Source organism: Lygodium microphyllum, chromosome 21 (assembly GCF_053477565.2).
Source record: "Lygodium microphyllum isolate KBCC chromosome 21, Lygodium_microphyllum_v1.1.10, whole genome shotgun sequence".
Classification (NCBI taxonomy): Eukaryota; Viridiplantae; Streptophyta; class Polypodiopsida; order Schizaeales; family Lygodiaceae; genus Lygodium; species Lygodium microphyllum.
This window is the reverse complement of record NC_141155.1, coordinates 130,416,100-130,488,188: the sequence shown is the minus strand read 5'-3', so window position 1 is coordinate 130,488,188 and position 72,089 is coordinate 130,416,100. Positions and strand designations below refer to the sequence as shown.

Sequence of the window (72,089 nt, the reverse complement as noted above, 5' to 3'; positions counted from 1 at the left end):
GAGGTAAGTAGCTAATTGCATTGTAACTCTACGTCGGGGATCTCGTACTTCAACACTTCCTTTTCTATTAGGGCCCCTGGACGCTCCATCAAAGTATAATGTATACATCCATAATGGATTCACACCACCAGCCATCAAGAGCTCCCCTATTCGTAATTATGATTATAAAAGTTCAACATATTTAGAGGATGAACTAACAGCTCCATCGCACCTTCTTCATTAAACTCAATAGGGATGCTTGTCAAGATTTGTAAGCAATGATGGCAGAAAACTTTAATTTCCTACACAAAGGTACCGTCTTCTCACTCAATCACTTTATGTTCCTTGCTCCACCAGATAAGCCTCCCCTGATGATATCTTTCCTTGAGATATGGGTGCTCCAAATAAGAAATTAACTGCCCCACATCAACCAATTTAAGCACTCCTGCCGCAGGTCTCCGATCAGCCCCAGCATGGACTTGCAATGCATTTAGCGTGTTAGCATATTTAGAAATAATAAGGTTTAATCTTATTAAGATTAACCTTATTCTTAAATTCCACTCCTTGTAGATCAGCTAATAGAACTGTGGACTTATTTTTACCTATCTGAACTATCTTGTAAGGGCCATCCCATCTAGGTTCCAACTTTCCTAGAAATAGCTCTCTACGCGCATCGTAATATAGAACTAACTGCCCTTTCTTAAAAGTATATTTCTTCGCTTTCAGATCATGCAACCGCTTCATCCGACGTTTAGCTACCTCTTGGTGCAACAAACTCTGTAATTTGAGCTCGTCTAAGTGGGCTATAGTCGTAAACAGCTCAAATAGGGCATCTTCATCACCTAGAGAATGATTGATTGTGAATCTAATGGTCGACAACTCAATTTCTAAGGGCAATACACACTCCTCCCCGTAAACTAATTTGAATGGGGTGTGGCCAGTGGCTCGTTTAAACGTCATATTATATGCCCAAACCACCACATATAATTTTGTATCCCAGTCCCGCTTCTTTTCGCAGTGATATAGAGCTGTCAGTAAAACAAGATTGAGTTAGAATACTGTAAAGATTTTTAAAAACAACTCTAAATCAAAAGAATAAACAATGATAAAATTTAAAAATTTACTGTTTTGTTTATAATTTGCAATGTAGTTATTGTCATGTACAAAGATTTGTTTGTGCGTATAAACATGTTGGATCAACACTTCTATTACTATACTTGTTCCATTGAACACTTTTCTGAACTCTAAAATTCTACCTTTTCAATGTTTGCTAGGGTTTGCAACATCCTTACGCCTGACCTTGAAACTCCCTCTTGAGTACTTGGGTGCATCAAAATCTAATCCAACTTATAGTACTTATCATAAATCCAATTACCGCCACTATCTTTCATATTGAAAACCTCCACAACCCATCAATAAAGTCACTATTAGAAATGTTGGATCAGGGCCAATTGTGGATGATTTTGCTAAAGCTTTTGCAGGTAGGGCAATCTATTCCATGGGAGATTTATATTCAGGCTACGACCAATTTCAGCTTGCTTTGGAGAGCCGAGACATTACCACAATGAAGACGCCTCTTGGCCTAGTCCGCATGTGTACTCTACCTCAAGGGGCTATGAATTCAGTAGCTCACATGATTATAAAATTCGAATTGAATTGCTTAGAACCATAGTTACCATTTGCTTGAAATTGTTGTGGACGTTTGTCTCTTCCTCGAATCTTGTCTTCAATGTCATGAGCCAAGGAAATTGCATCTTCAAGGGTTGTAGGCTTAAACATATTGACTTCAGCGTAGTAATATCCAAGTAATCCAGACATAAACTTGCGCTTGTGAGTCGCTTCAGGTACGTCTTCAAGCATTCTGAGTTGCAGTAGGGCATTCCAAAAACATTCGGTGTATTGCGAAATAGGCTCACGATCTCTTTGCTGTAGAAGATCCCAATGCTTTATGGCTTTTTCATGGAATTGAGGAGGAAGGAAATTCTGCAGAAACTTCTTTTTGAAACTGTCCCAGGTAGTGGGGCATTCAATACTCTTACGAACCACGGTCCACCAAAGAGATGCTCGATCGACTAAATGATTAGTAACACATTTAATTTTGTCTTTTTCAGTGTATGTCTCTTCATGAAAGTAATCATCAAATTGACTGATGAATGCAAGTACAGTCTTTCCATCTCGAGTTCCATTGAAAGTACGGAATTTGAAATTTCTTTTACTTATCTTTGTTTCTTTGTGGATGGATTGAGCTTCGAGCATCGCATCGATGGTACGTCGGATAAGATCTTCCGGTTGTGGTCCATCTTTGTCGGTGGTAGATCGTTGCAAATTGGCCAATTGAACTTGCAAAGCTTATCGGGCTCTTTATTCTTCATCAAGCTGCATCATAATTAAATCCAATATTTGTTCCATCATAGGTTCAGGAAGATTGCCTTCAGCCATTAAATCATCCATATTTTGTTCCTCATCCTGTAAAAATCCAAAAGACCTCACACTCTCAAAATCCAATTAGCGGGATGAGCGTAGCTCAAAATCGCGTATACAAGGCTTATAGATTTTTGTTTGGCTTTTACGGTCTTTGTCTTTTGCGGTTGCAGGGTTTGTAATCTTCTTTGAAACTGCATATGATCTTCTGCGTGTGCTGAAATTGGTTCAATAAGTTTGCGTATACGAACAGAGTCTTCTAGGGAACAATTTTGTAGTTCTGTGCTTTTGCGCAGGAACAATTCTTATAGGAGTAATTGAGGTAAGTCAGTTTTGATCTCTGCGGACTTGGTAAACTTGCAGAGTGATAGAACTTGAGGAACTTGGAGATTACTTAGATGATTTAGCTTTTATAAAGCTCAAGTAACTTAAGCTTAGTAACACTGAAATTGACGATGAATTTTGAGGGGGGGCGTTTTTTCCGCCGCCACTGATCACGGCGTCAGCATGTCGCGATATTGGTCGATGAAATTCTTTTAAGTAAGCTTTTATAAAGCTTACTATTAACTCCCTAAGCTTTATTTTAAAGCTTATTGAACTTGTGGATATGGAGATAAAGCTTATCTATATTCTCTGTTACAAAACGACTTGTTGAAGAAGATATTGACATGGTCCTCCACTTCCTCAAGCCGGTCCTTCGCGATCAGAGGCTGTAGATAGAGGTTCTTGACCGCCAGGAATCCACCCGTATTGACCATTCGTAATGAAACTGACTGTAGAACTTGATCGTTCTAGGAGCTCCGCCTTCGCACAAGATGGGTAGTGATTGGAAGCTCTCGATCTCAGCTTTACTTTGATACCACTAGTGCTCAGATCGGATGCCGTAAGCGCACGTAGTGAGCGTCGGAAGGTCCCCAAGAACAAAAGAACTCTACTTTTTGCACAAAACTCTAGGTAGAAAGCATGCACGACATGAATAAGAGACCAATTGGGTGCAATCTCCCCCCATGCCTTGTGTGAGCGCTCCACAAAGCATGTATTTTTTTGTATTAATCATCTTCAAGCTCAAATAATAGCCCAAATTACAAAATAGCACGCTTTTGGCTTTTGAGTTTGCTTTAGTGCTAAATAGAAATAAAGCTAATGGGCGGGTGTCCAAGAAGTCAGGCATACCCAATACAATGTTCAAATACAAATATCATAATCGTGCACCCATGCACATATAAAAATAATAAATAAATATCCAACACCTTAATAAATAGACGCGACAAAATATAGGCGACATGCCTAAGGTATGCGCCCATCAAAATATAGGTGATAACTCGAATACACGCTATCCTCCAATGCTTTTCTTCGCCACTGTTGTTATTTCTACACATCGTTAGTAAAATAATATAATTAAACTGACAAAAGTGAATACTTAGTAGTCTTCAGCTACATAAATAAATCAATTGGTTAGAAATCAATCCTAACCTTAATTTATCATGAGTGCACACTCTAAACTCATAAACATTTATTAATTTAATATGTATTTTGCGGAATCACCCGCTATGGAATCACCCATGTACACACTAAATTAATGAAATGCTCGAAAAGGATAGGCGTCCCCATCGACTTCTCGCACAAAGAATCCACTTTGTGTATAAGCCCCGATAATCAAAGTTTATGGAATCCATCGTAAAACCTCACGGAATCCACCGTGGCATGGAATCCACCGTGAAATATGCCTCCTAGCATCATCTCTCTAGGATCTTCATGTGTTATTGAGTTGCTTTCTATTTGTCCTCATCAATTTTGTTTGTGTTTTACTTTGTCTTGTTGCTAAGCCTTGTGTGATCTCTCTATGATCTTCATGTGTTATTGCATTGCTTTCTATTTGTCCTCATCAATTTTGTTTGTGTTTTACTTTGTCTTGTTGCTAATTGAATGCATGATCTTTTGATGCATATACACACACACACACACACACTCTCTCTCTCTCTCTCTCTCTCTCTCTCTCACTCACTCACTCACTCTCTCTCTCTCTCTCTCTCTCTCTCTCTCTCTCTCTCACTCTCTCACTCTCTCTCTCTTAGACATCAAACAAGGCATGTATAGCTGCTTGAATATGTTAGGTTTAGTGAAATCTTGCTTACATTATAGAGATTTCGATTGGGTATAGAACATTCACAAGCAAGACAAACACATTAGATGAATGTAAGAAAATGAAAAAAATGTATTTGCTCCTCACATTAACTATTTGTCAGAAATCATATGAAATAATTATTGAATGTAATTACCTCAATACAAAATCTCCAATATGAGGAAATGTGGCCTCAACAAAATCTAAATCTTGCATAACCACTAACACTGTCGTAAATCACTTGGTGGTGGTGGTAAAGTTTGGGAAGGTCCCACACCATTAAGGGTGATGAAGATCATGTCCATGCCCCATGATTGATGTATGTCAAACTGACAATGCACAAACCATACTCCTGATCAGAGCACAAAACAACACGTTAGTGAAGATGATGCCCTGCATTGCCAAGTACGTTACAAGCAAATGTAATGAAGGTGGTATTTTAGCAATACAAGTTGTGATAATGATCAAGCATGTGAATCCCGAAATAGACACACTAGAAGTATTCAGGGAAAATTCATTGGAAAGACAAAACCACTCTCAAGGCCACCACATAAATGGAATACCTTTCATTTGTTGGCACCGTTAGGTGTAGAAAGAAACACGTTCATGTGTGTGATTATATAGAGTATAAATACCCCATACATGACCCCCTTTTAAATATTATGAGATTGTTGCCACCTTGAACTTGAAGATTTTCAAAGGGCATCAAGGCTCTAGAATGAGAAACACAATGCAAAAAGCATGTCCAATCAGATGGATCAAATAGGAAGGCAACAAATAGCTTGAGTAGTTGAAAGCGAGCCTAGTGATCCTACGTAACCAGACGTTCGGTATAAGGAATAGGCCTTCATTTGACATGGAAGTAGATCTTGGTGTTAGATTTAAAGGTTTAGCAGTATGATTTGAATAATGTTGTACTTAACTTATTGCACATCCCATTGTAGATTTTGCTTAAGCTATAAATTGTGAATGAGAATCTAATCGGGGCACTCCCCAAACTACCCCCAAGGATAGCTTTGAGGGGCAACCTTAACCTAGGGAGAAGATCGGAGTTTGCAAGTCGTTTGCCCATAACTCTTCCTTGGTAAAGCTAACCCAAATAGTTTGACTATTTACCAAGCAGACCTAACCAAAAAGGTACATAAAAAGCAGTAGGAATTGAGCAGAAAGTTAGGCATTTTGTTGAGTGGAACAAGGCAACATAGGGATAATGAAGGTTTGCGAGAGCACATGCTATGTTTACATGGGTTCATTGCATGCCATGGGATAGCTGCCCAGCCACGAGGGTAGATAGCTACGGTGTTGCGAAAGTGGGGGTTGACAAGGTTGAAGTTGACTGGATCGGTCGCGGGGTTAAAGGTGCCAATGCCAATGCCCACCACATAGGAGCTTTGGCCGTGAAGGTGGATGGGATGCAACTCGAAAAAGAGCGTGGCTGTGTTCTGGTAAACGACCTGAATTTTGAGGAGAACCACATCTCTCTCTCTCTCTGGGAGCTTTCGACCGCCAAGACCCATGGACCGCTTATTGTTTCAAGCATTCCAAGCCGAGCACTAATGGTTACCTCTCACATAGCCGACGCGCCATCCATATCTACGGGTGTAGTGGGCTTACCTCCATGCCGTTCGAGTTACCTGCTCTCCCGTGCACTCCGGTAGCTCCACGATCCAAGTGCAAGCTTCAAGCAAGCTCCATCCTCAAGCTCCACGCTCCAAGCTCCATCACCGCGAGCAAGGGAAGAGAAGAGAAGAGAAGAGAAGAAGATATGAGAAGATGGAGAGCTTCTCCACCTCACGGTCCCTCACCCTCACACACTCACTCCCTCACACTCTCACACTCCCTCTCTCAAGCACAAGCTCAAGCAAGCAAGAACAAGAAGAGAAGAAGAAGAAGAGAGCCACTTTTTGCCAACACAAGAATGAGCTTCTCATTCACTTTTCAACTTTATATACAAAACCCTAAATCCCTTTTGGGCAGTCATCCCCTTTTCCCCTTTTTTACTAGGCCCTTTTTCCCATTGTCCTTCTATCTTCCTAGCTTCCTTTCCACTGCCTGTCTACATTTACAAATTGCACGGGTGACAGGCCGGCGCTCCTTGAATTAAACCATGATGTGCTTGCGCTCTTTTACAAAAGTTTTGACTTGCGCTTTTCCTTGTATGCCTTTGTCTTCCGTTTCTCTTTGCCTTGGCCTTTGTCTTCGTCTTCTGTTTTAGCTTTCCAGATTTTCCACCGCTTGGCACTCTTTTACAAGTTTTCAGGGTGCCTTGGACTTTTTAAGGTTGCCCTTGAGCTTTTGGCCTTTCCTCCTCTTCTTTCTTCAATCGGGCTACCTTTTTTCCGCCTTTGCCCTACGTCTTTTTTATTTCATTTTGCTTTCTTCGTGATGGGGTTAACATTACCCCCCTCCTAGATGAGTGCCAGTCCCATGGCACTCCCCGTCGCAAGTAGTAGGTGCTAGCATGCATGAAGATGTGGGTGGCGAGGGCGTGTGTGGTTGCCACATGGCAGAGTATTGGTAGAGGTGGGAGGAAGACCGTTGAGGGCACGTTGGTGGATTAAGCAGTAGGTGGTAGGGAAATAGGAGTTGGGGGTAGGGCTCTTCTTTGGGAGGTTGCCTTGATGGAGTAGAATGGCAAGTTTAGAGGGTGATACGGAGAGGAATGCAGAGTTGAGTGTTGATGAAGATGGAACGATATCCTCGTTGGAGTCTTTAATACCTGCAATTGAAAACCTCTCATAGGTGATTTCTCCCTAGGGGAAGTGCTAGTCTTCTTTATCGTGCACAAGACAGTTCAATTATTTTGGGAGATAGGTCAAACTCTAAGCAAGCTGAGAGTATTGTCCTGCACTTAAGGACCCAAACTGTGTATGTACTTTGGTACAGATATTATGTGAGTGCTCGTGCATACTTAGATATTACGTAGGTAGAAGACCGCAGGCTGGTTTCTCATAACGACATGTGGATGAAGCAAAGTGGTCCATGGTGGGAAGAAGTACACGTAAAGATGTATGCGACATCCTGTGCATTGTGATTGCACAACGTAACAGGATAGAACATAGGGATACTATACTATCCATAGCTGGTAGACATTGGGCCTGTGCGATGAGGGCGGTGTACTGTTCATGGCCATTCGTGCAGTGCTTACCACAATTGATTGCAATGTTATTAAGGCAAAGTGCAAGAGGAAATTGTGAGAGTGGGTCAGGGTGACAGGTCTAACTATAGTTGAGACAAGCTCACTTAGGTCTGTCCTGCCCTTGATGTGCCCTAAATTATTGTGGGGGATGCTAGGGGGCTAGGGGACTAGGGACGGAGCTAGCTGACCAAGGTCACTGGACGCACCTAATTTGAGGACCCCTAGGTGCAGTGCTATGAGCATGGGTGCTTCGTATCTTTTCATTCTTTTATTTTCTTCTCTTTTTTTTTTTGCGTAAGTACAATCATTGCAATATGTTGAGGCTATGAGCCTTTCAATGGGTTGGAAAATGTCAAGCTTTGAAGGCTCAGGATTGATTGTGCCCTAGCCTCGTTGTTAGAGGAGCCATTGTTGCAATATTGGTGCGATTGAGGTGACACCAGTCGTGAGCTCACTGTAGAGCTTGACCCAAGAAGAGAGTGTAGCCTATGACTATGCTGTGATTCGTGCTATGTGGGCACTTGCAAGGGTGATTTTTCGCATTCAACAGTGTGGCTTTGTTGCGGTTCTTTGAGCGGTTGGTGGTCTTGCGGTGACTTGGGCGTTGAACACGTTTGCACGAAGACCTATGTCATCCTGCATCCACTTGTCACTTCATGAGAGTATATGCTTACTTGCGTCAAGTACATCGAGCAAATGCAATCATGTTAAGACATAACTTTTCAGAATGCTATGATGTTAATTGCAATGCCTATTCCATTGCTTGTTAAAGACGTGGCATACATTAATGATAGGTAAAGGAAGTGTGTACAAGTGGGGAGCTTGCCCCTTTACTCATCAAAAGACAAAAAGTTATGGCATGATGATTTGTCAAGTTGCTTGTATATCATAGGGGCTACTCGATTTGCACAAGGCGGGGTGAGTCTGGGTGGTCAGGCGACTAAGGCTCTACTGGTGCGGGGCTCCCATGAGGTTGGGTAGGGAATATGTCGGCCAGGATATGAATGTTGTAATCTCGGGCCGCCACCGTTTCCAAAATGCTGTTAAACAATTCATTGAATTTTTCCATGTCCCGGGCTGCCCTTTCTGCCCTTGAGCACTTGGTGCGCAAGCGTCCATTAGGGGTTTGCGCAACTGATGTTCCCATATCTTGTGTGCTTCTTTGAGCTTCGACCCCCTGGCCCAGGGATTCTTCGGCCTTCATTTAGGGTGGTGTCGCTTGGGACCTCGTTTATTTGCATACCTTTTGAGTGTGGGCACGTAGTGCACCAGTGGAGGGGCGTGTGCTACATGTTCCCGTCATCCGCAGAGAGCGTCTCTGCAAGCCAGCTATCCTAGGTTCTCCATGTTTTTCTCGTAGGGGGACCTGCAAGATGCGAACCAAGGGTTAGGCCTTGATACGGAATAAAACCGTTCGCATGGGAGGGGTTATAGTGTGGGTTATCAAGTGCATATGACTAGAAGGGGAGGGGTGGGACGTGCAATGCTTGTTGTAGAGGGATGGCCACTATGATGATGTTCATTTAGCCTCCAACCATTAGCAGATCTTGGCTCATGCTGAGTTACGTGGTTTTGGTGGTCATGGATTGGGGCAGGGCTCATCCTCGCAAGGATAGATCGGAAAGGGAAAGGTGTATAGAAAGGAACTACACCCTGCTTACATCATCAGAGATGTTGGTCAAGGCTTCCCATGGTGGCAATGAGGGGTGCATGCCCTCCACCTGAAGGTGGAAATGGTCACGCAACTTCTAAATATGTGGTGAGAGGGGGGCTGTGAGCTTAGCCTGTTGACCCTAACTCTTCTTCCTGCGCTTGACTATTATTGCTTGTATGTGTTGATAGTGTCTATACAGGGTCACAAAAGTCATTATTTATTTATATACATATCCATGAATCCATGTCGCTTCATGAGGATAAAAACCAATTATAGAACTCCGGATGTACTGGAGCGTGGCACACGTATCCAATACTTGTGGCAGCTTACTCAATACCGATAGATATTTTGCAACATCGAGTAGCATGGAACCTTGTCCGAGTCTACTGGCAACATGTAACTCCAAGCTGTTCTTGCTCTTCCCAAGATAAGGGAAATGGCAAGTATTCCTCGAGCTACACTTTAGGGAATGCGCCCATGTCCGCAAGGACATAGACACATGCAAACACCTTGAGCTTAGCATCCAACTCAGTTAAGCATTCTGCGACACTTCTATGTTCCACGAGGGCTTGCTCTGTTGCTATCTCATGCAAGGTTCTAGGAGTTTTCCTAGGCTTTAGCATAGCTAGGGGCTCAGGCCTAGATGAGCAAGATTGGTCAATGATAAGATTACTTATGCTCTTGGGGATTGTGCATTTATCCTGAGGTTTTGCTGCTATTTTTTCATGGTTCTCCTTGGATGTGACTGGTATAGATTTGTCACCCTGTTGTGACAACGTTGTATCCACTCTTGATTGGTTGTTGTGAGTTCTATTGCCGGTGGATTGAGTGTTGAAAGCAACTGTTGATGGCAATGGCTACTTTGATTTTTCAGAGCACACGGATGTGTCTGAGGTTTCACCGCTATTAGGAGAGACGTCAATGGGTTCATTGGTGGATGGACTTGATGCTTTATTCCCCAGCTCTCCAGCGCTCTTGGTCTCAATGCCCTTGGGGTCCACAACCACCTGTTGCTCCCTGCTGTTGTTTTCGTTGTTTTCTCCTCTTTTTCTTGGTCAATGAAGGTGCATAACTTAATGACTCAAGACCCTGAACTAGGTCAGCCGTTGATGTGCTTGGTTGGGCCTCAACTTTCCCCTGCTCTGGTGTGTCCTCATGGGACATAGCCATGGCCTGCTGAGTAGCCTTGCTAGGTTGTGAGGGTACAACTACCTCCCTTTTTGGAGAGTCTAGCTCTTCCCTTCTGTTTAACTCCTCCAATCTAGGCTTTAGGCGCTTTGGAAGTGTTGGAGTTGTTAATGAAGTTGGTTGCGACACCTCCTCCACAGGCAAACTACTAAGGGCACGTTCTGCAAGGGGCATTGTCACAGCCAAGGGCTGTGACTGCTATGATCCCTGATTTGAAGTAGTAGCAGCTAGTTCAGTGGACTTGCTACTATTGGTGGATTTTGCGGTGTCAAGTCCTTATGGCAATTGGAAGTGATTGTGTCGTTTGTTGCCCTTAGAGCATTCACTTGCGTAGATCGATTATCCGTTGAGCTAGCCACGGTGGATTGCATAGGCATATCCTTAGGTTGAAAGATAAGGGTGGTGTCGTGTCCTACCTCTTGGACATTTGGAAGCTCTGATGTAGGTAGAGATTGGGATTGAGTAGCCGCACTTGACGAGTGTTGTGCTTCCTGTGTCCGTTTAGGGGAAGAGGGTGTAGGAGACTTGGGACTCCTAAGTGGCTTTGACACTGGCTGGGAGATTTTCTCGCTGCTGTTAGATGATTTTGCTATTTGCTTTGTTGAGCATTTACCCTTGCCATGAGCAATGTTGTGCCTATGATGCCTGCTATCCTCTTGGGGAATCAAAGGCTCCTTGGGCATTAGTGGCTTTTGGGTATCCTCAACGATTACATTTGATGTCTGCTTGTCAAGCACGCTAGGCTGAGTATCTACTCTCCAATTGGTCCTGTTGGGTTTCTTGATTTCGACCATGAGGGGCTCGGTCACTCCATTGTTCTTGACTTGAGACTTTTTTTCGTTTAGATCTCCTCCTACACTTCTTTGATTTCGACCATGAGGGGCTCGATCACTCATTTGCTCTTGATACAATCTGGCCTTCATTTGACAAAGGAGGTTTAAAAGGGGGTTTTGGTACCCAAATCCATCGGTTACCTGCATAATACCCTTGAGCATGTAGCAACGTCTTGGATATCCGTCGCGGCGTTGTATTGACTCTCCATCGATGCCTTCGTCTATAAGGCTTGGGCTTCTTTTGGGGTCTTCTATGATATTTGTAAGTCCAAAGGCCGTCCTTAACATTGTGTTCTGACCTTCTTGTTTCAGGCAATGGCCTCACTCACTGGTTCTCATTGTTCGACCTGTGCTTGCATTAACTCTTCCAACAAGTCCTTGCTCTCGTTAGCAGGCTTGACTGTTATGTCAGCACCTTGCTTGCCTTTCCCTCGAGGTTCGATGAGGTCACACTTGCTAAAGGTCATGACTATCCTTGCACTCGGTAGTGTCAGGTGTATCCTCTGTGCTACATAGCCAGCCTCAGATTTGGTTGCCCTTTTGAAGGGTCTTCCCAGGAGGGTTTCCTTACCATATTTAGCACTATTTGGAGGAACATGAAATAGGATAGGCAAGCTTTCAGTTTCAATTTTTGCAAGGATATTGCATTTCCCCATGAGTGCTTGTGGAGATCCCCCATAAGGGCTAAGAGCTGCATTAGTCAGTGTCAGCCTAGTAGGGTCCATGCCTCATCGGCCCTATGAGGCATTAGTCACTGGTAGGCCTAGTAGGGTCCACACCTCTCCCCATGCCTCATAGGGCCGTTACAGTAAACACCATGTGCAATTTGGAGGACCGTTTAGCCAAATTTTGAACTAATGTTCTAAGTTTCAGCCCAATGATGGGTCTGTGATGTGCCTTTAGCCCTACGTAGCCTTTGGGGTCAGTTTTGGGGTTCAGGGTTTTTCTAATATGTTGTCTCGTTTGCTTTTGGCCAATCAGGTTTTAACTGCTCAGTGCTTTGCGTCTAGGTCTCTAGGTCTCGCTACTGCCTACTTCAAGCTACTAAGCAGCTACTCCCTATGATTTCATCACTTCCGTATGCCAGAATTAAAATCTGAGCGTCAGAAGAACTTTCGACAGTTTGCGCTGTTGAGCTCTAGCCGGGTCACGTCAAATTTTTGAGAATTTGATAAAAATTTACACTTGGCCCAGCTGGTCCGAATTGCAGGGTCCGAGTGGGTCACTCGGACGGGTGGGCTGAGGGCTGAATTCGGGACTCAGACAGGGTAGACTTGGACGAGGTCACTTGAACGGGGTTACTCGAATGAGGTCACTCAGATGAGGTCACTGGGACGGACCGAGGCACTTGGGCCGAGGCCGAGCGATTCTGGGACTCAGCCCAGAAGCGGCTGCTCGGACGGGCCGAATGCAGCGCGACGACAACAGTGAGATGTCGATCTTGCTCAATTCTTGCGATTTAACCAATCATAGCTAGCATAAACCTCCAGATCTTATCTAGGAGGATAGGGAAAGGGATTCATATACCTGAATAGAGCAGTAGGCTCGTCGATGGCGAGATCGGAGCGAATCGTGCAATGGCTCTCTCTCTCTCTCTCTCTCTCTCTCTCTCTCACTCAAATGGTCACAAATGAGCTCTCCCTTGGCCTCTTGGCTCTTATGCCCCTTCTCGGGTATAGTGTTGATGCCCCCAATCACTCATTTGCCGATCTTAAGCATCACAAGCAAGATTTTTACCATTTTTTACACGATTTTTGCCCTGTTTTGCAATAGTAAACCCTAATGCTTATTTTCTTTGTTTTTCTTTGTTTTCTCCTACTCTAATGCATCCAATTCACAAAGCAAATACCTACACTACTCCATCTCACAACATAAATCTCAAAAAAGTAAAAAACCTGCTTGCCAAGGAGATCGAATACCATCTTCAACCCCCTCGCTTCCTACCTATCTACCTCAAGCACTGGTTCGGGGAAAACCCTACTTCAATGCTCGATTATTCGAAGCGCGCAAGCACTAAAGGCTTGAATTCGTTGGTCCTGGCAACGGAACCAAAATGTGGGAGCTTTTGCTCGACCGCCAAGACCCATGGATCGCTTATTGTTTCAAGTGTTCCAAGCCGAGCACTAATAGCTACCTCTCACATAGCCAACGCGCCATCCATATCTACGGGTGTAGTGAGCTTACCTCCATGCCGTTCGAGTTACCTTCTCTCTCGCGCACTCCGGTAGCTCCACGATCCAAGTGCAAGCTTCAAGCAAGCTCCATTCTCAAGGTCCACGCTCCAAGCTCCATCACCGTGAGCAAGGGAAGAGAAGAGAAGAGAAGAGAAGAAGATAGGAGAAGATGGAGAGCTTCTCCACCTCACGGTCCCTCACACTCACACACTCACTCCCTCACACTCTCACACTCCCTCTCTCAAGCACAAGCTCAAGCAAGCAAGAACAAGAAGAGAAGAAGAAGAAGAGAGCCACTTTTTGCCAACACAAGAATGAGCTTCTCATTCACTTTTCAACTTTATATACAAAACCCTAAATCCCTTTTGGGCAGTCATCCCCTTTTCCCCTTTTTTACATGGCCGGGCTAGGCCCTTTTTCCCATTGTCCTTTTATCTTCCTAGCTTCCTTTCCACCGCCCATCTACATTTACAAATTGCACGGGTGAGAGCCCGGCGCTCCTTGAATTAAACCATGATGCGCTTGCGCTCTTTTACAAAAGTTTTGACTTGCGTTTTTCCTTGTGCGCCTTTGTCTTCCGTTTCTCTTTGCCTTGGCCTTTGTCTTCGTCTTCTGTTTTAGCTTTCCGGATTTTCCACCACCTGGCACTCTTTTACAAGATTTTAGGGCATGCCTTTGTATTTTAAAATACACATTTCTCCTTTTGTTTTTTCCTTGGACTTTTTAAGGTTGCCCTTGAGCTTTTGGCCTTTCCTCCTCTTCTTTCTTCAGTCGGGCTACCTTTTTTCCACCTTTGCCCTGCGTCTTTTTTATTTCATTTTGCTTTCTTCGTGTTGGGGTTCACACACACACACACACACACACACACACACTCTCTCTCTCTCTCTCTCTCTCTCTCTCTCTCTCTCTCTCTCTCTCTCTCTCTCTCTCTCTCTCTCTCTCTCTCTCTCTCTCTCTCTCACATTAAATGTCAAACAAGGCATGCATAGCTTTCCATTACATGAATAGTTTATGTTTAGTAATATCTTGCTTACATTATAGAGATTTAAAATGGGTGCTGCGAACATCCACAAGCAAGACAAGCACATTAGATGAATGCAAGAAAATGCACAAAAATGAATTTGTCCTTAATAGTAATCGTTTGTCAAAAATCATTTGAAATAATTATTTGATGTAGTTGCCTCAATACAAAACCTCCAACATGAGGAAATTGGACCTCAACGAAATCTAAATCTTGCATAACCACTAACACTGTGGTAAATCCCTTGGCAGTAAAGTTTGGGAGGGTCATTAAGGGTGATGAAGATTAGGTCCATGCCTCATGATTGATGTATGTCAAGATGACAATGCACAAACCAAACATGCCATTAAACAAAAAATTAGTGAAGATGATGTCATACATCACAAAGTACATTATGGACAACCAAAAGAAACAAAGGTGGTGTTTTAGCAATACAAGTTGTCATAATGATCAAGCATATGAATCCTCAAATAGACACACTAGAAGTACTTGTGGAAAATCCATTGGAAAGACAAGACCACTCTCAAGGCCACCATATAATTGTAATACCTTTTAGGTATAGAAAGAGACATGTTCATGTGTGTGATTATATGAAGTATAAATACCCCACATCCACCCCCCTTAGAAGATTATGAGATTGTTGCCACCTTGAACTTGAAGATTTTCAAAGGGCATCAAGGCTCGAGAATTAGAAACACAATGCAAAAAGCATGCCCAATTAGGCGGGTCAAACAAGAAGACAACAAGTAGCTTGAGTAGTTGAAAGTGAGCCTAGTGATCCTATGTAATCAAGTGTTTGGTAAAAGGAATAGGCCTTCATATGAAATGGAAGTAGATCTTAGTGTTAGATTTAAAGGTTTAGTAGTATGATTTGAATTGTGCTTTGGAATCCTTATTGCACATTCATATTAGCTTCTTGGCTTGTGCATGAGCATCTTTTTAGTTTTATTTCAAGTACACTACTCGAGATGTTTGAGGCATGGAGGATTCTTCACCATGGATAGCCTATGCCTCCTCTTGAGTATTAAGCTGCATTCGCTTTAAGTCTCTCTCATGAGATACTTATTGCCATTGTTGGTGTACCTTTGGTGGAGGGGTTGAGGCGTTGTTAATGCAAGTTGAAGTCAATCAATCAAGGGGAACTATGGTAATTGGTGCTTGAGAGGGAGGAAGCCAACAATCTCCCCTATAAATATTTGACACTCACCTTAAGGAGGAGTGATTTGTGATTAGTGTATCTTGGGTGTCCTTTTGGTTTCACTTCCTCACAAGAATCCAACACTAGTTCTTGGGAGGTACTTCATGAGTCTAGTCCCTACTGTAATCAATGGCTTGAGAACCAATTCCACTTCAACATTGTGTGACCTTCTAAATGACGCATATAGTTGAAGACTATTGGATGTTCTTCTTGGAGCATTGAGCAACTCTTTCTTGGACTACCCTAGATGTTGGAGAGCTATGCCTTGTGGCAAGTTTTTCTTCATTCCATGCTTTGTATTTGAGTATTTTATTTGCTCCATCCTTAAGGCACATCTCATCTATGTGCACGAATGTGGCATCCATACTTCCCCTAGTTTCTTAACTTCTTTGTATCATTATTATCTCTTCTTACTCATAGAATTTCTCAAATATGAAGAGGGAGAGTTAGAATTATGCATGCTATTTTATAAAGTGATATTGGGGTTTCTGTAGTGAGGTGCTTGTACTTAGTCATCGTGGGTCTCATCAATGTGACTATCCTTGTGACCCTCTTAAAGTCCCCCACCCACCATTTATAACCTATATAAAATAAACCCTATTAGGCACCCATTGCCATTAATTTTGCATTATACTCATTTTTCACTAAAACTTAGTTGGAGACTAGTCACCAATATTCTTAGTGACTCACTTTGGGGCAAGCCTTGTGTGATCTCTCTATGATCTTCATGTGTTATTGAGTTGCTTTCTATTTGTCCTCATCAATTTTGTTTGTGTTTTACTTTGTCTTGTTGCTAATCGAATGCATGATCTTTTGATGCACACACACACACACTCTCTCTCTCTCTCTCTCTCTCTCTCTCTCTCTCTCTCTCTCTCTCTCTCTCTCTCTCTCTCTCTCTCTGTGTGTGTGTGTAACGTGTCCACTAGAGTCATCTAGGACACGTCTTAGCAGCCCATCGGGAAGAATGTTTAGAAAACTCCGCCCGGCACTCCCATGGAATGTTACGGGTTTTGCAATCTAGGTCTTCCCGCGTCTACCACGTAGCGGAAGTATCCTGGCCGTTTCCCACTTAGGATCGACCGGAATTAGGGTTTTCCTATTTGGCCATTAGCTAACAGCAACTAGCGTCAGACCCGAGCGAACTACTTTACGCAGAAATGCCAGGTCCGAAGCGGATTCACGCTGCACTTGGTTCAAGGAGAATGGGAAGCGAGAGGGATGCAAGGCTCAACCTCTCTGCCATAAGGCCTAGTCCATTCCGTTCCCCTAAAACAGCGTAAATCGGGTAAGATGTGCCTCTAGGTCATCGTTCTCATTATTCGCTTTGATGATGATGATCATCCTGTTGTTTTCAAGATTTTTTGAGAAAAGTTCCCGGCTAACCGGGACCACCCATCCATAGGACGGACCCATGGTCCATCCTCCGCACTTTCCTCGGTTTGTTTTAGTTATGTAATTACCTAACACATTAATTTGACATATAACAAACAGCTTCTTTAATTAACCCTGTTAAGCACTGGTTCCTTCACGTAATCTTATCACGTGACATAGAAAATAATATCAAACAACTTCTTTATTATTATTTCATCCTTTTATCTTTGAAATACAAGGAGTTCCGCCCGTAGGCTTGTCTATAATCTGCCCGAAGGCTTATCCAGTAATCCGCTAGGGATCACTATTCCAAGCTTCTGCCCGTAGACTAGTATGCGGGCCTCGAGATCCAATCCCGAGTCACGTTAGTCTCTTGTGCAGGACCCGGAAGGCGAGGGATTTACGGCCAGAGCCCCCCCTGGCACCCAAGTGTCCTCCTGCTCCAAGTAGAGCTCAACGGAAAGACCTCTCGCGGCGGGTTCGGTCCACGTTCCCGGCGCGGTCAACAACCCCCTTGGTTAGGGTCAGGCAGGCAGTTGGGGGTAACTGAAGCTGCCCCTCCCTTCAAGCCTTCAACCTGAAGCATTTATATATCTTTTCATCCTTTAGTTCCTTGAACAAACAATGCAAACAGCGCTTTCTAAACTGTTACAAGCACAATCAATTCCAGTGGTCGTTTAGTTGGCAAACTGTTAAGGAGTGACTCCTTCTCTCCGAATGCATCCCGCATTCGATCCGGAATCAATTGCAACTTGGCAAGATTCCTATCGTCCTTGGGTTAGGGTCATACCCTGTTAACCCAACTTAACCAATACCTTAGGTTCTAGTTATAGTAAATCCCGGCGGCCATGTCGCTTTAATTTATTGATTAATCATTTGCGTCCGAGCAATTACCTAACTTCCCTTAACTTGGCAAATTTTCCCTAATGAGGGCGATGTAACAGGATGACTAACCATCCCCTTGCAAGTTAAACTTGCGCAAGAACCTGCCAACCTCATTCCAAGGATTGGCAAAACTTTCTTGTGATTGAACCACAAGGCTATGCGACGTTGCAACTTGTTGCACAAGTGTCGCCTCCATTCCAAGAGATCATTTCACTTTTGAATGGTGTTTTCTGGTCAAGAATTATGATTAGACTCGAAGTAGGGTTTTGGGCGTCTTCTCACTCACCCCAATCCTAATTGCACTAGACCGACAACGTTCGGTCCTAGGGATTCCAACTCAAACCGAGTTCTAGCACTAGGTCAAATGATCCTTAGGGTAGAAACCCTAGATCATTATTTGCTTGCGCGTCCCATTGGGTCAATTTTCCGGAAAGGTGGGTAGGACCTTTGGGTTTGAGGACTTCGACTTGGTGTCCAAGTACGTTACTTGGCTACATCTCTAACGTGCCAAGCCCTAACTAGTACTTGAGGTTTTTATTGAATCGGCTAGCTATGCCTATACGAAACCCTAGCAGTCGTGATACTACACATGACTTGGGTAAATTGACCTACTTGTCTTTAACAAGGACAATTCTTTCCTAGAGATGATATACTTTATCTAAAGTAGGAAAATAGTTGCAAAATGTTACAATACATGTAAACCTGTAATTCATTACTTTCACATACCATAAGATCCGCAATAGCCCTATCCCTTCCTTTTAATTAAAGTCAAAAGGCAAGATAATTTGAAGAGTAATCTACATAGGGCTTACTAGGATTTAGGTCAAGGGATAACACCTACAACCTTGTATCTAAGTATTTGCATTTCATGCTTTTATAAGCCATGCAATCATTCCTAAATGTTACATGATGAAATGAAGTTTGCGAAAGTAAAAGTGCGACCCTTAGATACAACAACATCGTAAGTGAAGTTCATGCAATACTAAGGCAAGAGTCGATTTAATCTATTTGCAAGCATCATCCTCCATGCCATTTATAAGATCGGGGCTCTTTATCATGCCGTGAAACAAAAATTAATAAATCCCTCACGCGAATCATAACGAAGGGAGTTATTGACTAAATGCAAAAAATACTCCTTTCCTACATGACCAATGCACTTTAACAATAATCCTAGGCCATATGTGGCTTCCACTTTGAAGATGCATGACGAGACAGTTGCAACTAAGTTCACAAGGAGAATAAGTGCTATTCATTCATAACTTTGTAGATGCATGATATGCACGGATCCTTTATCTATAATTTATCTAATGTACTATTATCGCTACCCATGAATTAATGATAACGTAGAATGAATTTCCCTATGGAGTTAAGCGTATTTAAAACATCTCTTCATGTGGAAATATATTTACGGAACCTGGATTTGTGGATCCGCGGTGATATCCACGTGTAAGTCCGGGGAAGAACCTCCCGCAGGTGCGCCTTGCGTCTTCTTGGGAGCCATCGTTAGCGTGCTTACGGACTTCCGGTTTGCCTTTACCCTTACTCATTCGGTGAGTCTTCTCCAACTGTTGCGAGCGCTTCAAACTTGTACGCCGGAGATCCCTTCCAAAGTGCGGATCCTTGAGAGTACCGACTTGCGGTTTTCAAGGCTTATTGGAGACCTTGTGGGGTTGGAGCTTTGATTCTGGAGATGGCCCTTTTACGAGAGAGTTATGGGAATGGAGGCTTTCCAAGCTTCTTCTCCTTCTAAAAATCCCGTGGTGGCCACGCGAAAATAGGTCTTAAGGAAGCTGGGACTTCTTCCCCCTCGTTCGCAAGAATTTCTCCACAAAAATGGGTTTCCCTGAAAACCCGTGGTGGCTAGAAGGGACTTATAGATGGCTTGGGTGAATGGGCATATGAATGCCCCTTAGAGCTTCTTTAAAAAAAAAAAAAAAACTCCTGGCCGTGACCAGAATCCACGTGGAAGAGGGAGGGATGGTAACGTGGCGAATGATGACGTCGCTTAGGGAGGGGGTGGTTGTTCTTCTGTGGCGACGTGGAGCCACAGCGCCGCCAGCATGCTGCAATGGCAGCAACAGCAATGCTGCAAGCGGTGGCATTCGACAGCGTCCCTTCCCCTCAATCCTCCGACTCGGGCCCCTCTTGTCTCCTCTGGCCGTTGGCACGGTGACTGCTGGCGTGAGTAGGCGGCGAATATCAGAGCCTCTCTCCTCAGCGACGAGTATCAGAGCCTCCTTCCCTCAGCACGACTAGTATCCCCCCTCCTTCTCTGCGCGTAAGCGGGTGTTTATATAGGCATGGGGGGGGGGGGGGGGAGAGAAGGGCTCCACCACGTGGCCCCTTGCATGGGTTCCCCCCCTCCCATGTAGCCCACGACTCTTTCATGTCCCATCCCCCCACACTCCCTCTTCTCCAGCCATGCATCGGCTAGGGAAAAGGGATAAAAATAAAAAAATTTGCCTTGATAATATTCATTTTGCCCCTCCCAAGAGTGTGTTTACGCGTGAATTTCGGTTTTGAACCCTCGGCTTGCTTTGTCAATGCAGATGGTCTCGATTTCTCACGTGTAGGTCACAGATCACACTGCCGGTAATTCCAACAAGAAGGATAACCTTTGCACGAGGTTTACACGGTGTGTGGGAAGTCAATATTCGCGGGTGGGAATATTACATTCTCTCCCCCTTAGAAGAATCGAGATGTCCTCATCTCGAGATAAACTGGGGATATTGAAGATAGAGAGAGCTTTCATCCATTCAGGTAGCATCCTCTTCGGGATAATCTTTCCACTGGATGAGGCATTCTTTCAAGGTTCTAGATCTCAACTGTCTCTCCCTAACATCTAAAATCTTTTCCGGTCTTAGTTCAAGGACTCCTTGACTAGGCATTACAATTTGTTGGTCATCAAGTACATGATTAGGGCTGGGCACATATTTTTTTAAGAGACTAATATGGAATACATTGTGAACTTTTAGGTTATCAGGAAGTTGCAATTTGTAAGCATTGGGTCCCAGGCATTTGAGGATTTTATACGGCCCACAATACCTTGGACTTAGCTTCTTGCATTCTCCTAGAGATAGAGAACTCCTTTTAGGGCGTACACGAATGAAGACCATGTCTCCTTCTCCGAAGACCCTCTCTTGGCGTTTCAAATCCGCATATGCCTTTTGTCTATCTTTGGCTGCTTGTATGTCTTGTCTTATTGACCTTATTTGGTCATCCATGTCCTCCAACATTTGTCTTGAAGCTTCAACTCTTAGGGTTGGATCAGAAAAGTTTAGGGGACTTCGACAATCATGACCATACAATGCCTGGAAAGGGGTCATTTGGATGCTCTGCTGGTAAGAAGCATTGTAGGCAAATTCTACTAACGGCAAGTACTGAATCCACCTCTTCGGCTCCCGACAGCAGTATGCCCTAAGCATATCCTCAATGATTTGATTTACTCGCTCTGTTTGTCCATCCGTTTGGGGATGGTAGGCGGTGCTAAAACAAAGTTGAGTTCCAATAGCTTCAAAGATAGCTCTCCAGAAGTGTGAAGTGAAGAGAGAATCTCGATCACTAATGATCCTTCTAGGTAACCCATGTAGCTTGAATATCTCCTTGATAAACACTCTTGCAATGTCGGAGGCTTTATAGTTTGTCTTTACTGGAATCAGGTGTGCAACCTTAGTAAGCATGTCAACTACAACCATAATGGAGTTGTATCCTCCTTGGACTTGGGGTAAGCCCACCACAAAATCCATACTGATGAATTCCCATTTCATTTGGGGAATGTCAAGTGGTTGCAATTTTCCTGGCATCATGACATGTTCAGCCTTGATACGTTGGCAAGACAAACATTCAGTGACATATTTGAGAACGTCACCTTTGAGCCTCTCCCAATGGTAGCTCTTCCTAACTGCATTAAGAGTTTTTGCGTAGCCAGGATGTCCTGCGAAAGGGGAATCATGAGCTTCCCATAATATCTTCTGCTTAAATGACTGGCTTGTTGGTATACATAGCCTTGTTCTGTAGTAGATAAGTCCATTATCAATGGAAAATTCCCGATACTTAGCTTGTGACTTCAGATTCTGCTCCTTGGTAGATATTTCTTTTATCATGGTTTGGTAGGCCAAATCATGGCATGCTTCCTCTCTAGCTAGTTCGAGTATAGGGTTGCTTGGCATAGATACCTTTGTAGCCAGAGATCTGGCCGTTGATGGATTCTGCAAGATTAGGAAATTTAGGAATGCCTTGCGACTGAGTGCATCGGCAACTACATTCTCTTTCTCTGGTCGATACTTGATTTCAAAATCATACTCCTCCAATACTTCAATCCATCGACGTTGCCTCATGTTGAGCTCGTTCTGGGTAAAAATCCATTTGAGACTCTTATGATCGGTTACTAGAGTAAACTTGTTACCCAACAGGTAGTGTCTCCAAAGCTTTAGAGCATGGATGACAGCTAATAACTCCAGATCATGCGTGGCATAATTCTTTTCATGACTCTTCAATTTCCTTGAAGAATATGCTACTGGATGACCTTCCTGCATAAGTACACACCCCAAGGCAAGAATGCTGGCATCAGTTACTACCTCGAACTCCTTATTGAGGTCAGGAAGTTTTAGAATAGGTGCTGATACCAAACATTGCTTCAATTGGTCGAAGCTATTTTGCTCGGGAGTTGACCATGTAATAGAAGTCTGCTTCTTTAGTAAGTCGGTAAGAGGTGCTGCAATCAAAGCATAGTTTTTGATAAAGACCCTATACCATCCTGTCAAGCCAAGAAAACTACGTATTTCTTTGACGGATACTGGTATTGGCCATTCAAGCACATCTCTGACTTTGGCTGGATCTACTGATATCCCTTCCGATGATACTATGAATCCTAGATATTCAATCTGACGCTTGAAGAATGCACACTTCTTCATTTTTGCATACAGCTTATGAGACCTCATTGTTTCAAGGACAATCCGAAGTTGAGGTTCATGATCTTCTTCCTGTTTAGAATAAACTAAAGTGTCATCGAAGAAGACAAGCACGAAATCATCAAGATATGGTCTAAAAATATCCTGCATTAATCTATTGAAGGTGGCAGGTGCATTTGTAAGCCCGAATGACATAACCAAGAACTCGAAGTGCCCATATCTTGTATTGAAGGCCGTTTTTGGAATATCTTCATCCTTGATCCTAATTTGATAGTAACCTGACCTGAGATCAATTTTGGAGAAGATCTTTGCACCTTGAAGACGATCAAGAAGCTCATCTATTCTAGGAATAGGATACTTATTCTTGATTGTTGATTGATTCAGCCCATGGTAATCAATACATAGTCGAAGTGTCCCATCTTTCTTTTTCTGGAATAGTACTGGAGCTCCCCATGGTGAGTTGCTAGGCCGGATGTAACCCTGATCTAACAGTTGCTTGAGTTGTTCCTTCAACTCAATAGCTTATGGTATGGACATTCTATAAGGTCTCTTTGCAATTGGCGCAGCTCCAGGCATTAGCCTTATTTCATGATCAACTTCTCTTGGAGGTGGAAGTTCAGTTAATTCCTCAGGGAATACGTCAGCGTATTCCTTTAGCCAAGAGGGTCCCTCATGAAACTCTTGCCTTTGATCTAATTTGTTGAGTTTGATCAGGTAAACAGGTAATCCTTTTCTAACCCCTTTTATGATCTACGATACTTTGGCTAACTGAATTCTTGGCACTCCTGCCTCACCTTGAGTTGTAACAAACTCTCTTTCAGAGTTTCGAAAGGAAACTTGACCCTTTCCACAGTGGATGTGAGCGTCATTAGGCTTAAGCCAATCCATCCCGAGTAGACACTCATGGATACCTAAATTCATGACTCTGAATTTGACTGAGGTTTTCTTTCCTCCCAGATAGAACTCCTCCTTAGCAGTTTGCCTAGTACAAGTTACCTCACGACCGTTTGCCAATTCCACAAGTAGGGTAGGAGCTTCTACTGTGGCTATTCCTAATCTTTTAGCACACGCTGGTGAGATAAAGGAATGTGTACTGCCACAATCAATCAAGGTTTTGAAACCTTTACCTTGATAGTCCGAAGGTGTTTGAATCACCGAGAACTGGCGATTCGGCCCCTTCTTGTGTAAAGCGGCATGGACTGTCGCTCTTTCGAATTCCGCTTCCATAGTCGGATCTTCCTCTTCTTCTGCCTCACATCTTTGCCTATTGGTAATGCAGGCAGTTCTCCCTCTTCCACGGGTGGCGGCTCCTTGACCGCGGCCCGCACCTTGACGGTGACCCTCGCTGAGCTTGGGACATTGCCTTTTGAAGTGACCGAGTTCGTTGCAGTGGAAACATCGGAGGTTTCGGCCATTACAGTGAGTAGGAACAAAGTTGTTGACGTTATGTGTCCTTGCTTTCTTCCGTTGTCCCTGATTGTGGCCTTGAACTCTCTTAACTTGGGGTCTGAATGCTCCTCTGTTCGGGTCGCTATAAGACAAATTCTTAATACCCCTTGGTCTAGCTTGCACTTCGTGAATTATAGGTGCCGCTTGAATGAGTGCATCTTGAAGATCTGATGGTCGCATTGATTCGAGACGAGTATTTACAGGTGGATTTAAGCCCACGCAAAATTTGGACACCTGCTGCGTCATGTCCATTTGTGGCGCATACTTTAAGAGTGAGACAAATTTAGAGTAGTATGCGTCAAGGGTGAGTCCTAACTGTTTTAGCTCATAGAACTCATTCATTTTTTGTGTACGATATGCAGGTGGCAAATATCTCCCCTGCACGGCTTGCTTTAACTTCTCCCAGGTAACGGACCCCTCTGAAGTCCCTTGATCCCTGCACCATTGTTTCCACCATAATCTAGCTTCACCGGTGAGTTTTAATTTGGCGAGCATGGCCTGATTGGTGGGAGCAGTACCAGCTGCTTCGAAGTAATCCTCCATAGATTCAATCCAAATTTCAGCATCAGACTGGACAAATCTGCCTTTCCCGTCAAACTCGGGTGGCTTTATCTGCTTGAGGAGGAACTTCTTCTCCTGAATCACAGCAGTACTTGATGTAGGGGGCGAATTTGGAACCTGTACCTGGGGTTGTGCCTGAGTAAAAGTTTTCTTAACATTATTGTATGATAATTGACATTAGCTTATCTTTAGTTCAGCTATCTCGTAAATCATGAAGCTACTTAACTTTTCGTAACAACCCTGATGCACAATCGGATATTGATAAAGGAAGTCCTTATTTATATTTACATGGGCGTAGCCTTATACAACATCTCGTGTGATGATAATCCAATCATTACATTTAGTTTGGGGAGAACAACATTGTATTGGATTTGTCTACAGGAACTGTGTAATAGTAGGGTTTTGGGTCATGGATCTTTAGGAATCGATAATTCATCGGAAGCTCAGGATATCCTTTCCGCTGGAATCCATATTTCCCATGGCGGCCCAACACCTTAATCCTGTCGGCTGGGATTACACGGGTTACTTCCTCATATACATATGAGTTCAATTCAACCCTCCGACCTTGAATATGCAAAGTCGAATTTACGTGAGCTTCCACAAAAATGAATAGCTTCACGACTTTCAAATCTTCCAACCACTTGATCCTCTTTAGGTTGGTTTGTAGATAAGCGAACCGGTGGGCAACTATGTAGTAGATTCCTGAAGACCCAGTCCATCTTCATTCTATATATAAAGGTGATGGATTATAAATCTGCTCCAGGATGTTCATCATTTCAACTCTCTGCCTATAATGCGGAGAATGCATTGCAGTCATAAACATGATCCGGAACACCAAAAACTTGTTCCACGCTTCATAGTTCTGCAAGACAGTATTGAAGATGAGGAAATGTTTGGACAGCAAAAATTTCTTTACTTCATTTTATTGAGATCTCACAAAAACAATTCCGTTGTTGGTCGGCTCTGATACCAACTGTAACGTGTCCACTAGAGTCATCTAGGATACGTCTTAGCAGCCCATCGGGAAGAATGTTTAGAAAACTCCGCCCGGCAATCCCATGGAATGTTACGGGTTTTGCAATCTAGGTCTTCCCGCGTCTACCACGTAGCGGAAGTATCCTGGCCGTTTCCCACTTAGGATCGACCGGAATTAGGGTTTTCCTATTTGGCCATTAGCTAACAGCAACTAGCGTCAGACCCGAGCGAACTACTTTACGCAGAAACGCCAGGTCCGAAGCGGATTCACGCTGCACTTGGTTCAAGGAGAATGGGAAGCGAGAGGGATGCAAGGCTCAACCTCTCTGCCATAAGGCCTAGTCCCATTCCGTTCCCCTAAAACAGCGTAAATCGGGTAAGATGTGCCTCTAGGTCATCGTTCTTGTTATTCGCTTTGATGATGATGATCATCCTGTTGTTTTCAAGATTTTTTGAGAAAAGTTCCCGGCTAACCGGGACCACCCATCCATAGGACGGACCCATGGTCCATCCTCCGCACTTTCCTCGGTTTGTTTTAGTTATGTAATTACCTAACACATTAATTTGACATATAACAAACAGCTTCTTTAATTAACCCTGTTAAGCACTGGTTCCTTCACGTAATCTTATCACGTGACATAGAAAACAATATCAAACAACTTCTTTATTATTATTTCGTCCTTTTATCTTTGAAATACAAGGAGTTCCGCCCGTAGGCTTGTCTATAATCTGCCCGAAGGCTTATCCAGTAATCCGCTAGGGATCACTATTCCAAGCTTCTGCCCGTAGACTAGTATGCGGGCCTCGAGATCCAATCGCGAGTCACGTTAGTCTCTTGTGCAAGACCCGGAAGGCGAGGGATTTACGGCCAGAGCCCCCCTGGCACCCAAGCGTCCTCCTGCTCCAAGTAGAGCTCAACGGAAAGACCTCTCGCGGCGGGTTCGGTCCACGTTCCCGGCGCGGTCAACAACCCCCTTGGTTAGGGTCAGGCAAGCAGTTGGGGGTAACTAAAGCTGCCCCTCCCTTCAGGCCTTCAACCTGAAGCATTTATATATCTTTTCATCCTTTAGTTCCTTGAACAAACAATGCAAACAACGCTTTCTAAACTGTTACAAGCACAATCAATTCCAGTGGTCGTTTAGTTGGCAAACTGTTAAGGAGTGACTCCTTCTTTCCGAATGCATCCCGCATTCGATCCGGAATCAATTGCAACTTGGCAAGATTCCTATCGTCCTTGGGTTAGGGTCATACCCTGTTAACCCAACTTAACCAATACCTTAGGTTCTAGTTATAGTAAATCCCGGCGGCCATGTCGCTTTAATTTATTGATTAATCATTTGCGTCCGAGCAATTACCTAACTTCCCTTAACTTGGCAAATTTTCCCTAATGAGGGCGATGTAACAGGATGACTAACCATCCCCTTGCAAGTTAAACTTGCGCAAGAACCTGCCAACCTCATTCCAAGGATTGGCAAAACTTTCTTGTGATTGAACCACAAGGCTATGCGACGTTGCAACTTGTTGCACAAGTGTCGCCTCCATTCCAAGAGATCATTTCACTTTTGAATGGTGTTTTCTGGTCAAGAATTATGATTAGACTCGAAGTAGGGTTTTGGGCGTCTTCTCACTCACCCCAATCCTAATTGCACTAGACCGACAACGTTCGGTCCTAGGGATTCCAACTCAAACCGAGTTCTAGCACTAGGTCGAATGATCCTTAGGGTAGAAACCCTAGATCATTATTTGCTTGCGCGTCCCATTGGGTCAATTTTTCGGAAAGGTGGGTAGGACCTTTGGGTTTGAGGACTTCGACTTGGTGTCCAAGTACGTTACTTGGCTACATCTCTAACGTGCCAAGCCCTAACTAGTACTTGAGGTTTTTATTGAATCGGCTAGCTATGCCTATACGAAACCCTAGCAGTCGTGATACTACACATGACTTGGGTAAATTGACCTACTTGTCTTTAACAAGGACAATTCTTTCCTAGAGATGATATACTTTATCTAAAGTAGGAAAATAGTTGCAAAATGTTACAATACATGTAAACCTGTAATTCATTACTTTCACATACCATAAGATCCGCAATAGCCCTATCCCTTCCTTTTAATTAAAGTCAAAAGGCAAGATAATTTGAAGAGTAATCTACATAGGGCTTACTAGGATTTAGGTCAAGGGATAACACCTACAACCTTGTGTCTAAGTATTTGCATTTCATGCTTTTATAAGCCATGCAATCATTCCTAAATGTTACATGATGAAATGAAGTTTGCGAAAGTAAAAGTGCGACCCTTAGATACAACAACATCGTAAGTGAAGTTCATGCAATACTAAGGCAAGAGTCGATTTAATCTATTTGCAAGCATCATCCTCCATGCCATTTATAAGATCGGGGTTCTTTATCATGCCGTGAAACAAAAATTAATAAATCCCTCACGCGAATCATAACGAAGGGAGTTATTGACTAAATGCAAAAAATACTCCTTTCCTACATGACCAATGCACTTTAACAATAATCCTAGGCCATATGTGGCTTCCACTTTGAAGATGCATGACGAGACAGTTGCAACTAAGTTCACAAGGAGAATAAGTGCTATTCATTCATAACTTTGTAGATGCATGATATGCACGGATCCTTTATCTATAATTTATCGAATGTACTATTATCACTACCCATGAATTAGTGATAATGTAGAATGAATTTCCCTATGGAGTTAAGCGTATTTAAAACATCTCTTCATGTGAAAATATATTTACGGAACCTGGATTTGTGGATCCGCGGTGATATCCACGTGTAAGTCCGGGGAAGAACCTCCCGCAGGTGCGCCTTGCGTCTTCTTGGGAGCCATCGTTAGCGTGCTTACGGACTTCCGGTTTGCCTTTACCCTTACTCGTTCGGTGAGTCTTCTCCAACTGTTGCGAGCGCTTCAAACTTGTACGCCGGAGATCCCTTCCAAAGTGCGGATCCTTGAGAGTACCGACTTGCGGTTTTCAAGGCTTATTGGAGACCTTGTGGGGTTGGAGCTTTGATTCTGGAGATGGCCCTTGTACGAGCGAGTTATGGGAATGGAGGCTTTCCAAGCTTCTTCTCCTTCTAAAAAATCCCGTGGTGGCCACGGGAAAATAGGTCTTAAGGAAGCTGGGACTTCTTCCCCCTCGTTCGCAAGAATTTCTCCACAAAAATGGGTTTCCCTGAAAACCCGTGGTGGCTAGAAGGGACTTATAGATGGCTTGGGTGAATGGGCATATGAATGCCCCTTAGAGCTTCTTAAAAAAAAAAAAAAACTCCTGGCCGTGACTAGAATCCACGTGGAAGAGGGAGGGATGGTAACGTGGCGAATGATGACGTCGCTTAGGGAGGGGGTGGTCGTTCTTCTGTGGCGACGTGGAGCCACAGCGCCGCCAGCATGCTGCAATGGCAGCAACAGCAATGCTGCAAGCGGTGGCGTTCGGCAGCGTCCCTTCCCCTCAATCCTCCGACTCGGGCCCCTCTTGTCTCCTCTGGTCGTTGGCACGGTGACTGCTGGCGTGAGTAGGCGGCGAATATCAAAGCCTCTCTCCTTAGCGACGAGTATCAGAGCCTCCTTCCCTCAGCACGACTAGTATCCCCCCTCCTTCTCTGCACGTAAGCGGGTGTTTATATAGGCATGGGGGGGGGGGGGGGGAGAGAAGGGCTCCACCACGTGGCCCCTTGCATGGGTTCCCCCCCTCCCATGCAGCCCACGACTCTTTCATGTCCCATCCCCCCACACTCCCTCTTCTCCAGCCATGCATCGGCTAGGGAAAAGGGATAAAAATAAAAAAATTTGCCTTGATAATATTCATTTTGCCCCTCCCAAGAGTGTGTTTATGCGTGAATTTCGGTTTTGAACCCTCGGCTTGCTTTGACAATGCGGATGGTCTCGATTTCTCACGTGTAGGTCACAGATCACACTGCCGGTAATTCCAACAAGAAGGATAACCTTTGCACGAGGTTTACGCGGTGTGTGGGAAGTCAATATTCGCGGGTGGGAATATTACACACACACACACTCTCTCTCTCTCTCTCTCTCTCTCTCTCTCTCTCATTAGACATCAAACAAGGCATGTATAGCTTCCTATTGGTTGAATATGTTAGGTTTAGTGAAAGCTTGCTTACATTATAGAGATTTTGAATGGGTGTAGAACATTCACAAGCAAGACAAACACATTATATGCATGTAAGACAATGCAAAAATGTCTTTGCTCCTCACATTAACTATTTGTCAAAAATCATACGAAATAATTACTGAATGTAATTGCCTCAATACAAAATCTCCAATGAGGAAATGTGGCCTCAACAAAATCTAAATCTTGCATAACCACTAACACTGTGGTAAATCACTGGGCGGTGGTGGTAAATTTTGGGAAGGTCCCACACCATTAAGGGTGATGAAGACCATGTCCATGCCCCATGATTGATGTATGTCAAAATGACAATGCACAAACCATACTCCTAATCAAACCACAAAACAACATGTTAGTGAAGATGATGTCCTGCATCGCCAAGTACGTTGCAAGCAAATGCAATGAAGGTGGTGTTTTTGGTGCGCAGATCGGTCGCAGATAGCTCACGTGGTGAATCCCGGAAGGTCCCCAAGAACAAAGTACTCTACCTTTTTGCACAAAAACCCATGTAAAAGCATGCACGACAAGAGGCAAGAGACAAATTGGGTTCAATCTCCCCCATGCCTTGTGTGAGCGCTTCACAAAGCATGTATTTAATGTATATTTCCAATCTTCATGCTCAAAAATAGCCCAATTACAAAAATATGACAAGCTTTTCGCTTTTGAGTTTGCTTTCTACCAAAAATAAGAAAATAAAGCTAATGGACGGTGCCCATAGAGTCTGGCACGCCCAATCTCAATGTCCAAATAGAAATAACATATCCAGGCGCATAAGTGCATATAAAATAATAATAAATAATCAATGTCTCTATAGACATAACAAAATATAGGCGTGGCACCTATCAAAATATAGTCCAAAGGTCGAAAACCCGCTAGACTCCAATGCTTTCCTCCGCCACTGCTGCTATCTCTACACATCAACTGAAGCATTCACAATCGTTAGTAAAATAACACAATTAAACCGACAAAAGTGAATACCTAGCAGTCTTCAGCTACATAAATAAATCAACTGGTTAGAAATAAATCCTAACCTTAATTTATTACAAGTGCGCACTCTAAACTCATAAATGTTTATTAATTTAATATGCATTTTGCGGAATCACCCGCTATGGAATCACCCATGTACACACTAAATTAATGAAACACCCGAAAAGGATAGGCGTCCCCATCAACTTCTCGCACAAAGAATCCTCTTTGTGTATGAGCCCCGGTCATCTAAGTTTACGGAATCCACCGTAAAACCTCACGGAATCCACCGTGGAATATGCCTCCTGGCATCATACCCCCGGGGTGGGATAGCAATTGACCTCAATTGCTATTAGCTCAATGTGGAGCTAACAGAGTGGGAAAAGCATTTAAGTCTCTAGCGTGCATCCATTGTGCTTCCTCTACAGGATGGTTCTTGAATTTTACTAAATATCTAGAATACCTTCGGCCAGTTCTAGTGGTCATGTAGTCAGTGTCTATGATGGCTTCTGGTTCAAGTATTTCAGTCTCTTCTTCTAGTAAAGGTGGGTTTTCATAAACAGGGTGGATAGGTAATTGGCCTCTAAATGGTCTCAATAAACTAATGTGAAATGTATTATGAATTTTTCAATGGGATGGCAGTTCTAACTTGAATGCATTGTCATTAATCTTATGAATGATTCTAAATGGTCCGTAGAATCTGGGAGCTAATTTGACAACTGGATGTCTATCTACACTTTGCAGTCTACGCTTTTCTATTCTAAGCCAAACATAATCATCAACTTTGAAATTCATGGCTTGTCTTTTCTTGTTGGCTTGTTTGGTATATGATTGTTGGGCTTTAGCAATCATATCCTTGACCTCATAAAAAATAGTGTTATGCATAACAGCAATATCATCGGCACTTTGTATTCTATTAGACAAAGAGGCAACAGGCGTAGATAATCTATATCCATAAATAACTTCAAAAGGTGCTTTCTTTGTAGATGTGTGCGGTGTATTGTTATATGCAAACTGTAATAAATGTAAATGAGTATCCCATGTCTGAGGTTTAGAGATAGTGTATGCACGTAAAAGATCTAGAATGGTGCTATTTGTGGCTTCTGTTTGTCCATTTGTTTCTGGATGAAATGCAGATGAGAAATCAATCTTTGTGCCTAGATTTGCAAACAATGTAATCCAAAAATTATTACAAAATCTAGAATCTCTATCTGAAATAATCACTTTCGGCAATCCATGGTTAGTAAAAACAGTTTTCAAAAATAATTGTGCTGCTTGTGATGCTGTTAAAGTTTTCTTACATGCAATGAAATATGCTTGCTTACTAAATCTATCTACAATTGTCCAAATCATGTCATGGTTAGATTTAGTATTTGGTAAACCAGTAATGAAATCCATAGATATATGTTCCCAAGGTTTAGATGGAATAGACAAAGGCATTAATAACCCATACTGTTTACCATGATGTCTCTTTATTCTTTGACAAATCAAACATTCAGAAACGAAATTAGATACATTTGCATCCATATGCAGCCAATAAAAATCTTCAGTTAACATGCGTAATGTAGAAATGATACATTTGTATCAAAGCAGGGTAAAGATGGAGTCCAGCAAAAGGGCTGCAGAGGCCTATCGCAGGACCCGGCTCATCGATTATGTCATTACAGATGATGACAAGATTGCCCCTGTTTATCGATTGGAAGAGATATGTGACACTCTCCGAACTTCCCCAGCCGACTTGGTCCGTGAGATGGTGGAGTATGCAATGAGACGCCTTGAAAGTAGGAGCCCACGGGTGAAGCAGAAGGTCCTTAGATTGATCAAATATGCTGTTGGAAAGGGTGGACCAGAATTCAAAAGACAAATACAACGGCAGTCATCAGCAATTCGCCAACTTTTTGAGTATAAAGGACAGCCTGATCCTTTAAGAGGTGATGCCCTTAACAAGGCAGTTCGGGAAACTGCACATGAAGCCATTGCTGCCATTTTTGCATCAGAGGAAAAACCTCCACAGTTGGAAGAAGTCAACAAGCGTATCATGGGCTTTGGGAGCACCAACTATGAGATTCCAATGGAAGGAAGAAAGTCTTCAATAACAGATGTTGTAACTGAGGTTATTGGATTGGGAAGTGCCTCAATTAGGCAAGGTTTGAGTATGATTAGTGGCTATTCAGGTACCACTAGTGGAAGCATGAAAACTGATATGGGAACATATAGAGGTCCTAGCTTGAGGAGGTCTCTGACATCTGAGAGAGAGACACTCAGTAGATTTGAAAGAGAAGAGCAGGGAGATGGAAGGGTTTTCTCAGATGCTTCCACCATTGGTGCCGAGCCTTCCCATTTTGATCACCATGAAACAAGTAATGGGAGAGAAAGCAGAGAGAATGGCCAGGGGGTTTCACGGGAAGAGAAAGGTATTAGGTCAATCTTATGGTCTTCTGGACGTGATGGAGGTAAACCTGGTGGTAGGTCTTCTGCAAAACAGTCCTTAAAATATGCAAGAAATTCCTTATGCTGAGGGTGCATATGAGTTTCTTTTGCGTGCAATTCATTCACCCAAATGAGATATGATTTAGTGTTCTTGCGTAGTGCACGTTTTGCTTGAGTATGCGAAGCAGTGGAAAAATATGAGATGCATGCATACCAAATAATGTAATAGATTTTCCTTGAAAATTTATATTCATTGTGTGTGTGGAATAATCTATATTGGGATTATGTTGGTGTCTCCATGGCATTCCTAGAATAATGTCGCTAGACTGTAATGGGACAACTAAGAAATTTCTTCTTTCAATGTATGGACCAATTTGAATTTCTAAATCTTGAACTTCTTGTGTGCCATTGTACCTAGTGCCTAAAAATGCAGCTTTTATGCGGTAGTGTGTAGGTACAGTATGCAGTTTCAATTCCTTTACCAATTTTGCTGAAATAAAGTCATGCGTACTACCGTCATCATGCAATATAGTTCTTTCTTTTCCATGCACCATACATTTCATAGTCAACAATGAATGTGAAGTAAGCATACCTGGTAAAGTGTCGGAAGTAGTAGTAGGATCATCTTCTTCTTCAGTGAAATCCGGCATATCCTCATGCTCGTCTTCGTCCATAGCTCCAAGGTAGTTGATATGTGCTGATGGCTTCTTTGAATGACAATTTGCTGCGAGATGCCCTGGCTGGTGACACTTGTAGCATACGATGGGCTTGGCTTTGGCCACATTATTTGCAATGGCTGGGAGTCTGGGTATATTTGGATTTGCTTGTGGAATAGGCTTAGGATTTGGATTGACAGTGGATGGTAATGCAGGTGGTTTAGGCCAATTCTTGCGGAAAGATGGTGATGAGAAACGACCTGGATTAAACCTTCTGAAATTGGAATTGAATTGTTTAGATCCATAATTACCGTTTGCTTGGAATGGCTGTGGTCGTCGTTCTCTTCCGCGTAACTTATCTTCAGTGTCGTGAGCTAGGGAGATGGCGTCTTCAAGGGTAGCAGGCTTGAACATATTCACCTCAGCGTAGTAATGTCCAAGAAGTCCAGACATGTACTTCCGCTTATGTGTCGTCTCTGGTACGTCTTCAAGCATGCGTAGCTGTAGGAGTGCATTCCAAAAACGCTCTGTATACTGTGGAATAGGCTCACGATCTCGCTGTTGAAGTAAATCCCATTGTTTGATAGCCTTCTCATGAAATTGCGGTGGAAGGAAATTTTGCATGAACTTCTTCCTGAAATCTTCCCATGTAGCAGGACATTCTATACTCTTGCGGACTACAGTCCACCAAAGTGATGCTCTGTCTATCAGATGATTAGTAACACACTTGATTTTATCTTTCTCGGGATAAGTTTCCTTATGGAAATAGTCATCAAACTGGCTAATGAATGATAAAACAGTCTTTCCTTCTCTTATGCCATTGAAAGTGCGAAACTTGAAACTTCGTTTACTTATCTTGGATTCCTTGCGAATGGTTTGTGCTTCAAGAGTGGCGTCGATGGTACGGTGAATCAGATCTTCAGCTTGAGGTTTTTCTTTATCAGTGGATGCTCCTTGTAGCTTTGTCAATTGCGCTTGCAAGGCTTGCCTAGCTCTTCGCTCTTCTTCCAATTGCAGCATGATAAGATCCAGCTTTTGTTCCATGGTAGGCTCGGGTAGGTCGTCTTCAGCCATAGGATCATCCATATGTGGGGTAGTCATCCTGTAAAACTCAACAAACCTTTCTCACTCAAAATCAGTTAGCGGGATGAGCGTAGCTCAAATTTGGGGTTACAAGGCTATGTATTTTTGGGTATTTTTTTCTTCAATTTTCAGTAATTCTGCAATATTTCTGTCTCCGTTTGTTGAAAGTACTTCAACTAACTTGTAGATAGGTAGAACAGCTTGCTGCGAACAACTTTCCAGTTCAGAGTTTTTGCATACGAACAAGTCTTCTATGAGTTTTTAGCACTAGTCAGTTCTGATTTAGTCTGACTTGCAGAGTTGCAGACTTAACTGACTTGCAGAGTTGTGGACTTGCTGGACTTAGGTCGACTTGCAGAACTTGCAGTACTTGATTCCAAGTGACTTACTGAACTTGACTTCTGGAGCGCAGGACCCGGAGTTTATCGACTTCTCTGCCCTGTATAACTTGCAAAGTATGGAGTGACTTAAGCTTAATGAATTAAGCTTAAGCTTAACAAGCTTAAGTTATGGAAGGAAGAAGTATGGCAGCACGTCGTCAATTTTCGTGGGGGGGGGGGCCGTTTTTGCCCGCGCGGATTTTTCGGGGGCTCCTCTTGCAAGTCGACTTGGAGATTTTGAAGCTTTATAAGCTTCTTAAGCTTAAGATTAAGCTTTAAGGTAATAATAAACTTGATTATGAAGAGAGCTTATCTCTGTTTGCAACGACTTGATGAAGAGAATGTATGAGTGGTCCTCCGCCGACAGAGCCTGGTCCTTCGCGATCTGACAGTAGAAACAGGGGTTCTTGATCGCCAGAAGTCTGCCTGTATCGACGGTTTGCGACGAGATTGACTGTAGAGGCCGTTTGTTCCTGGAGCTCCGCCTTCGCCCGAGATTGGTAGCGATTGGAAGCTCTTGATCTCTGCTCCGCTCTGATACCCATTAGGGGAGTTTTGAGGTCTCGAAAATGCCTTTTAGGATGTGGAGAGAGAGTGCTCTAGACCAATAAGAGCAAAGCCTCCGTAACGGAACTTCTAATTTAAAAAAAATAAAAAATCATTTTACAAAAATATATAAATATGATAATATTACGAATTTGTATTTTTATTATGTATTTTTAGTCTCTTATATTCGTGATTATGACATATTTTGCATTAATGGCATAGAGTCTCGGCTACTTTTATTTAATGATGTTTCTAGATTAATGATAATGACTGATGTAATCGAAATTCAAATTGGTGAAAAGCATGGCGCTCAGTTTTTTCCCTCGTTTCTTTTATTCCTCTATTGTTTTTCCCTCCGTTATGATAGCCTAGTCCTCTCTCTCTCTCTCTCTCTCTCTCTCTCTCTCTCTCTCTCTGTGCATGTATCTCTCTCTTCTACCATGGATACAGAAATTCGACCTTCAACAAGGCGTCCAAGCTCCCAAATCACATCCATATCAGTGTTTAACTCATTCCAAACTGATGGAAGATGGATTCCTACTATCATTAGCAAAGGTAGTTGGATCACCATGCAACAAGCAAAACGTGGAAAAAGGCAAAGACATGAGAGCTCGTTTATCTCTGCTTGGAAGGGCAGAATCCGAGATTTTAAGCTTGGAGCAAATAAGAATAGTATCAAAGAGGTACTAGTGCAACATGTGTTCATGCATAGAGAGCTGTGTTTGAAACCTGGATCTTCAAAGCTTCCAATGCATAGACCAAATTGTAAGAATTTGATTCTTAAAGTTTTTCCTTTCTTAAACATGGTTTAGGTTTTTCCATTATAATATTTGTTTGTCTTGTAGATGTCTATCCCTCTAATCTTGAGGAATGGCAACCAGTGGAATCTATTATTGATGTTATTGATGTTATACATGGTTCAATTGGAGAAGAAATGTATAGAGGTAGAAAGAAGACAGAGCTTGCAGAGAATGGAATATTCTTTTATGACCATTCTTATGTTATTCCTATGCGGTGTTGCCAATGGGGATCAATAAAACTCCTTCCTTTGCCAGATTTTTCAAGCTTTGAGTGGCCTTTGCCAAGTCCAGCTACTAGTGAGGGCTATAGATGTAAGATATTTTCTGAGATCCAGAAAGCACTAAAATCTAATATCTCAAGTAGGCTAAGCAAAGTTACTTTATTTATGCCTATTAATATATTTATTGATTTCTTCTCTAATATGGAGATAAGAATAACAAAAACCATTCTTTCAGTGAAGAGACTAACATATGATCATATCATACAATTTGTTGATGAAGGATGGGATACAAGGACAGAAGGAAAAATTATATGTAAGATAGATCAAGACTCTATAGCTTGTAAATATATGATTGCTACTCAAAATTTTATCCTTAGCTTTTACTATAGTCGATGGCATTTTGTTGGTAGTAGTCTAGTTGCTTTAGACCAGAATCTTAATGATTTCAGCAAGGATCCTATTGTGGATCTTGATATTTGGTTCAACGAGTATATTATTGCAATCTTAAAGATCAGAAAATCATGTACGCTACATCAAGTGAGGATGGATTTACAAAATGAAGACATTGAACTACCATGCTCCTTTGTATTCCAACTTGACAAGAAACGAGTAAGTTTTCACATCATATTATATCTACTTAGATGTATATCAAGATCTCACTTTCTAACTAACAAACATTTGTAATTTATTTTTTGCAGATATCGAAAAGGAGAGAAAATAAAATACACTGCAATGACATTCAAGAAAAGATATCTTTACTATCAATATAAAATACATGTACAAATTTTGTAGCAGATGTCTATCTGCCATCTCTATGAGATATACAAGGGCTGAAGGGCAAATTTCTATATATGAAGGCCTACAAGGCGATATGGCAAAGCTATTTCTTTTTTGGAGAACTATCCTTTCTAGGAGTCCTTTTGCCTTTCTTTGATGTCTTGGGTATAGAAGGTGTTGAAGCTGTGGATTTCCCTTCCGTGGTTATAGGCACCACATCTCCTTCATGGTGCAAATCCCCACCAATCTCTGTTGTTGGTTGTATACAATTGATTATCATATACTTCAAGAGCTTTGCTCTGATGTACCAAATATGCTCAGATGTATAGCAATCCTTCGAAAACTGTCACACATTTATAGAAAAAAGAGTTTTAGTTCATTATTGTTCTTACAATAGACTATATTTTTATCATCAATGGACTATTTTCAATTAATATCTATCTTAAAGTTTAGCATCTTTCATATTACCTTTACATGTTTATCATCATTAAGATAAACAAAGTTAACCATTCTTCTAGCATTTGCAATCACCCTCCAGCCACAAGAATGGCTATCATCCTGATGGGGACACTGCAACCACCAACACAAAGTAAAACTATAAAGAGGATGAATGGTAGTTCATAGAACAAACTCATGTTTCAATTATTTTAATGAATAACTTACTGCAACTTGTCTATATTGCATTGTTGCAAGCAAATCAGATGGCATAGGGGGTCTTTTCTCTAGCTCTTCAATTAATCTTTTGGCACCTCTGTATATAAAATATGTTGAAATTTAGAGTACTTACAAAAAAAAGAATTGAAATATCAAGGAGCCCTTGGATAATATAACTTACAATTTAGCATTTCCATGGCTTCCTTTCATAGAGTTGATTAAAAAGCATTGCTTATCCACAAGGTCTATTGCAATCAAGCTCCAATGAGAACTAAAAGCAATCATATCTCAACAAATTAGTAGGATAAAATCTCAAAAACTCTAATAGAATATTGAATCACTTACTTTTCATTATATGGAATTATAAGCAGCTCCAAAGTATCGAAGTCAATCAAATTGAGCCAGTGCTCAATAAAACTTGCATCAAGCTCATTCCTCATAAAGAATGAGATAGATGGATCAAAAACCTCAATTTTTTGTTGTATATCCAAAGGAAACTCATGCATTATACACCTAGAAAAGGCATAGAAATAGTGAGTATAAACAAGAAAAATCTTATTGCTAAAAAAATATCAAAAAGTATAAGTAATTATGGATGGACATACCTTAGGCCAGCAAGAATAAGACTGTCATTTACTTCTCTTCTTTTATCCTTAAGAATCTGAACACATGCAGCATCAAAGGAGATAACCTCAGTTCTTTTGCCTAAGTCACCAGGTAAGAAACAAAACACACTGAATCCTTTTGGATTAGTTGCTTCAAGAAGGGTGGCTAGCTCATTTTCAAAGGACTCTAGTTGCTCTATTTCCCTTTCTTCAACCCTTTGCCTCCTATACTCTCTCCATTTATCTGCTTGTTCCTCTTTAGCCTTCTCCTCTTTTTCATGTTGCCTTGTATCCTTCTCATGGGTGACATCCTCAACCCTGACACCAGAATCATCTTTCTTTCTTCTAGCTGGGGGCACATTAAGGATATTAAATGTCTTCATATCAGTGAGGGGAATTGGCTCAAGGACCTTTGAAAATCTATATCTTAGCCTCCTAAGAATTACCATGTCCTTGTCCATGAGTGTGAGTCTATGAGCATGAGCAGCACAAATGTAGGCATCTTGGAAAAACTCAATTAGAAAATCCTCTGTGGCTTCTTGTATACAATTAAGAGCTGTTCTTGTCCATCTGAAACTATCCAAACTATATCTGTCACAAATTTCCCTGACAAGCCTCTGAAAAGACAACTTTGGAATTGCATTGTCAAGAGCATTTACTGCCTTCCTAATCTCCCTTAGACACCTGACATTTTGAGAAAACCTTCTCCTTGGCTTTGACTTTCTAGACAGCTTCTGAGGCTTTGAAGACTGATGAATCTTTGATGCTAAATCCCTAGGATCAATCTTCTGTTTTCTTGCTGTTGCCTTAGTCCTAGCCATCTGCCAAAAAAACATATGTTACTTATTCTCCAGCATGTAAAGCAAAACGCAAGTCCCAGACAAGAGTTATCTATGCTGCATGGCGTTTTCTCGTATCAGCTGAATTTTTCTCGAGCTGTCTAGTGAAACGCGAGTGTCAAGCAGGGGGGCCTCCTTGCAGCTGCTTCTTTTCGCGTTTCACCGGACTTGTTGTCCATTGTGTCCAGTGAAACGCGAATTTAAGCCAGGAAACCTGCTTGAAGTACCTTATTTTCGCGTTTCACCGGACAGCTCATGAATAGCATAAAAATTGACCAAGGAAAGCTTTTAAGATTACTTAAAATACCCAAAGAATTAGGGAGGAAAGAAACAGTCACCGAGAGCATGGAATTCTCAGATAAGTAATTATTTACAGCAGCATGGATTTCAGATAGCTCATGCAGATCACAGTAAGATTTTCTTAAATATCCACAATATTAAGGAATGCTTTCACTGTGGAAAAAATTCTTTTGTAGTGGTCATGAGCTAATAATAACATAAAGGATTAAGGAAAAATATCAAAACAATGCATTGAATGGAGCTTGTATTGAAAAGCAAGATGCAGAAACCATACCTTCTTCTTAGCTTGTTCTTCACAATTTCAGCCTAAAGATGACAATATGCTTGAAGGTTTGCTTTGTTGGGGAAGCAGTGAAATGCTTGGAGATTGGAAGGAAATGCGTGGAGACTGGAAGGAACACCAAAAACAAAGATGGAGTAGCGATGAAATGCGATGAAAGCTGAAGGCGGTGAATTTGCATGGACTCAACGTTCTTCGCAAAGTGTTAATAACACACGTGTGACGTACCCTCGCTTATCGGAACTTTTTATTTACTTGGAAAAGGGTTATTTAACACACGTAAAACGTATTTTTGGAAAAAGAGAATGCGCACGTCTTCTGAGGAGTTTATTACGCTGTGTTAAGTCACACACGTGTATTTCCATTATTACACAAACTTTTTCGTTGGAACTATCACCACATGCTTAACGGTCGATATAAAAGCATTTCAAACCCATTTCTCCGACATTGTCTTCTTCTCTGCCAAAATTTCGTCTCGACTTCCCTTCAAGGTCCTTGCATCCTGTGTGGAGAGCAGTTCAACAATCTTTGATAGGTAACAATTTTTTTTATTACAAGCATTTTAACAAAATAAATTTGATTAATATAGAAAGAATGTTTTATAACACTTAAACAATTAAAGATGTTATGTGCTTTCTATCTTTCAAATGCAGTATATCTTTTCCAAAAATGATTATATCATCAATTTGTGTGTTTCCATAGAATTTATTTATTGTTCATGTTTCTTTTCTTCATTTGCAATTTTTGACAAGTAAAACGCGAGACAATGTCTCTGTTGATGATATTTTTCTTAGTATCGCGTTTCACCGGCCACATTTTAGAATAATTTTTGTCTTCAAGCTAGTGTCTGATGAAACGCGATTCCTTCACAGGCATTTGCCTTACACACTTGAATTTTCGCGTTTCACCGGTCAACTAAAAAAATTCTCCTGTTTTGATTTTTTTGTCTTGGAAAATCAATGTTGGGGCCTTTTTCCATGATATCATCTTGTTTTATTGGATATTGGTTCTTTTCTGCTTTTTTTTTCAGGGATAAATATTTTTCTGGTCAAAATGACAAAGAGGAAGCTATCTCTGGAAGGAATGGATGAGGAGGAGATAATTGAGACATCTGATGATAGGCTCTTTGATTTTTTACACATCACTGGAAATTCTTCCAAGTTTTGCTATATCAGGGAAATTTTCAATGTTCCTTTTGATTTGAAGGAGTTATTAGAGGATCTTGATGATAAACTTAAGGAGTACAGATGTTTTTATGATAGACATGTGCAAGGTTTGGAAGTCAATGGATTTGTTCATTATAGTGATGTCATGGGAGCCACCAATACATCCAGGTCAACTTTGCTCGGCAGGTTCAACCTCATTGATGAGGAATTCAGAAAGAAAGAAACATGTTGCCCTTTCCACAGGTATCAACACCAATGCCTTCTAATCCACAAGGACGTTGGATTTATTGTGTATCTTCAGTACATGGAAAATTCTTCTCCAGATATAGACCAACAGAGAAAGCTAGAGGATATTGCAAGTATGGATAAGGAGGTCGAAGAGAAGGAGGAGATGTTCCAAGAAGATGTTGAGAATCAACTTGTCCAAGGTTTTGATGTAGGTTTATTCAAGAGTGACAATATCACAATGGTGGAAGAAAAGGAGATTGAGCCAAGTGCACAGGTTGATGAAGAAGGTCCTCTTGCCTGTGTTCCAACATTTCCCACTTATCTTATCAACAAGAAGAGATATGTGTTGCTAAATGATATTCAACATCTTTTTGATCTTAGAGAAGATTATTGCTTAGCAATCCTTGCAGGTTGGGGCAAAAATGACATGAATTTTATAGGTTATGAACAAGAACCACTAGCAAGTCTTGATGTTGAGGGAGAGAATTTCCAAGATAGCTCTATAGCCTTACATACATGTATTAATCAGATCATAGAATACGAAAAGGGGGGGCTACCTACAGAAGAAGAGTTCTTGCAAGTCCAGAAGAAACTTCATATTGATGATGTAGGGTATGAAGAGAGATTGAAGTCACCATCAGATGAGAAGCCCAAGAGTTCAATAAATCTTTATGATGATAGTCTTCTTGAAGAAGATGAACACCCTAAGGTATGAAATATAATTCGAAGTTACCCATTGAGTTTATGTTAGACTTTATTATGCATTATAGATAAATATCTTATATCTTGTACTGTTGTGGTTTGTTCTATAGATTGAGATTGAAGATCTGGACAACTTTCTTGGAAGGGCCAAGGGCTCTAGGCCAATGAAGCTTGGAAAAAATCAAAGCCTTGGCCATTATATTGGAAACTTAAACAATCAAACAATTGTAATATATCATAGTAGATTGTCAAGCTCTCCAAGTCTACCAATGATGGCTTTGAGAGCTATCTCAAAGGTTATTGGATCTCAAGTTTTCAGCAGAGGTTTGGACAAGATCATTTTGGTGGAGAAGGAAGAAGCCATAAGAGTTTTTGGCTTTATGCCTGGATACAGTGGTTCTAGAGCTGGATATTTTGGAGTTCTTGGCTCCTATTTGCTCTCTTATGTAGGAGATAGTAAGAATTTGAAGCTTCTTCCGGGCTATCGAAAACAAGAGTTTTTGAAATACAGAGGTCTTATTGAGTGGGATGAAACAAAAGATTCCTCTAGAGGCCCTGTCGAGCTACCTGAAACCAAGGACTCCACTGAAGGCCCTGTTGAGGTGCCTGAAACTAAGGACTCTTCTGCAACACAATCAGACTAGAAGATGCCAAAGATTAAGGGTTTCTTGAAACCCATCTTTTCCCAACTCTTTGTTTGGTTTGTAACCATTCTGTAAATCTTTGCTTTGCGCAAGAATTTAAATATCTATCTTTTCTTCTTTGGGTAACAATTTGTATAGTCCTTGCTAAAGATGATGTATTGCTTGATGTGGTTGTATCTTTAAGCTTGAATTTATGCCAAATTTGTCGATAGAACCATTGAAAGACCTCTAATAAACTGTTGGCTTTGTGTCTTCCACCTCCATGTCTTGTATGTCTGAAATATTTTGTTCTTGCTTGATAATGTGATTTTTCCATACCTTGGGTTGACCAGATAGATAGAGATCCATATTGTTTAATAAAGTATGGAGCATGGTTGTATAGAATATGCTGCATAGTCAACAAATAAGGAAAGTTATTAAAAAACATTATATGAGTTCGACAATGAAGAAACAAACATATACAAACTTCTTACCATATAGTGAGTAAAGTGTTGATCACCCCAAGCTTCTGTCATCGCCTTTTTGAAAAGGTTCAATTGGTTTTTAAAGTCTTTGAGATCATCGTCATTCCATTCAATCTTATCACAATAAAAAAACACTTTGTCTAGTGTTTCCCAAACTTTAGCTTTTCTATTTCGAGCTTGTCCATTATCAGTGTGATCCTTAACTGCATTATGTAGGGATTTCCACTGATTAAATTTAATAGTTGAGCCACCATTTCTCGAGTTTATCTTGCCAAGTCTCCCATGAAAGCCTAGAAACCTTCTAGCCTTCACTCCACCAATAGATGGTTTTTTTGGGACACAATTACCATCCTTAGACTTTTGAAGATCTGGTTCAATAACAACATTGCCACCATGCAAACCAATTGCAGAGAGAACTTTTTCAACCTTTGTTATAGCATCTGTTCTAGTTGATAATGGCTTCAACTTCCATGCAAATCCTATATAGAGATGAACAAGCTTTTCGATTATCCTGCAAAGTGCATGAAGTGTACAAATATGGGCATTCGCTAAAGGAATGTCCAAGACTGGTTTAAACTGTGGATCCTTATTGTGCCTAGAGGGAGCTCTATTCCAATTGCTTGAGTTTAACTCTACAGCTGGTGACATGCAGTATAAGCAAGGAGATCTCGAGTTAGCTCCCTTTGATACATTATACATACATTTGAGTGTCTTTAGGTCACCAGCTATGTGCCACTCAATCCTGTAGTTCCCTAATCCTTCAACAAATAGCTCTTCTCCTGCTTGTTGCCTTTGAATAACATTAGGTATTGATGTTTGATGAAAAACCCAATATAGTATATCAAAATTCTCAGTATCTACCTCAAATGCTCCTAGCCACCAGATGTTATATTCAGATTGAACACTAAATGATGTTGAGTGATTGCAATGACTTGACGAAAGTGCTCTATTCATCAAGGTGATAGAGATTCTCTCCAATTTTTTACATTTCAGAATCTCACTTTCATCAAGTTTAATCACAAATCTAGCCACTCCCTGTGCCTCAACTACTGACAAGTCATAAAATTTGATCATTAAGCATTGTAGGGTGGGCAAGTCAAGGAAAATATTGTTAAATTCATTGAATGTAACCTCCTTTTTCTTGCCCTTGAAGCTAGCCTTGATATGAAAAGGCTCACCTAGAATCTCCATCACTTTGTTATTAACTCTCTGTCTGATAGTCCTAACCACAAATGGTTTCGGAAGTATGCAATTGTGTACCTGTCCTTGCTTCATATTTGATTGTAAAAGTTGGAAAAGTTGCATATAAGCATCTCGACTGATACCAATACTATCCAGTGTCTTCTGTACTAACTCAGAATCCAAAGAATGATCCTTCACAAATGACTCCAAGCATTGTTTCTTTGCCTTTTTAAATTTCTTCTTCTCCAAAATATCCTTTGAAACCACTGAAGGAAGAAGATGATAATAAAACTGAGCTGCTTTTAAAGAATCTCTTTCACTTGCATTTGGTTGTAGAAGAGATCTAAGCAAAATTAACATCACAAATCAATGCAAGTAGTTTAAATAAAGCCATATTTAAGATTTTTCAAGTGAAAAAAAATATACCTTGCTGCTTGGATTCTTTTACCACAGCCTCCTCCTCCTCGTTTGAGATTCTCAATATTTTTAAGAGCTCTTTGTCGATTTCGAAGGCCTAATAAAGTTTGCTTTTGTTGATAAGCTTTGATACGCTTTTCCAATGAATGAATTTTTTGTTGACAATCCTCTAGCTTCTGCAACAACTCTATATTGTGTTTCATCAAAAGATGATTCTCTAGTCCAAGGATATCCTTTTCTGCAACAAGATTAAGTGTATAACCTAAAAATCCATTGTAGCCATCGCCAATAAACCTCATTAATGACGAGCTATTATAGAAAGGAGGAGTGCTATTTCTGCTAGGATCTTTGGGATATAGCTTTCCATCTAACCAAAGATCAATATTCTTCTTTCCTTCAAACCTCAGTATATGTTTCATAGACTCTGTAACCGTGATAGATTTTGTTCTCTTTCTTATCGGTTCATACTCACTGTCCAACTCAATATGAAGATGATAGAGAGGTCTTTTATGAGAGCTACAGAGATCATTAGATGATTGATCCATAGCTGAGTTACAGAGATCATTGGGTGATTGATCCATAGCTAAGGATATGATTAGAAGCAAGAACGAAAACAAAGAAGAGACTAATAAGGAGGAGAAAAAAAGAAGAGAGAAACGATGGAGAAACGATGGAGGGAGGCAATCGAGTATCCACCAAAATTCAAATTGAATATTACTTTTCACTTTAATGAGGAGAGGTAAGATCTTCATTATGGCAACCTTGCCAACTTTATGGCGACCTAGATTTCTAGGTTTGATGTGACCACGAGAATATCACGACAATGACTTATTAACGAATTTTGATATTTTAACTTACCAAAATATAAACCTTTTAAAAATTCTATAAAATGATTTTATTTCGTAAATTGTTTTCTCTCTCTAGGATCTCTTACAGGGCATTTTCGAGACCTCAAAACTCCCCTAATGACTGGTGCGCAGATCGGTCGCAGATAGCTCACGTGGTGAATCCCGGAAGGTCCCCAAGAACAAAGTACTCTACCTTTTTGCACAAAAACCCATGTAAAAGCATGCACGACAAGAGGCAAGAGACAAATTGGGTTCAATCTCTCCCATGCCTTGTGTGAGCGCTTCACAAAGCATGTATTTAATGTATATTTCCAATCTTCATGCTCAAAAATAGCCCAATTACAAAAATATGACAAGCTTTTAGCTTTTGAGTTTGCTTTCTACCAAAAATAAGAAAATAAAGCTAATGGACGGTGCCCATAGAGTCTGGCACGCCCAATCTCAATGTCCAAATAGAAATAACATATCCAGGCACATAAGCGCATACAAAATAATAATAAATAATCAATGTCTCTATAGACATAACAAAATATAGGCGTGGCGCCTATCAAAATATAGTCCAAAGGTCGAAAACCCGCTAGACTCCAGTGCTTTCCTCCGCCACTACTGCTATCTCTACACATCAACTGAAGCATTCACAATCGTTACTAAAATAACACAATTAAACCGATAAAAGTGAATACCTAGCAATCTTCAGCTACATAAATAAATCAACTGGTTAGAAATAAATCCTAACCTTAATTTATTACGAGTGCGCACTCTAAACTCATAAACGTTTATTAATTTAATATGCATTTTGCGGAATCACCCATGTACACACTAAATTAATGAAACGCCCGAAAAGGACAGGCGTCCCCATCAACTTCTCGCACAAAGAATCCTCTTTGTGTATGAGCCCCGGTCATCTAAGTTTACAGAATCCACCGTAAAACCTCACGGAATCCACCGTGGAATATGCCTCCTGGCATCAGTTTTAGCAATAGAAGTTGAAAGCGAGCCTAGTGATCCTATGTAACCAGATGCTCGGTATAAGGAATAAGCCTTCATATGACATGGAAGTAGATCTTGGTGTTAGATTTAAAGGTTTAGTAATATGATTTGAATAATGTTGTACTTAACTTATTGCACATCCCATTGTAGATTTTGGTTAAGTTATAGATTTTGAATGAGTATCTAACCGGGGCACTCCCTAAACTGCCCCCAAGGATAGCTTTGAGGGGCAACCTTAACCTAGGGAGAAGATCAGAGTTTGCAAGCTGTTTGCGGATAACTCTTCCTTGGTAAGGCTAACCCAAATAGTTTGACTATTGACCAAGCAAACCTAACCAAAAAGGCACATAAAAAGCGGTAGGAAATTGAGCAGAAATTTAGGGCATTTTATTGAGTGGAACAAGGCAACATAGGGATAATGAAGGTTTGCGAGAGCACATGCTATGTTTACCTGGGTTCATTGCCTGCCATCGAATAGCTGCCCAGCCACCGGGGTAGATAGCTACGGTGTTGCGAGAGTGGGAGTTGACAAGGTTGAAGTTGGCTGGATCGGTCGCGGGGTTAAAGGTGCCAATGCCAGTGCCCACCACATAGAAGCTTTGGCCGTGAAGGTGGATGGGATGCGACTCAAAAAATAGCGTGGCTGTGTTCTGGTAAGCGACCTGTATTCCAAGGAGAACCATTTTAAGTGGCTCATATTCAAGGATAAAGTCATGGTTTTTTTAAAAAAAGCTAGTCGTTATCATTGTACGGTTAATAAACACCACCCCCCTCCATCGGGTATTGTCTCCAACAAAGTAACACACCTGAATGGAGCTGTTGAATGGGATCACCCTCACCCTTGTCCCTGGCAATGCTGCCTTGTCTGCCAGATTGACACCAGTGTAATTGTATTGGAACATTGGGACATCTGGGAAATCCGAGGTGTACACTCTGTTTATGTGGTCATAGTAGGCCTGCCATTGCATTCAATCGACTGACGGAATGAGAGATACATCTACCAAGCAGCATGCAACATACATACATATTTACATGCACAACCCCACCCCCATGCACGCACCTGCATGTGTGCACACACACATACACACAAATATAACATGTAAATATGTACTTTGTTGTGGGGATAAGCTAAATTCTTGGCCGGTCCTCGTTTTTAAAATAAGAATTTAGGAGGAGAAGCGCCCGTGTTTCATGGGGATCCACCGGAGGACACGCGCCTTTTCAAACTTTCGGAAGGCTCATTAGCCACATTGCCATTTGCCACGGCACACAAGTGATTAGGCTAGACTTTAGATATGGCCAGACTTTTCTAAGTTCTAGGCGCTGAGAGAGAGAGAGAGAGAGAGAGAGAGAGAGAGAGAGAGTGTGTGTGTGTGTGTGTGTGTGTGTGTTTGTGTGTGCGTGTGAGGCCCTGCAGAGACAGAGGACCTTGTTGCGATCAGTTGCTTTTTGGTACTGTGGGCCGCTGCAATGGAGGTGCTCCATCGTCGCCATCATCATCATCATCAGAGGTAGTCTTTGTGGCAAGTCTCTCCTAAATAGATAGATGACGCTAACCTGCGCTCGCAGTTCTCTCTCTCTCTCTCTTTCTCTCTCTCTGTCTCTGTGTCTATGGGGTTCCGCATTAATCAACAGCATTCATGTTGCCCTGCAAACTCTAGTGTCAATCCTACTCCTTCTCTTCTAGTGTCCAGGCATGATTTAAATATTTACTCGCAGTTGTCACTTGCAACACCCCGATCACCTGAATTAGGGACAGTCTTGGAGGGTTGACAAAGGTGATGTTGCTCATGGATGATCTGAAGATGGTGCCATTGGGTCCTTGGCACGAGTCGGCGGCGCTTCCTGTACTGGTGGCATTGTTGCAGGGCTGAAGGGCATATCCCAGTGTGGAGCAGGTCGATGTCCACCGCCTTGGGCACATCATAGTAGTAGTACCCTCGAGAGAAGTTCAGCCCTCTCAGGCTCTGGGTGAAGTTCACCTGGAAGGTGGAGTCGTTGGCCAGAGGGAAGCTAGGCAAGGCCGACGAAGGGGGCGTGCTCTTGTTTGATGTGTCCGATTGCAGCAGGAACGAGGCAGGCTCTGCCCCTTTGTAATGGAGTATGGCAGTTGTGGGGGTCTGAGGAAATGGCACCATACTGATGTTTGGGGGAGAGTACACAGAAGCCGCCATGTAGTAGTTGGATACGGAGCCGTTGGCCTTTATCAGCACGTTCGTCTCTGCCCCGGGGCTATTATGATCATGTCCGTTGGCAAGGGCTCTGTGTACTCTGCGTCCACCTCCACCACTGTCATGGTGTGGTTGGCTATGGCAAAGTAGAACTGGAAGTTCACGGCCGCATTGATTATTCGTAGAAGGTATGTCTCCCCCCGGGTCACATTGTACACCGCAGTGCCTGCAATCCATGCATAGCCCCCGAAGAGTTATGCGATTGAGGGAACAGCTTGATCAAGTTCTCAATGGGATCCTGCTCATTACCATAATGCTTACTAAAACCACGACTGCTGAAGTTTACTAGCCCAAATAGATCGTAATCCATCCTCAACCTCTGCTGGCCGCAGCAGTCATACATATGCCTCTTACCTTGGGCTGAGCAGTTGTATAAGCTTCCAGGCTGCCCATTGATGGTGACGGCATCGGAGATATTGTAAGTGCCTCCCGTTGCTAAGGCTTTGGCAATAATGTCCTCCACATTTGCATTCCACCACTCACCTGAAGAACATTGACTCAAGGTGAATGCATAAAAAAGAACTGTTATAAGTGCTGTAGCGTTAATGGTGGATACATGTTACCTAGGATGAGGGGTTCCATCTCCTTGTGTGGTTTGGGGAAAGGAAAAGGTGCGTTGTGCTTGGGAAGGATGATGAAGGCACCATGGACAGTAGCTCTAAGCCAGCTGAAATGGGCATGCCAAAAGAGGGTGCCCCGCTGTCCGACGACTTGGAAGCGGTGGACATAAGAGTGGCCTGGTTGGATTGGGCATTGTGTGATATAGGCCGGCCCGTCAGCCCATGAAGACAGTACCTGCCTGACTCCATGCCTAGTAAAACACACAATCACACACTGTCACAGTCGAATGCAGAGAAAAGAGATCAGGTTCATGATTATTACGGTCTCAAAAGCCGACTCCAAAGCTGATCTTTCACCAAATGCACATTGCTACCAGAGTTAAAATCCAAATGCAGACGGACATCAGTAATAAGCTTGCAAGTGGGCACTGCAGAGATTGTGGAATTGGGGGAGCCACACAAGAAAAAACAAAAAAAGGAGTTTGTACACATTGGGTGAAAGTGAGCCAGTGGCTTTACTGCGTACTACGTAGGGTTGGATTTGATTCGCAGCTCATGTAAACTAGCCTACATTGTATGTAGTGTTTGCGTGTGCAGTTCAGAGGTGGGCAACCCATATCAGGGATATTATGCACGGTCTGCATATTATAAGAACACAACGTGCATGTGCATGTGCGCACGAGAGGATTTTTATGTTAAGGCTTCAGAGCTGGTCATCCGGTTAGCAACCCAGTCTCGCGACAAACCTCCCCGGGGGCTAATGGGGCCTGGGGATCAGTTGCGGTCGAATTACCAGTGAATAGTGGCATTGTAGGTGACCAGGTTGGTAACATTGACAACCACCTTGTCACCCTCTCTCACGTAGCTAGCTGGGCCCGGGAATTGGCCGTTCACCGAGACCAGGGACTTGGTGTGGCAGAGACGTGTGACGCTCGCAAACTGGATCTGTTCAGCAATAAACAATGGATTACCTCAACTCTACCTGTCGATTAATGAGGAGACAGTTACATTACAACGGAGAGATCAGTAGGAGAGCTGTTGTCAAAATCAAAATGCAACGTACAGTGAAATGGAAGTATCTAGTCTTGGCAGAAGCAAGCTGGCAAGATTGATCAGAGACAAAGAGGAGGATCAAAGGGAGGATGATGAGGTGGGCAAGGCAGGGGTGCCGGTAGGATGCCATGGTTCACAGCCCGCTCTCTCTCTCTCTCTCTCTCTCTCTCTCTCGGAGTGGGGAATCGACTCTGACTATCCGATACTAACAGCCTCTGATCTATACTCCACAGGCTTCTACTCTTCTCTTCATACGCTCAAGCTCTCTCTCTCTCTTCTCCCTCTATGCTCTATTAGGCTTCTACTGGTCTCTTTATAAGCCTTTCCTTTCTAGCCTCCCAGCTGCCTTCAAGTCAAATTGTAGCTCCTGCAAGCAAGGCACTGACGTCCAAGCAGCTCACATAAATTCAATTCCTTTTCAAAATAGGAAGGTAGAATTGGCTTGCCAGCTCGCGTGATTCAATAATAATCACACGCCACTGATTGGCTGATCACTTTGATTACAATTGAAGCACCCAATCCAAGGCGAATCAATGATCTAAACACCAACATTTATTTCTTCGTATCCACTCCAACTAGTTAGCATGGCCCCAAGGGCGCTCCTGCCTAATGGTTGGCGGCCAGCAGCTACGGTGTGAGACGATGCGTCTTAGAAATTACATTTAAGTTGTAACTTGAGTGAGTGGTGGTTGGCCCAACCTTTTCTTGTTTTGTGTTTGTTTCTTCTTTTTTTTCCCTCCCTCTTTTCCTTTCTCCCCACCTTAGTCATGCGGGTTTCCTCTTTTGATTGCCAGAGTGCTACCTATTCCGGAGTTGTGAATGGCGAACTTCTATAGCATGGCGAGTGCTTCCGGACCGGAAGGCAAGTTTAATAAACTCGGTGAGGTGAAATGGTGTTCTTGTGAGTGATTATGTAGACCCACAATAAGGAATAGGAGGTTGAGGCCATCCAAGCCTCATCACTTTCCTCCAATATAGCCTATCTCCAAGCTGACAGTGAATCAAAATTGTGACAAGATATTATTCATCAGCATGTTAGGTGACTGACATGAGGATACGTTATTGATTCTATAGCCAGACTACACCCATATAATCCACCCTTGGTTGTGGCACATTCATGGTGCCACTTTTCTTTCCTTTGCAAGTTCACACTTAGTGACTGTGTGTACATACATTCTGGTACTTTCATTCATGTTGTAGACTTAGTTTTTCTTTTGTGAAGAAAAAGAAACACCATATTGGGGAATATGGGAATTTCCCATAAGTTTGGGACAAGTGGTCAAATCTTTGGATTTGTCATAACTTGAACACTATAACTCCATATATAGCGCTCTATAGCTCAATAGATTCCATTTTTCAAGCGCTTTCCAACGATAGGTCACATCATATGGTTTCAAGAAACTTATTGGCATGTTATCCGGGTACCACCTTTTTAGTATTCAAAAAATGGGAATTGGGAGATTCCCAAACTCACTAATATTGTGCTAAGAAAGAAAGAAGAATAAGATTTAGTTCTATCTCTCTGTGTTCTCAAGTCTCCATTGCTTTTGTTAATATGTGCTCTTGGGTGCTTCACCTCTTATTAATCCCAAGTCGAGATGGCGGAAAAAGAAAGGGAAAAGCAAAAAAAAACATGGAAAAAGAGCAAAGACACGCAGGCGACCTCCAAAGCTAAGCCGGGGCAAAAAGCGCAATTTTAAATGAAAGACGCCTCAAAGAACTTGAAAAACTCTTGTAAAAGAGCGCCAAGCTCCCTCCTGTGCCAATTGTAAAATATTAGACGCGTGTAGGCTAGAGTCATAAGGCTAGAAGAGGGAAATGGAAAAAGGACCTTGCCACAATGGCCGGTCATGTAAAAAAGGGATGGGTACCCATGGGATTTTAGGGTTTGTATATATAAAGTTCAAAAAGTGAATGAGAGCTCATTCTTTGGTGTGTGGCTAACAAGAACTCTCTTCTTCTTCTCTTCTTCTCTCCTCATCTTCTTGCTTGTGTGTGCTCTTGAGAGAGGGAGTATGAGAGTGTGAGGGAGTGAGTGTGTGAGAGTGAGGGATCAATAGGGTGAAGCTCTTCACCATCTCCTCTTCTCTTCTCCCTTCTCTTGCATGCGGCTATGGAGAATGGAGCTGGGGATGGAGGAGGCTTGAGCTCGCATCTAGGATCGTGGAGCTACCGGGGTGTGCGAGAGAGGAGGCAACTCGTATCGGCATCAAGGTAAGCTCACTACACTCATAGGATCGACGACGCGTCAGCTAGGTGAGAGATAGCCATTAGAGCTCACTTAAAACGCTTGAAGTAATAAGCGGTCCGTGGGTCTTGGTGGTTGAGCAAAAGCTCCCACTACATTTTGATTCGATTGCCAGGACCAACAGATTCAAGCTTGAGCACTTGCGTGCCTCATATTGAGCATTGAAGTAAGGGATTCATCCTCGAAACGGAGCTTGAGATAGGTAGGAAGTTTGGGTATTTTTTATTCTTAAAACAAGTAAGTATTTTGGGACATTTTGTTTGTTTGATGATTGGGAAACATGGAGAAATTATTTTAGTTTTTTGCTTTCGATTTTTGTTGCATTTAGCATAGGTTAGGATTAGGAAATCGCATCAGAGAAGGGTAGGATTTACTATTGCAAAACAGGGTAAAACATGGCAAAAATCGTGCAAAAAATGGTAAAAAGCTCGCTTGTGATGCCTAAGATTGGCAAGTGAGTGATTGGGGGTATCAACACCATACTCGGGAAGGGGCATAAGAGCCAAGAGGCCAAGGGAGAGCTCATTTGTGACCAGTTCAGTGAGAGAGAGAGAGAGAGAGAGAGAGAGAGCCATTGCACGATTCGATCCAATTGCATCATCGATGAGCCTATAGCTCTATTCAGGTATATGAATTCCTTCTCCTATCCCCCTAGATAGGATTTGGAGGTTTATGCTTGCTATGATTGATTAAATTGCAAGAATCGAGCAAAATCGACCTCTCGCTCTGTCGTCGTCGCGCCGCATTCGACCTATCCAAGCGGTCGCTTCTGGGCCAAGTCCCAGAATCGGCCCTCGACCCTCTTTCGTTCGGCCCACTCGGCCCGAAACCCTAATCGGCCCTCGGCCCGGCCCTCGGCCCAGACCTACTCGGTCCGTCCGAGTCCACCATTTGGACCATCGACTAATTCGGCCCTCGGCCCTGTCCGTTCGAGCCAAACCGTCCGAGCCATAGGATTCGGCCCTCGGCCACATGTCACATTCGGCCCTCGGCTCGCCGTCTGAGTGACCTCGTCTAAATTGACCATTCGGCACGTCCAAGCCAACCTGTCCGAGCGACTTTGTTTGAGTCTGCGCCCCAGCCTGTCCGAGTCTACCTTGTCCGAGTCACGAATTCGGCCCTTGGCCCATGCATCTCAGCCCGTCCGAGTGACTCACTCGGACCCTACAATTCGGACCAGCTGGGCCGAGTGAAAATTTTTATCAAATTCTCAGAAATTTGACCTGACCCGGCTAGAGCTCAACAGCACAAACTGTCGAAAGTCATTCTGACGCTCAGAACTTGATTCTAGCACACGGAATAGACGAAATCGTAGGGAGTAGTTTGGTTAGCAGCGAGACCCATAGACCTAGACGCAAAGCGCTGAGTAGTTAAAACCTAATTGGCAAAAAACAAATGAGACAACATATTAGAAAAATCCTGAACCCTGTCAAGGCGGCTACAACAAGCCTATTAGGCCCGAAACAAAGCGAGAGTGCGTAAGATACTTCGAGATTGTTTACTGCACTCACCTTGAATTTCTACACTTGAATGCACTTAAGGAAATTGAAAGCCTGATTGAGCACAAGTGCACGAGAAGCGACACGCACGCTGAGTGACCATAAATTGAGAATTGTATTCAATAACTGAAGAAACTCACTCAAATAAACCACTCAAGGAACCCACCAATAGGAGAGGACCCAAGACGTAGACAAACCATCAACGCGCAAAGTAGGACCAAGCGGATGGCAAAGACGTGGATTTGACAAATCTACTCAACCTGATCAACAGCTTGGGGAAGCACGACAACACAACTATGGCAGAAAAAGGCTCAGACCATAGGTCTAATGAGGAACTCAACTTGAACGTCTTCCCGGAGACTATTCAGCAGAGCTGGTTAGCAGCTACGATGCACATGCCTAGTACGAGTACCACGGCAGGACGGCAGACGCTACCATCGCAGGCCTAGAGGAAGAGAGAAAACTAGCTCACAAGACTTTGCGAAGCATAGTCGAATACAATAGGGACCAGCAGGCTAGGAACCAAAGGCAAAGCACAGAGTTGCGTGAGGTACAACGAGTGCTGAACTTAGCAGGTAGAAACCAAACAGATCACGAGAGAGCCCTAGAAGGAGACTTGACGTTGAGCGAGCTTTTTATGAAGCAACTACTAAATAATACAGCAGCAGAGCAAAGTGCCGCAGCACTAGCGACATCACTGCTTGCAGCATTAGGAGCGAACCAAGGCTCAAAGAGCCAGTCTAAAATCCCTATTGTTGCCATGCAACTCAACAAATACCAACCCCACGAAGATCCATACAGCTTTGTAGAGTAGTTCGAGCAAGTCTGCGAAGCCAACGGCCTCAACGACCTGACTCAATGCTCTCAAGCGTTTGGGCTCTGCTTAGGTGACAAGGAAAGGACTTGATATACAAGCCTAGATGTCGCAGAACGAGCCAACTTTAGTGGCCTCAAGGATCTCTTCATTAAGAGATTTGCCGAGTCTAGATACTCCGATAATCTGCTAGTACGCTTGATGAACATCAAGCAGAAAGAGAAGGAGGATATTCGTGACTACGTGACCCACGTGAGGAGTCTCTTTCTGCTTGATGAACGTCAAGCAGAAAGAGAAGGAGGACATTCGCGACTACGTGACCCACGTGAGAAGTCTCTTCAAGAGAATTCCTATGAACGAGCGACTAATTGAAAGAGCAGTTTCGACTGTATTCATTAGCGGAATTCGGGACGAGGAGTTATATAAGGCTTTGGTAGGCAATTCGAGCTTGCAACGAGATGCACTGGCTAGAGTGTTTAAGGAAGCCATCAGAGTCGATGATCGGCTGAAAGAGCAGAGCTCCAGGAGCTCGAACCTAGAAGAGACCAACTTGCGAGGCTCAGAGAGAGCGTCAGCCTCTAGTGAGCGATCAGTCCCATCATCCCAAGATAAGGGAAAGGCCACTAAGACGAACCAAGACTTGGGTGATGTAAAGATGGAGTTAGCCAAGTTGCAAGACATGTTGAGACGACCAACGCGCCCACACGTCCAATGCGTGTACTATGGCGGAAACCACTTGCCAGCTGAGTGTCAAGACCCTAGGTCAAGACCTTGTGCTAACTTCGGTAGGTTCGGTCATGACGTCGCGCATTGTAGATTACCAAGAAGACTTCCGTACTCGCAACCCTACGGCCAGCCTTACCTAGCGAATAGGCCACAGCCATTCTTCGGAAGGGGAGTCCCATTGGCCCTTCCTGCGCCTAATGACATTAAGCCAGGTGTTTCTAGGATGGAGATAAACCCTACTGGCATATCCAGACCACCTAATCCTTACGTACCTATCCACCAAGTGATGCTCCAATCTACTATGTGGAAGAACCAAATGAGAAAGAAACTTACATATGCCCTTACGTCTCGCATGACGATGAGGGCAACGCTGTCCTCATGGATTATCGCCCCATTCCCGTGATGGCGTTAGGAAGAGGACAAGGTAGAGGCCTAGGAGAACAGACGCAGGATCCAATCACCTGTTGGACTTGTGGTCACCCAGGTCATGTCTCATCACGCTGCCCTGAAAGGGAGCAGCAAAACAGAGACAAGGCTGACCAAAGGTGTACTGAGTGCAGAATCACTCATCTCTTCGTCGATTGCCCAAAGTGAAAGCCGTCTTCTAGCTCAGCTAATGCACCATCTATCCCATTGGGGCTGTATAGTATCGAGAACCTCGATGGGGAGGCGACACCTATCCCATTACAGGTCATGACCCGTGCCCAGACAAAGCAGGCCGGCATATCACTACCAGGACCTAGCAACCTTGACGCAGCTTCGATGGGGAAGAAAAGTCGCAGGCGGAAGAAGAAGAGGTCCGAAGCTAAAATCGCCCTAAAAATAGAGAGCGCTACAACTCTGCCTCTATTGGAAAGAAGGTCTCTAACGCAGAGGTAGAGACTTCAGTCCCTAAGACGGCCGAAAAGGGAAGTGCTAATAAGGTAGGGGAATACCCGCATCCGAAGCGACAGTTAGAGGCCATAGAAAAAGTGAAGGAATGGGTGAAGGAGGCTCAAGAGCATCTAAAAGACGCTGAGCCCATCATAGAGGACGAGATCGATGACCTCTCCAGCATAAGCACGCCAACCTCACCTCCTCAACCAAGGTCGGGAGAAGCAACTGCACCACAAGCAGTGCCGCTAAGGCCAAGCCTTGATGCTATAGGACCGCAGATCAGCCACAACCATTGGCCATGACAATCTAGGTTAGGAGAAAGACGAGAGCACCCAATTATCTCCTATCCACGTTGGTGACTACCCCTGTAACACTTAGCCTGGGAGATCTACTTAGGCAGCATCTCACCCTATGGCAAGATCTTAAGCAGTGGGTTGAACGGTCATGAGAGCAGGTCATGGTAGATCCTCATGACCATGATGCAGAGACGCAAATATCGAGTTTGGCGCTGCACTCTATGCCTAAATACTTACATGTCAATGCCTTCTGGGAAGGTTTCGAGATGCATGCGGTCTTACCGGTTCTAGCCCTAGGTGGTACAACGAGAAAGGGAATCGTGGACATGGGAGCGGGGGTTACTGTGCTTAGCCACACGGTGCTTCAGACTTGGGGAAAACTGCCTGTCGAAACTGCTAGGTTTAATGTCACATTAGCAAACGGTATGAGAGTCAAGCCATTCAGGGTGCTTAAGAATTGATCAGTCAGGTGTCCAATTCTCTGCGGACTTTATAGTCATGAAGGGAGTGGACTATGATATCCTATTAGGCCGACCCTGGATGCGCAACGCTAGAGTCATCGAAGATTGGGGTAATGACTTGACCTTTCTTGGCAATAGAATAGATATCGTGAGAATAGAGATGGACACCTGGAAGACCTCACCAGTCGACTTAGATGCCATCTCTGCTATGCTCAAGGGTGACACCCAGGTCAAGAAGTCCTATGGGCCCTTGACCAAGTATATCCCATGCCCAGAGGATGAGCGAGATTGGATGCACGTCCTTGCTACAATCGACCTGCTGTTCTCAGATCATGAGGCGTATGAGCAAGCTATCAAAACAATCAGCAAGTCTAACAACACACCCTTCGTACCAATCTGCATGATGGTAGGAACCCTTCGTGGGAAACCTAAGCCTGTCAACTTCCAGGTCCCAACCAACAAAAGGGAACTCCAGGAGATACTGGAATACAACGGACAACCTAGCTGGCAATCCAGCTGTAAACTTCAAACCAATCCAGGATCTCTTAGATGAATCTAAGTGGCAATGGACCAGAGTGCATGACTTGAACCTCATGTATAACTGGGCCTTAGTTCCTGACCAGTGACAAGAGATATACCAAGCCCTAGGAGACGACGAGCAGTTTGACGAAGAGGACTCTATTGACGAATATAAAGACTGCCAATCCTTCAGTGATGAAAGTGAGGGTGAGCTAGATACCATGGAATACGACACTGAAGGACAAGAAATAGAGCAAATACGAGCAGACTCCAAGACGCAAAAAAAGAGTATCTTTAGGATAGAGTGAGGAGTCATGTGCATGGAATGTGATCAAGCCTGGTTGGAACATGTAGGAGCCATAGACCTTGAGCAAGCAGGCCTAGCCCAGCCAGGAGCGACATCAGTGCTTAGGACAGAGTCGTCGTCCGAACTGCGCCCACCAGGGGAGACCACCTCTTCTAGCAAGGAGACGGGGAGTTGGACTCTGAGTCGAAGGTTAGTTTAGATAGTGATCCAGAAATCCCTAGGCCACCCATGGCCAGATGCACCAAGGGGGACCTACCCCTCCACCTGAGGCGCAGACGATTAAGGTAGAAAAAGGCAAAACAACCCAGGGAGCATGACCTCCCTAAACAATTTACGAAATCCAAAAAAGGGGATGGGGTAGTAGTTCTATTAGGTTCCAAGCGCCAACAAGGGCAAACAAGCGAACCAATGGAGGGACTAGCCAAGGTCAAGGAGGTGAACCTAGCCCAGGAAGGGAAAACACCCCAACCGGTCTTCATTGCCGATGACTTGACTGAGGAAGAAGAAACGAGTCTTGTCGCTCTCTTGCGAGAGTACATAGACGTGCTCGCCTGGTTCTTAGAAGAGCTTAAGGGGGTAGATCCGAGTGTCGTGACTCAAAACATACCCATGACGTCAGACGCAACACCAGTCAAGCAGCGACCGTACCCTATGAATCCAAAACATGCTCATGCTATCAAAGAGGAGATTGATAAGCTATGAGAGCAGGATTCATTTACGAAATTGAACACATAGACTGGGTATCGCCCATAGTCATCGTGATGAAGAAGAATGGAAAAATCTGAGTGTGTGTCAATTACAAGAAGGTAAATGGTGCTACTAAGAGGGAAAACTATCCATTGCCGTATACCGAGCATATGCTTGAGAGAGTGGTAGGCAAGGTAGCCTATAGTTTTCTGGACGGCTTCTCAGCGTACAACCAGATGCAAGTGTATCCTGCGACAAGCACAAGACTGCCTTCGCCATTGAGTGGGGCATCTTTGCTTACGTAGTCATGCCCTTTGGGTTGACTAATGCCCCTGTCACTTTCCAACGCCTCATGTGCACCATCTTTAAAGACATGCTTTGCAAGGAGTTGGAAGTCTTTGTCAACGACCTCTGTGTCCACTCGACCTGGATCGAACACTTAGACAAACTCCGTGCAGTCTTTGAGCGGTGTCGCTTATATCGTCTCTCCTTGAACCCCTTAAAGTGCCAGTTTTGGGTAAAGCATGGATGCATCTTGGGGCACATGGTGTCGAAGAACGACATTGCCACTGACTTTTCGAAAGTCAGGGTTCTTATTGACCTTCCACCCCCAATCAACTATAAGGGAGTTCAATACTTCCTAGGCCATACAGGGTACTATCGGCGATTTGTACTGAACTATGCATTGATCGCCAGACCTTTGTACAAGCTGCTGCTCGTCTTCGAATGGATCGAGGCTTGCCAATGAGCATATGAAGAGTTGAAAAAGGCTCTAACCACATCACTAATTCTATGAGCCCCAGATTGGACCGTTACTTTCCACGTGCATATCGATGCTTCTAAGTTTGCCGTGGGGGCATTGTTGTGCCAACCTGGTGAATGCAACTTAGACTATCCAGTGAGCTTTTCTAGCAGACAACTCACTGAGACGGAAATGAACTACTCGACAACAGAAAGAGAAGGATTAGCCATGGTGTTTGCTGTGAAGAAATTTCGGCACTATCTATTGGCCACACCCTTTACCTTTTTTGTGGACCATCAAGCCCTGCTCTATCTAGTAAACAAACCTTGCGCTACAGGACGCATAGCTCAGTGGCTCCTTTTGCTCTTGGAATTCGACTTCTCCATGGTTGTACGAAAAGGAAAATAACACTACATGGCTAACCACATGTCATACATTCCCACGGGAGAAGCCGCTCGACAAGGCATTGTTGACAAATTACCCAATGCCCATCTATTTAACCTGTCCAGTGAGAGAGATTTATTCAAGGCTGATCTAATGCCATATTGGATGGATGACATAGTCCAGGTGCTTAAACACGAACTGCCTGATCGACCGATAGAAAAAGCCCGACTTAGGCGATTAATCCTTAAGATCTAGCCCTATCACCTGATCGCAGGCCAACTCTATAGGCTGGGGCAAGATAGATTGCTGCGCAGATGCGTATACGAACATGAGATGCACGATGTGCTCTCAAAGGCACACAACGGCATTGCTGGAGGGCATTTTAGTGGAGATACGACAGCACGAAAAGTGTTACAATCTCAACTGTGGCGGCCCACGCTTTTTCATGATATAGCGCGATTTGTTAAGCATTGTGACGAGTGCGAACATACAAAAGTCCTGATTTGCAATGATCAGATGGAGTTGACCCTAGTTATTACATGACAACCCTTCAAAAAATGGAGAATTGACTTCATAGGACCCATCGTCCTGGGGCATAGTATTCACATGTCAAGTACATCATTGTGGCCATGGACTACCTCACGAAAGGGGTAGAGGTGATAGTGCATCTCCTGTCCACCTTTCTCATCATCCATCGCAAATCCTCGCCATACTACCCTCAGGCAAATGGTCAGGAAAAATCCACGAATAAGATTCTTGCCAATGTCATGACCAAGGTGGTCTCAGCCTCATATAGCGACTGGGACAACAAGATGATGGCAGCTTTATGGGCTTACCGCACAGCTTATAAAACAACTGTCATTCAAACCCCCTTCAGGCTGACCTATAGAACTGAACCAGTTCTACCATTAGAATTCTTTGTTCCTAGCCTGAGAATAGCACTTCAAGAACGATGGGAAGGGAAGGAGGCATGGACGCAACGCTTAGTTGAACTCGAATGCCTCTTAGAGACTCACCTTCTAGCCACCCATGCGCTTATATGTGAGAAGGCCCGACGCAAGAGTTGGTTTGACAAGCATGTCAAGCAGCGCGACTTTGAATAGGGCGACTTAGTGCTTCTCTACTCAGTTAAGGGGCATAAACAGAAAATGAAATTTAGAGGCCTTGGACCTTTCAAGGTTCGTGCGATCAGCCGCACAGGCAATGTCGAGCTCGAGACCTTAGACAATGAGGGCATAGGCTTCTTCAATGGCAGTCGTGTCAAGAAGTACTACCCTTCCACCCATCCTTTACACGAGTCTCCAATGTTAGAACCGCCTGTCAAGATACGAGTGGCCACAATCATTGAGATTGATGATGAGGATGAGGAAGCCGTAGAGCCCGCATACCTCCATATCACGATCACTGCAAAACAAACATGCACTTTCAATGCTTTGATCGACGAGGGAGCAGACTTCAATGTCTTAGCCCACAATCATTGGACTCAACTTGGCAGACCACCACTTCAATCCACTAATGCGAAATTAAGCCAATATAGGGCCCATTCCTACGCACTTCTCGGCAAGTGCAGAGTCGCCATTTCTATCGAGTCTGAGACTGTCCCAATGATTTTTTACGTGTTGCCAAATGCTAAAAACGCAGACGTGGAGTCGCTGTTGGGGCACACTTTCAAAAAACAGACTCATTGCAATGTTGATTATGAGTCGCAGCGCATCCACCTCGCAATAGGCAACGTTCACATTGTCACAACTTTTCAGCAAGGGCTGCGCGACCTCATCACTGTCCACAACGCCACCAGTAGAAATATCCGTAACCAAGTCCAAGGAGGGGGTAGTGCGCGGCCGCCACCTCCCAGATTTCATGAATCACAGCCCATAACAACAAAACCTAAGGCCCAATAGCCTAGATTTCAATGGCAGTCAAAGCAGCCGCAACTGACGCCTAGGAGTCGATGCTCCTACCTATCCTTATAAAACCAAAAATTCTAAACCTAGAAGGCCAAGACGCAGTCACAGAAAGCGCCGCATGATCAAGAAAAGATGGGTCCCTAAAGCCCTCTTGCATGCACAATGCTACTACGTGGCAACACCTGGCTGTGGATCCCTAAGGTCTACACGGCCAAAGGCACTACTCATACACCGCTCTCAAGCTTGATCAACCCAAGCCCCATAAACCCTCCAAACCATAAGCCGCACTGCTCTCCAAAACCACAGCCATCTGACTCATCCACACCTAAACTCAAGAGAGTCACAAAATCCTATCAGCCCAAACAACATACTTCGTTACAAGAGTCATCACCCGACCAAGTCAATCCGACTCCCCAAATCCAACTTGAATGCAACAGTCCGTCCGTCGTGGCTGCCCCTAATCCACTCATAATCCAAGCAACCCAACCGCAGACTCAAGAATACTTCCAACTGCAACTCTTCGTTGCCACAGGCTCTAGTCCTAGCAAACCTCAACTACCCGTCGGCCTTACGCCCTCTTATGAATGCAAATCCTTTTTAGAGCTAGCCGCCGACCTCGCTGAGGACACCGGGGATGATGTGATGGAATGCATTAAACGACTAGACACCAGCTTCATGTCTCTAGCACTAAGCTACGACCGCTTGGACTTCTTTGGACGACACTTGTTGGACGACACTCGGTTGTGACCCATACATTTGATCTTGACTAACTTTTCTTGGCTAAACTGGACTAGCATGGATCACAAATACTCTTGGACAGGGTGCTGTAATAGCCCCCAACATGGCATTATCATTGATTGGGTCATCTTCATGACAACCAGTGACTTGTATCCTCCTTACATGTGGTATCCTCCTCCCATACGCAAATCGACATACTGAAGGTCAATCCCAACACATTCTTCTGCCACATACTTTGCAGGCTATATATCCTCTTCATCCTTAGAAACATGCATTCACATTTGTGAGGCATACTCACTATTTGCAATGCTCTCGTAGAGGCCACTCATAGGTACTCATACGCAAATTAATCCATGTATATGCCAAAAGAATCATAAGCAGTTAGGGCACCCATTGACATTAGCACTCTTCAATATTAAACTTTTATAGACATGCTCTGAACTTGTCACTAGTTGTAATTAGCCATATACATATTGTTATTGAGGTCACATCCTTCATGCTTAGTTCATGTGCACTTGCCTTCCACTAGGCACTCCACAAACCCTTATACCTTTAGGAACATCACCAACACCTAGATCCTATCACTTCTAGGTCATTCACCTAAGAACTCAGGGTTGGGCATGGTGTCTCCAACTTGTTGTAGTAAGTGATAACCCTTTCTCACTTAACCAAGCCTTGAGAAAATAAAACTACCCACATGAAACATACCATTCCATATAGGAAATGCACAAAATATATCCACATCATCATACACATTCCCTCCAGTATTTCAACAATCCTACCTTTCAGTACCACTCAGACTCTTCAACCTAGAAGCACTTGACAATGAAGCTATCCCAATACCCATGAATGCAATGGCTAGGTGAGAGTGGCATTCTCAATCATAATGTACCATCTACCAATGAATCTCTTGATGAAGCAAACACAAAAAGTGCTTACACTAATTGTGAACCCAAGGGAGAAACCTTAGGAAATGAATTTGAAACAATTGACTATGACACATATGGGCATACAATAGAGCAAATCATCATCGACTCCAAACTTAGAAAATCACCTACATTGCTCATTGATGAAATTATCAAGATGGACTCTAGCTAGACTTGGCTTGAATACCTCGAGCTGTTAGGCTACGAATGAGTAGGAATAAACCAAGTGGAACCGGTTCCATTATATGGATTTGGAATCAAATTTGCTACGACTGCCTTATGAAACACCCTTGTCTAGTGAAGGATGCAACTACAACTCTGAATGAAAAATGAGATGCAGCTACAACTCTGTATGAGGAATTAGGTCCACTAGTGATCCCAAAATCCCTTTGCCACCAGAACTCTATGCACTAAAGGATAACTTCTAATCCACTTGTGGTGCAAAAAGGTGAAGGAGGAAAAAGAAGGAAGCTAAGAAGTTAAAAAAACCCCAAGATCTCTCCAAATGTTTCATAAAATTCACAAAAGGAGATTGAATCATAGTGTTGTTATGAGGGAAGTGTCAAGGACATATCAATGAGCCAATAGAGATACTTGCTAAGGTAAAGCAAGCCAATTTGGCCAGAAGAAAATAGTTGAGCTTTTGAAAGAGAGATTAGAATTTCAATTCAGAGAGATTTTGTTGTGCTTATGAGTACTAGAATAGACTCTATCAATAGCTCCAATTCTGTGAGCCCCAAACTAGAACATAACCTTTTTTTGAGTCCATGTTTCTCTTAATGGTATTTATGATGTTCAGCCATTTGACGCTCTCAAGAGTACAAGTCTTTGAGATGATGATCAAAATACTCCTTGGGTTTATGAGTAGTCTCTATGCCCATTTGATAAGGCTTACAAGCTTGGATGACATGGCAAATTGCTAAGGGTGGTAGTATGAGTGCATATGCAGCGATAACTTGTGTTGAATCAATGCCAAAGGCATGCAATTTTTGAGCTGGTAAAAAGTGGTTGGATGTAGCATACTTGGCACAATGCTAATAAAGATGACAATGCAAATATTGGAGTTGATGGAGTTAGTACTGATATCAATAAGGAAAGAAAAAGTAATTTATGGATGCGGTGACAACCAAGAGTATACCATCTTGGGTAGAAACGCAAAAGCAAAGCCATGCAAGGCAAAAAATGAAAACGCACCATGTTTTAAAGCTTTCCTAGGAGTTACATAAATAGGTAAGTCATTGTTCAAGGAGGAAGATGATTAGGGCAATGACAATGCTAGTCAGCGTAGGGTGGATATGGTGATGAAAATTAACAAGAAGTCAAGGAGGGTGGAAGCGCACTTGGCTCTATATTTGATGGTGCTAAATTCATGTTGTGGATATAGAGAGGATGAGGTAGCCATAACTGAAACTATGAGGAAGATAAAGAGGAGTTTGTGGAAGGGAAGACAATGGATATGCTATGAAGACAAAGCTAGTGAAAGTGAAGAAGGATACACATGTGCTTGTATTAAAGGCCCAAAAAATTCAAGAGCTTGTTTGTGGAGGCGATGCTTGGACGGAGCATTTTCTTGCATGCTTGCATCATTGCTAGTCAAATGATGGGCTCACAATGGTGGTCGAGGAAACCTAGACATTCGTATGCTCATGTGGTGGCATTCTCATAAAAGGAAATGAAGATTTAGAGAAAATAAAAGAAAAAGGGGTTTTTCCTTTGTGTATGTGAGCTTGATTTTATGTATGCATCATCGGTGGCATGAGCTTTGTTTCTCTCTTTCCCTCTCTATTCTCTCTATTTCCTTCTGTTATTTATCTTCCACTTCATATCTTCTCTCTCTCTTTCTCTCACTCTCTATTTGTTTAATATATTCTCTCATTCTTACTCTATCGCTTACTCACTCACTCACTTAGAGCTCTTAGAGCTTGTTAGCTCCTATTTGCCTCCATTTTGGAAAAATGAGAGGGGGCGATTTTATATTTTTAATGTGTGTGTTTGTGTGTGGGGTGAATTACTTATATGTTATTAGGGGAGAATAAGATTTGTTCTTTGCTCAGAGAGGTGCTAAGAAAGAAGAAGAAGAAGGAGGTGGTGATGATGATGATGGGGAGAAGGAGAATTTACTAAGAAGGGGAGATGACCTCTTGATGGTTTGGGTGGGGGGAGGCTTTGATGTAGAGGGAGATGAACCTAATGATGAGGAAGGGGAGTAATTATTTTCCAATGAATGTGGGTGGGGGAGGGGACTCACTCAGGTGACTATTTTTGGCTGCCTTTCTTCCTCTATTCCACCATTTTGTCTTGAAAGGGGTGCTTTGTAGATGACTTGGTTGCACTTGGCCCTTTGCCTCCACCACTAGGCATTCCACCTTGAACAACTATGTTTGCTTAGCTACTTCTTGGCCTCGGATGAACTTACTACTACCCTCTGTCTCCACCAATAACACTTAGCTTGTGACATCTGAATAAGACCATGCACACAACCTTAGGCATCCGCTTGTAGGGCTCGCTCACCAATAAGCCTTGTCCTTGCATATTTAAGTAGTGGGTAGGGCTTGGTCCTTGACTACCATGAAATCAATCTTGGCCTTTGGCTATGGTATACCACCTTGATCACCTTGGTCCCGCACACTTATGTGCTTTGCATCAATGAACAGCCATTTCACCAAAACAATTGGGCATATCAAGCCCTTGGCCACGTGGATTTGCCATAAGTAAGCCCTCGATGGCCATTCCACTGGCTTGGTCACACCCTCGACCGCCTCATACCAACCTCTTGGCCCATTTGATAGGAGAAGTGGCTAATGTCTTGGCCCTAGCCATAAGTGGCCAACTTGGTCATCACCACAAAAATAGGCACCTTGACCTGTTAAAATTAGCCCCATGATCCATCATAACAACGATGGCCATGTGGCCTTTGAGTCGGTCCACATGGCTTTGATTATCAGCTCCTTGATTTGAGTTTTTTAAACAGTCAAACAATGATCTTCTTCACACATGAGCACATAGGCCAAGTGCTTTGGACGGCACTTGTTGGACTACACTCAGTTGTGACCCATACATTTGATCTTAGCGAACTTTTCTTGACTAAACTGGAACCTCCTTGTAGCTATAACCTAAGGCAAACGAAGCAAGGTGAAAGAACTTCTTACCTGTTGCTTGCTTGTTTTCTTTCGTGTTCCAATGCCTTTACCTCAATCTTTAATCAAGCTCCGCGCAATTGTGGGATGGATCTAATACTATGAAAATAAACAAGGTTCAAGAGAGGTGTAGTGGAAGCTTTCGCTCAACTGCCAAGACCCACGGACTGCTTATTGCTTCAAGCGTTTCAAGCGAGCTCTAATGGCTATATCTCACCTAGCCGACGCGCCGTCGATCCTATGAGTGTAGTGAGCTTACCTTGATGCCGATACGATTTGCCTCCTCTCTCTCACACCCCGATAGCTCCATGATCCTAGATGCGAGCTCAAGCATCCTCAAGCCTCCTCCATCCCCAAGCTCCATCCTCCATAGCCGCGCGCGAGAGAAGAGAGAAGAGAAGAGAAGAAGAGAAGAGGAGATGGTGAAGAGCTTCACCCTCTTGATCCCTCACTCTCACACACTCACTCCCTCACACTCTCACACTCCCTCTCTCAAGAGCACACACAAGCAAGAAGATGAGGAGAGAAGAAGAGAGTTCTTGTTAGCCACACACCAAAGAATGAGCTCTCATTCACTTTTTAAACTTTATATATACAAACCCTAAAATCCCATGGGCACCCATCCCTTTTTTACATGATCGGCCATTGTGGCAAGGTCCTTTTTTCATTTCCCTCTTCTAGCCTTATGTCTCTAGCCTACACCCGTCTAATATTTTACAATTGGCACAGGAGGAAGCCTGGCACTCTTTTACAAGAGTTTTCTAAGTTCTTTGAGGCGCCTTTCATTTAAAATTGCGCTTTTTTTCCTGGCTTAGCTTTGGAGGTCGCTTGCGTGTCTTTGCTCTTTTTCTATGTTTTTTTCTGCTTTTTCCTTTCTTTTTTCACCATCTCGACTTAGGGTTAACATTACCCCCTCCTAGATGGGTGCCAGTCCCATGGCACTTCTGTGTTGTTATAGGTTGACAGACAATTGGCCAAGTGGTGTAAAGGTGAGGGCCACTTGGAGACTCAGGTGCTTGTGGAAGTTGTGAAATGATTTTTGTTGGAGAAGCCAAATGGGTATTGCATGGTTGATGGGGGCCTCCGAAGTTGGTGGTTTGTTGCTTTTTGTGATGCCTGAAAGGAGAAGGTGCGATGCTATTTCTAAGGGAAGTGCCTACCTCATTGTGTTAGTGTATTGTGCTCGTGCTAGTGAAATGGGGAGGTGGATCTAATCGCAGGCAAGCCTGGGTGATGTCCCACACTGGAGGACCCCATTTGTGCCAAGGGGGGTGCGGTGCAAGTGGCTTAGGGTGACACGTCTAGCCATAGGCGAGTGTTACCTCCCTAGGTATGTCCTGCCCTTGATGTGCCCTAAGCGTGGAGTGGGGGAGCAAAAGGGCTAGGGGGTTAGGAGTGGAGCCGGCCGACCGAAGCCATTGGGCATGCCTAACTTGAGAACCCTTGGGTGCAGTGATCGTGCTTTATGTGGTGGTAAGTGCTTTTGCAAGTGGGCTATGTTGTCTAGTCAGTGGAGAGTGTCTTTCGTGCTTTTCCTTTCATGTTGTTCTTTTCTTCGCTTTTACTTTACTTTACTTTTCTTTTCTCTCTTTTTTTTTTGAAGTTATAGTAGTAGAATGATAGCCAGGACCAAATTCTCTTCATCTGAATGAGGAGGGAAAGGGGGTCGGATGGATTTACTAAAACATTAGTAGCTTTGTATGTATCCTTTCAGATTCATGTGGACGTGGAGAGAGGTGGTGGAGAGGAAAGGGTGATTGCACCTAGTAAACTGGCTGTCATTCATGTCTTTTAGGAGGGCTAGGCAAAAGGAGGGGAGGAGACTAGCCCTCATCATGAGAAGAGCCATGGCACAGCTGTCAATGGCGTTAGGGTCGAAGAAGAGGGGAGGCAGACCACGCTCTTGTGGAGTTGGGTCCTGCTTAAGTAATAGCTTAAGTAATCTAAGGTAGTTATATGTAGTTACAAAAGCTGGGTCAGGACATGAAGAGAAATCTGTGAGGAAGCGCATCATAGAGTCATCTAGGCTTTCTAGGTTAAAGAGGAGGGCATGTTCGAAGGATATTATATTGGAGTTATAGATAATGGGAAAGTCGTAACGCCTGTGTAGGGTGGCATCAAAATCCACACCTATCCTTCGAGGGTATACCATGTATGTGGGGTTGTTCCTCTCGAAGGGCAGCATGTTACAAAATGCCATCCAGGCGAGCATACTAATGTCGCATACTCGCCTCCTCCACAGGGGTTGGCTTTTATAGCCCTGTACTGTATGTGAAACTTCAAAAATATTGTTTTGCCAGTAGTTGGCCTCTTCAGTTTCACAAGAGGTGGGGGTCTTCTCTCTCTCTTCTAGCCACTTTTGCCCTAGTCGGCCACCAATCGCGATCACCTGCTCCATCACCTTAAGCGGCAAGACCCTCTGTAGATTGTTGGGCAGGAGAAAGCTAAAGGTGAATGGATCCTTTTCTTTTTCTTGTCCTTCCCAAACCGCTAGCTCTGCATGGAATCCAACTGGGATGTCATCAGGGCAAGGTGGGAGGGGTGCGGACGGCTACACGGCTGGCTTAGCCCTTAACTGCTTCCTGGCTTCTTCGACTAGCTTCCTGCATCTCTCTTTAAGTGCGGCTTGTCTCTCTGCAGATGGGTCCTTCTATTGTTGTTCTTGAGACTGCAGTGAGGAGGGTTGTGTGATCACATCCTCTCTGAATCTGCCCATGTCGAATTCGAGTTCTGCTTCCTCCCCCTACCGGTCTGCCTGTGGTGCTCTCTCTTCAAATCCTATGGCATCTACTTCTTTGGCGGTTAGGCCGGCCAGTAGTAGGTATCTCCTTTGCTTTTCCAGGCTCAGTCTAACCTCCGCAGGTTGGGGTGGCATTTGCAATCCTGCATGCAGGGCTTTGCGTGCAATGTTAAGCTTCTTTTGTGCCACCTCCAATGATTCTCCCTCCTCTAGGCGGGTGGTGTCCATGATTGTGTTGAGGAAGGCCTTCTGTTGGGTACCAAAGGCCACCTGGGCGGCTTCTGTCTTGTTCTCTGTGATGACCTTCTCTTTTTCCACCAGAACAAGGCGCCTGCCAGTGTCTTCACCTTTCTTTTATTCTGCGTGGCCCACTCCTCTGCTTTCTTGTTCATCTCTTCTAGGCTCTCTCCTTGCCTTAGAGCCAGGGTTGTGAGCCTTTGTTCTTGGTCTTCCTGTTCTTTGACCAGTGTCTCCTGTTTTTCTTTTTGGGAGTTCAGTTGATCAGTCAGGGACTCGATCTTATTCTACTACTGCTCCATGTTCTGTTTTCTTTCCTCACCCCTGGCATTGAGCTCAGCCATAAGCGCTTTGACTTTGGCGGTTTTTGCAATTAGCTCCTCATACTGCATGATCAAGAGCTTGTGTTCTCTGTGCATTTTCACAAGTTCCTATGTTTCATTGTCTAGTAGCTACCTCTAGTGCTCTTTCCTATCGTCCTTAGCCTTCACTTCTTGCTTGAGATCCGAGATCTCCCTTTGCTGCATGACTATCATTCTAGTTTTGTCGAGTTGGAAGGCAGCTCTACTGACTCCTTTTTAGCCGCTAACTTAGCCACAGCTATCTTTCATTCCTCCTTAGCTTTCTCCAATTGGGAGAGTAGCTCGGTGACGTATTCGTTGTAGTAAGCTGATGGCATCATCGTTGTGTGGGTTGGTGATGTCGAGTCTTCCACCTTCTGACGTTTAGGGTCTTGCCTTGATTCTACATTAGTGGCTTGCCTTTTTTGCCTTGTGGCCGTAGTTTCGGTGCTTTGTCCCTGGCCCATTTCTTTGTTGATGAAGTATTGCATCCATGCCACGAAATTTGAAACATTGGCACTAGTCGGGATGCTGGGGATGATGGTGGTTGGTTTGGTGCGAGGCACCATGAGGGGCAGAATCGGGTGAATTGGGGCTTTGCCCTTGCCCTCAATGACAGCGGGCGACATGATTTTTGGTGCCTGTGTGCTAGAACCAGGCTCTTTTTCTCTTTGCAGGCTCAGATTCCCCAATTCATTTGCCCTACTTTGTTGTTCGATAGACCGGCGTGTAGTCTCAACCAGGTCTTCTTCCTCCTTCCTTCTTAGTTCCTCGTCTTCCTCCGCGGCTTTTCTTTGCCTTTCCACTTCTGTTTTTTGGCTTTCTTCCTCCTTTTTGTCTTTTTCTCCCTTTTCCTTCTTTTTCCTCTCCTCAGCCTCTTGTTTTGATGCCTTCTTTGCCTTCTGTAAATCCTCCTTTTCCTTTTCTTCTTCCTGTTTCTTCTTCTTCTCCCTCTCCTTGGCCTCCTTAAGGGATTCTTTTTTGGCCCTTTCGAAGTCCTATTTCTCCTTCTTGCAGCCTTCGTCATCCTCTTTCTTCCTTTGAGCTGTTTTCTTCTTGGGTTTCTTAGTCATCTTCTTGCTTTTCTGTTCTTCCCCTTCTTCCTTGGTCTAAGTTCTATCGATGGACCCTTCTTTGTCCTGGTGAGGGGGCGACCTATCCGGCATTTCTCCTTCTTCTTCTTCTGCATTCTTTGTCTCCTTTATTGCCTCCTGGATGAGCGCAGCCAAAATGCTTCCGTAGCCGATAAATGAGGTCTTCTTCCTCTCTGTGGCCTAGGAAGCTGGCGACCCTCCACCTGCTGGCATGCTTCCCAAAGCCAGTGCTTTAGCCGCCTGGTCGATGGTTTTGCGCACATAGCCATTCCGATCGACTTCATGCAGGGGATGAGCCACGACATTCTCCAATACTGGCACACTGATCTAGTGCATCAATGCATTGTAGCACTGGCTGGAA

The 72,089-nt window shown here is 43.3% G+C and overlaps 2 protein-coding genes and 1 pseudogene across 3 annotated transcripts; 1 reads left to right on the top strand and 2 right to left on the bottom strand.

The window, feature by feature from the left end:
• Positions 1-30,345: 30,345 nt before the first annotated feature.
• Positions 30,346-36,063, bottom strand: LOC148018549 (uncharacterized). The gene is made up of 2 exons (XM_087661303.1): positions 34,016-36,063; positions 30,346-30,948 (listed from the first exon to the last, which is right to left on the bottom strand). The coding sequence occupies exons 1-2, from the start codon at positions 35,178-35,180 to the stop codon at positions 30,938-30,940; spliced, it is 1,176 nt and encodes a 391-aa protein (XP_087517429.1). The 5' UTR covers positions 35,181-36,063; the 3' UTR covers positions 30,346-30,937.
• LOC148018550 (protein MODIFIED TRANSPORT TO THE VACUOLE 1-like) lies at positions 32,574-33,526 on the top strand. The gene has a single exon (XM_087661305.1). The coding sequence runs from the start codon at positions 32,594-32,596 to the stop codon at positions 33,509-33,511; it is 918 nt and encodes a 305-aa protein (XP_087517431.1). The 5' UTR covers positions 32,574-32,593; the 3' UTR covers positions 33,512-33,526.
• A 4,557-nt stretch (positions 36,064-40,620) lies between the features above and the next one.
• LOC148018548 (laccase-4-like) lies at positions 40,621-51,334 on the bottom strand (annotated as a pseudogene). The gene is made up of 8 exons (XR_015687643.1): positions 51,060-51,334; positions 50,790-50,941; positions 50,000-50,247; positions 49,791-49,919; positions 48,950-49,602; positions 48,012-48,161; positions 47,657-47,867; positions 40,621-41,066 (listed from the first exon to the last, which is right to left on the bottom strand). The product of XR_015687643.1 is annotated as a laccase-4-like (transcript).
• Positions 51,335-72,089: the final 20,755 nt, after the last annotated feature.

Excerpts from the sequence above, each read along its gene's own strand:
- LOC148018550 (XM_087661305.1), top strand. The coding sequence starts at position 32,594 with ATGGAGTCCAGCAAAAGGGCTGCAGAGGCCTATCGCAGGACCCGGCTC.
- LOC148018549 (XM_087661303.1), bottom strand. The coding sequence starts at position 35,180 with ATGACTACCCCACATATGGATGATCCTATGGCTGAAGACGACCTACCC.